The 72,089-nt window shown below is 39.3% G+C and overlaps 1 protein-coding gene across 1 annotated transcript; it reads right to left on the bottom strand.

The window, feature by feature from the left end:
* Positions 1-39,743: 39,743 nt before the first annotated feature.
* Positions 39,744-65,666, bottom strand: LOC133575608 (neuromedin-U receptor 1-like). The gene is made up of 4 exons (XM_061928299.1): positions 65,582-65,666; positions 48,074-48,764; positions 46,161-46,394; positions 39,744-40,081 (listed from the first exon to the last, which is right to left on the bottom strand). Exons 2-4 carry the CDS (start codon positions 48,753-48,755, stop codon positions 39,744-39,746), a joined length of 1,254 nt encoding a protein of 417 aa, XP_061784283.1. The 5' UTR covers positions 48,756-48,764; positions 65,582-65,666.
* Positions 65,667-72,089: the final 6,423 nt, after the last annotated feature.

Here is a 72,089-nt window from a genome sequence, read left to right as displayed (position 1 = left end):
TGTTTTTGTTTTTTTCATGTATATATTCATTTCACACCATATTCATTGAACTTCTACATTTTTTATATTTTTATATATTTGCACATTGTTTTTTTAGCATGCACACATCACACTGTATGGAATGGCCTCAATCTCGTTACCTTGCGTAATGACAATAAAGCTGATTCTGATTCTGATTCTGATTCTGGTCCAAAATGCAACAGATGACATTAAAAAAGTACAAACCCCGTTTCCATATGAGTTGGGAAATTGTGTTAGACGTAAATACAAACGGAATACAATGATGTGCAAATCCTTTTCAACCCATATTCAGTTGAATATGCTACAAAGACAACATATTTGATGTTCAAACTCATAAACATTTTTTTTTTTTTTTTGCAAATAATCATTAACTTTAGAATTTGATGCCGGCAACACGTGACAAAGAAGTTGGGAAAGGTGGCAATAAATACTGATAAAGTTGAGGAATGCTCATCAAACACTTATTTGGAAGATCCCACAGGTGTGCAGGCTAATTGGGAACAGGTGGGTGCCATGATTGGGTATAAAAACAGCTTCCCAAAAAATGCTCAAGTCTTTCACAAGAAAGGATGGGGCGAGGTACACCCCTTTGTCCACAACTGCGTGAGCAAATAGTCAAAACAGTTTAAGAACAACATTTCTCAAAGTGCAATTGCAAGGAATTTAGGGATTTCAACATCTACCGTCCATAATTTCATCAAAAGGTTCAGAGAATCTGGAGAAATCACTCCACGTAAGCGGCATGGCCGGAAACCAACATTGAATAACCGTGACCTTGGCACTGTAACAAAACCGACATCAATCCCTAAAGGATATCACCACATGGGCTCAGGAACACTTCAGAAACCCACTGTCAGTAACTACAGTTGGTCGCTACATCTGTAAGTGCAAGTTAAAGCTCTACTATGCAAAGCGAAAGCCATTTATCAACAACACCCAGAAACGCCGCCGGCTTCACTGGGCCCGAGATCATCCAAGATGGACACATGCAAAGTGGAAAAGTGTTCTGTGGTCTGACGAGTCCACATTTCAAATTGTTTTTGGAAATATTCGACATCGTGTCATCCGGACCAAAGGGGAAGCGAACCATCCAGACTGTTATCGAAGCAAAGTTCAAAAGCCAGCATTTGTGATGGTATGGGGGTGCATTAGTGCACAAGGCATGGGTAACTTACACATCTGTGAAAGCACCATTAATGCTGAAAGGTACATACAGGTTTTGGAACAACATATGCTGCCATCTAATCGCCGTCTTTTTCATGGACGCCCCTGCTTATTTCAGCAAGACAATGCCAAGCCACATTCAGCACGTGTTACAACAGCGTGGCTTCGTAAAAAAAAAGAGTGCGGGTACTTTCCTGGCCCGCCTGCAGTCCAGACCTGTCTCCCATCGAAAATGTGTGGCGCATTATGAAGCGTAAAATACGACAGCGGAGACCCCCGGACTGTTGAACGACTGAAGCTCTACATAAAACAAGAATGGGAAAGAATTCCACTTTCAAAGCTTCAACAATTAGTTTCCTCAGTTCCCAATCGTTTACTGAGTGTTGTTAAAAGAAAAGGCCATGTAACACAGTGGTGAACATGCCCTTTCCCAACTACTTTGTCACCTGTTGCAGCCATGAAATTCTAAGTTAATTATTATTTGCCAAAAAAAAAAAAAAGTTTATGAGTTTGAACATCAAATATCTTGTCTTTGTAGTGCATTCAATTGAATATGGGTTGAAAATGATTTGCAAATCATTGTATTCCGTTTATATTTACATCTAACACAGTTTCCCAACTCATATGGAAACGGGGTTTGTATGTAAGTTATCACACAACCTGTTCCCCCATGAGTTGCCCTGCGAGAAGACATAAGCTGTCTTTGATCTTAGCAAGCAAAGGCCTACCGCTTGTAAACCTCCACTCTGTGCGACGTGGAGGTGTCGGTTTCTTTGATCTATTGGACGGCCACAGGAAGACCTTATCATGACCCGAAATCTACAAAGCAGAGAGGGGGCAAGCCTGACACCGAACCAAGCACCTTTTTGTTAGTACTGTTTATGACCCCTCCCCTTAGAAGCAGCTGCATGTAATCAGGAAACGCCCAAATAAAGGAAGAGGCGTGGAACCCTTTACTCAGAGCGTGGGGCGACATTGCACGAGGGTGCAAGTGCACGCGCTCTCCTCATGAGCTAAATTGAATCCTGTCTCTGTTTGATTCCTTGCTTCTTGTCTTTAATAGATAGTTCGGTGTTTGAACCTGCCAAGTAGCATTTCAGTTTGGGCACATAATAACATACGGCCCTTTAGTACTGACTTTTGTGTGTGGATTGGATTAGTTCTCACGGAAGAAAAGGCAATAAAATTGGACCTTGGTATGCAAAGGTGATGGCGCTAACCGTGGGACGAGACTACATGTTGAGCTTTATGGCCAGTTTGCGTTCTCCTGACTTAGCACACACACAGACAGGAGGTAGGAATATAAATCTGATGGTTTGGCTTCTCCAAGTTCGGAGTCCTTCATTTTTGAGCTGACCTCCTCCAGGAACTGCAGTCCTGCTTAATGACACTCGCTTATAATAAAGCAACTTTTAGTTCAGTCCTCCGACATCTCTTTAGATCCAGCGCCACTGCTGATGACAAGACCAGAAATACACATCAGTCCCAGTCCCGTATTTGATATCAGCAAAGAAATATGGGATGATTGCTTCTAAAAATTCTGTCAGGAATTTTTGGCGGTAGTTGGCGCGACCCCGGGTTGCAGAAACAGGAAGCCTAATAAAGGTAAGGAACAAAACGACCCAAAAGGCACGCCGTGAACATTAGTCAGACGAGACAAACTAACCGGTGTTGCAAGGAAGGCAGCACCGACAGATAAACCCTCCTGATTAGTGATTAGAGACAGGTGAGTCCCCTGGTGACTAATCAAGAGCAGGTGTGCAGAACAGCACTCTGAGAGAGTGGTAAGGTTTTTTTGATTGATTGCAACTCCACCACACCTTCCTCGCCAACGCCACAGGTCAGTGACCCCTAAAGTGTTGGCACACACACACACACACACACACACACACACACACACACAGCTCCTAACCAATCAGAGGAATCTCAGCAAGTACACATACCGTTTGTTTCAGGGCGATGCAGCACCCATTATAAGTAGTCAGATATCAATATTGATTATTAGTAGTCAGATATTGATATTCATTATTAGTAGTCAGATATCAGTATTCATTATTAGTAGTCAGATATCAGTATTCATTACTAATAGTCAGATATTGATATTCATTATTAGTATTCAAATATCAATATTGATTATTAGTAGTCAGATCTCGATATTGATTATTAGTAGTCAGATCTTGATATTGATTATTAGTAGTTAGATATCGATATTATTATTAGTAGTCAGATATTGATATTGATTATTAGTAGTCAGATATCAATATTCATTATAAGTAGCTAGATATCAATATTCATTATTAGTAGTTAGATATCTATATTGATTATTAATAGTCAGATCTCGATATTCATCATTAGAAGTCAGATATCGATATTATTAGTAGTGAGATATCGATATTGATTATTAGTAGTCAGATATCTATATTGATTATTAGTAGTCAGATATCGATATTGATTATTAGTAGTCAGATATCAATATTCATTATAAGTAGTCAGATATCAATATTCATTATTAGTAGTCAGATATCAATATTCATTATTAAGTCAGATATCTATATTGATTATTAGTAGTCAGATCTCGATATTCATTATTAGTAGTCAGATATCGATATTGATTATTAGTAGATATCGATATTGATTATTAGTAGTCAGATATCAATATTCATTATAACTAGTCAGATATCAATATTCATTATTAGTAGTCAGATATCGATATTGATTATTAGTACTCAGATATTGATATTGATTATTAGTAGTCAGATATCTATATTGATTATTAGTAGTCAGATCTCGATATTCATTATTAGTAGTCAGATATCGATATTGATTATTAGTAGTCAGATATCGATATTGATTATAAGTAGTCAGATATCAATATTCATTATTAGTAGTCAGATATCAATATTCATTATAAGTAGTCAGATATCAATATTCATTATTAGTAGTCAGATACCTATATTTATTATTAGTAGTCAGATATCAATATTCATTATTAGTAGTCAGATATCAATATTCATTATTAGTAGTCAGATATCGATATTCATTATTAGTAGTCAGATCTCAATTTTCATTATAAGTAGTCAGATAGCAATATTCATTATTAGTAGTCAGACATCAATATTCATTATTAGTAGTCAGATATCGATATTGATTATTAGTAGTCAGACATCAATATTAATTATAAGTAGTCAGTTATCAAAATTCATTATAAGTAGTCAGATATCAATATTCATTATTAGTAGTCAGATATCAATATTCATTATAAGTAGTCCGATATCAATGTTGATTATTAGTCTTCGGATACCGATATTGATTATTAGTAGTCAGACATCAATATTCATTATAAGTAGTCAGATATCAATATTCATTATAAGTATTCAGATATCAATATTGATTATTAGTAGTCAAATACCGATATTTATTATTAGTAGTCAGATATCAATATTCTTTATTAGTAGTCCGATCTCAATTTTCATTATAAGTAGTCAGATATCAATATTCATTATTAGTAGTCAGACATCAATATTGATTATTAGTAGTCAGATATCGATATTGATTATTAGTAGTCAGATATCGATATTGATTATTAGTAGTCAGACATCAATATTCATTATAAGTAGTCAGTTATTAAAATTCATTATGAGTAGTCAGAAATCAATATTCATTATTAGTAGTCAGGCATCAATATTGATTATTAGTAGTCAGATATCGATATTGATTATTAGTAGACAGATATTGATATTGATTATTAGTAGACAGATATTGATATTGATTATTAGTAGTCAGATATCGATATTGATTATTAGTAGTCAGACATCAATATTCATTATAAGTAGTCAGTTATCAAAATTCATTATTAGTAGTCAGATATCAATATTCACTATAAGTAGTCAGATATCAATATTCATTGTTAGTAGTCAGATATCAATATTGATTATAAGTAGTCAGCTATCAATATTGATTATTAGTCGTCAGATATCGATATTGATTATTAGTAGTCAGATCTCGATATTCATTATTAGTAGTCAGATCTCGATATTGATTATCAGTAGTCAGATATCGATATTGATTATTAGTAGTCAGATATCAATATTCATTATAAGTAGTCAGATATCAATATTCATTATTAGTAGTCAGATAACTATATTGATTATTAGTAGTCAGATATCGATATCGATATTGATTATTAGTAGTAAGATATCAATATTGATTATTAGTAGTCAGATACTGATATTGATTATTAGTAGTCAGATATCAATATTCATTATAAGTAGTCAGATATCAATATTCATTATTAGTAGTCAGATAACTATATTGATTATTAGTAGTCAGATATCGATATTGATTATTAGTAGTAAGATATCAATATTGATTATTAGTAGTCAGATACTGATATTGATTATTAGTAGTCAGATATCAATATTCATTATAAGTAGTCAGATATCAATATTCATTATTAGTAGTCAGATACCGATATTGATTATTAGTAGTCAGATATCGATATTCATTATTAGTAGTCGGATATCAATTTTTATTCTAAGTAGTCAGATATCAATATTCATTATTAGTAGTCAGATATCTATGTTGATTATTAGTAGTCAGATATCAATATTCATTATAAGTAGTCAGATATCAATATTCATTATTAGTAGTCAGATATCAATATTGATTATTAGTAGTCAGATACTGATATTGATTATTAGTAGTCAGATATCAATATTCATTATAAGTAGTCAGATATCAATATTCATTATTAGTAGTCAGATAACTATATTGATTATTAGTAGTCAGATATCGATATTGATTATTAGTAGTAAGATATCAATATTGATTATTAGTAGTCAGATACTGATATTGATTATTAGTAGTCAGATATCAATATTCATTATAAGTAGTCAGATATCAATATTCATTATTAGTAGTCAGATACCGATATTGATTATTAGTAGTCAGATATCGATATTCATTATTAGTAGTCGGATATCAATTTTTATTCTAAGTAGTCAGATCTCGATATTCATTATTAGTAGTCAGATATCGATATTGATTATTAGTAGTCAGATATCAATATTCATTATAAGTAGTCAGATATCAATATTCATTATTAGTAGTCAGATATCAATATTCATTATAAGTAGTCAGATATCAATATTCATTATTAGTAGTCAGATATCAGTATTGATTATAAGTAGTCAGATATCAATATTGATTATTAGTCTTCGGATACCGATATTGATTATTAGTAGTCAGACATCAATATTCATTATAAGTAGTCAGATATCAATATTCATTATAAGTATTCAGATATCAATATTGATTATTAGTAGTCAAATACCGATATTTATTATTAGTAGTCAGATTTCAATATTCTTTATTAGTAGTCCGATCTCAATTTTCATTATAAGTAGTCAGATATCAATATTCATTATAAGTAGTCAGATAGCAATATTCATTATTAGTAGTCAGACATCAATATTGATTATTAGTAGTCAGATATCGATATTGTTTATTAGTAGTCAGATATCTATATTGATTATTAGTAGTCAGATATCGATATTGATTATTAGTAGTCAGACATCAATATTAATTATAAGTAGTCAGTTATTAAAATTCATTATTAGTAGTCAGATATCAATATTCCTTATAAGTAGTCAGATATCAATATTCATTATGAGTAGTCAGATATCAATATTCATTATTAGTAGTCAGACATCAATATTGATTATTAGTAGTCAGATATCAATATTGATTATTCCGTTGATTATTATTAGTCCCAACACTGCTACTAATAATGAATATCAAGATCAGACTACTAATAATCAATATAGATATCTGACTACTAATAATCAATATTGATATCTGACTACTAATAATGAATATTGATATCTGACTACTAATAATGATTATCGATATCTGACTACTAATAATCAATATTGATATCTGACTACTTATAATGAATATTGATATCTGACTACTAATAATGATTATTGATATCTGACTACTTATAATGAATATTGATATCTGACTACTAATAATCAATATTGGTATCTGACTACTAATAATGAATGTTGATATCTGACTACTTATAATGAATATTGACAACTGACTACTAATAATGAATATTGATATCTGACTACTAATAATGAATATTGATATCTGACTACTAATAATCAATATCAATATCTGACTACTAATAATCAATATCGGTATCTGACTACTAATAATGAATATTGATATCTGACTACTAATAATCAATATTGATATCTGACTACTAATAATGATTATTGATATCTGACTACTTATAATGAATATTGATATCTGACTACTTATAATGAATATTGCTATCTGACTACTAATAATGAATATTGATATCTGACTACTAATAATGAATATTGCTATCTGACTACTAATAATCAATATTGATATCTGACTACTAATAATCAATATCGGTATCTGACGACTAATATTCAATATTGATATCTGACTATTTATAATGAATATTGATATCTGACTATTAATAATCAACATTGATATCTGACTACTTATAATGAATATTGATGTCTGACTACTAATAATGAATATTGATAACTGACTACTTATAATGAATATTGATGTCTGACTACTAATAATCAATATCGATACCTGACTACTAATAATCAATATCGATATCTGACTACTAATAATCAATATTGATGTCTGACTACTAATAATCAATATTGCTATCTGACTACTTATGAATATTGATATCTGACTACTTATAATGAATATTGATATCTGACTACTAATAATGAATGTCGATATCTGACTACTAATAATCAATATTGATATCTGACTACTTATAATTAATATTGATATCTGACTACTTATAATGAATATAGATATCCGACTACTAATAATGAATATTGATATCTGACTACTTATAATAAATATTGATATCTGACTACTAATAATCAATATCGATGTCTGACTACTAATAAGGAATATCGATATCTGACTACTAATAATCAATATCAATATCTGATTACTAATAATCAATATCGATATCTGACTATTAATAATGAATATTGATATCTGACTACTAATAATGAATATTGCTATCTGACTACTTATAATGAATATTGATATCCGACTACTAATAATGAATATTGATATCTGACTACTAATAATATCAATATCTGACTACATATAATCAACATCGATATCTGACTATTAATAATGAATATTGATACCTGACTACTAATAATGAATATTGATATCTGACTACTAATAATATCAATATCTGACTATTAATAATCAATATCGATATCTGACTATTAATAATGAATATTGATATCTGACTACTAATAATGAATATTGCTATCTGACTACTTATAATGAATATAGATATACAACTACTAATAATGAATATTGATATCTGACTACTAATAATGAATATTGATATCTGACTACTAATAATCAATATTGGTATCTGACTACTAATAATGAATGTTGATATCTGACTACTTATAATGAATATTGACAACTGACTACTAATAATGAATATTGATATCTGACTACTAATAATGAATATTGATATCTGACTACTAATAATCAATATCAATATCTGACTACATATAATCAATATCGATATCTGACTATTTATAATGAATATTGATACCTGACTACTAATAATGAATATTGATATCTGACTACTAATAATATCAATATCTGACTATTAATAATCAATATCGATATCTGACTATTAATAATGAATATTGATATCTGACTACTTATAATGAATATTGATATCTGACTACTTATAATGAATATTTATATCCGACTACTAATAATGAATATTGATATCTGACTACTAATAATATCAATATCTGACTACATATAATCAACATCGATATCTGACTATTAATAATGAATATTGATACCTGACTACTAATAATGAATATTGATATCTGACTACTAATAATATCAATATCTGACTATTAATAATCAATATCGATATCTGACTATTAATAATGAATATTGATATCTGACTACTAATAATGAATATTGCTATCTGACTACTTATAATGAATATAGATATCCGACTACTAATAATGAATATTGATATCTGACTACTAATAATGAATATTGATATCTGACTACTAATAATGAATATTGGTATCTGACTACTAATAATGAATGTTGATATCTGACTACTTATAATGAATATTGACAACTGACTACTAATAATGAATATTGATATCTGACTACTAATAATGAATATTGATATCTGACTACTAATAATCAATATCAATATCTGACTACATATAATCAATATCGATATCTGACTATTAATAATGAATATTGATACCTGACTACTAATAATGAATATTGATATCTGACTACTAATAATATCAATATCTGACTATTAATAATCAATATCGATATCTGACTATTAATAATGAATATTGATATCTGACTACTAATAATGAATATTGCAATCTGACTACTTATAATGAATATAGATATCCGACTACTAATAATGAATATTGATATCTGACTACTTATAATGAATATTGATATCTGACTACTAATAATCAATATCGATGTCTGACTACTAATAATTAATATCGATATCTGACTACTAATAATGAATATTGATATCTGACTACTAATAATGAATATCGATATCTGACTACTAATAATGAATATCAAGATCAGACTACTAATAATCAATATAGATATCTGACTACTAATAATGATTATTGATATCTGACTACTTATAATGAATATCGATATCTGACAACCACTAATGAATATCAATATCTGACTACTAATAATCAATATCGATATCTGACTACTAATAATGAATATTGATATCTGACTACTAATAATCAATATTGATATCTGACTACTAATAATGATTATCGATATCTGACTACTAATAATCAATATTGATATCTGACTACCACTAATGAATATCAATATCTGACTACTAATAATCAATATCGGTATCTGACTACTAATAATAATATTGATATCTGACTACTAATAATCAATATTGATATCTGACTACTAATAATGATTATCGATATCTGACTACTAATAATCAATATTGATATCTGACTACTTATAATGAATATTGATATCTGACTACTAATAATGATTATTGATATCTGACTACTTATAATGAATATTGATATCTGACTACCAGAGGTGTGGACTCGAGTCACATGACTTGGACTCGAGTCATGAATTTGATGACTTTAGACTCGACTTGACAAAATGTAAAGAGACTTGCAACTCGACTTAGACTTCAACATCAACGACTTGTGACTTCACTTGGACTTGAGCCTTTTGACTCGACAAGACTTGCCACTTTCCCCAAAACACCAAAGCTTAAAAAGTTATTTGGGAGCGCTCCGTATCTTTCATTTTCATTTTTTTGTTTCCTGTCAGCTGGTGTGCTCTCAGTACAACAGCCAATCAAATTACATCTACGTTGTTTTCATCACGCAGCATTCATCCAATCAAATTGCAGGACCACCAATGAGCAAGAGTTGTCCAACAAAGTGCCAGTGAGAAACAATTATGTTAAAGTTGGTTTCGTTCGGGTATAAAAACTACGACTTGGTCAACAAAAAAACGAATTGCCGTATGCAAATCACGCAGTTGGAATATTACAGACGGAGACGCAACAACTTCCAACTTCGTTCGACATTTGAAGTTGCACAAAGAAGGGTACGTTTTGAATGTAACCTAACGTTTATTGGCTCAGTAACGTGACTTTTATTTGCTGTGTACTTAAATCAGTGAGGCTGCAAACTCACTGCTAACGTTATAACCATAGACATCTTATCATCGAGCGCTACTGCCTACGCAGACGAGATGCGTGGCCGCCATCTTGGAGTGGTGATCCGCTCCACTCAGTGCAATTCATTTGGCAGGAGCAATGAACTGTCAGCGCATTTAATTCATCTTACCTCACTGAATACCACTGATTTTCACCCCCTTTTTTTGTCATACATGTAGCTATGATAACAGACACATGTTTTGGCGTGTTTTATTATTCATAGTTTGCTTAACAGTAGTATAATATTCTTATACGCTATAAGTGACCAGACGTCAGAGATCAAAACTGGGAATATAATCACAGAGAGGGGGGTAAAAACGGTAAGCTATTTTTAAATTGAAGAAACAATATGATTAGGTTATATATACATGCGTATATCATACATAAACAATGTATTAGATATCTATATATCTTAGGGACCTATAGACTGTATCTCTGTTGCCTTGACACTTTGTATTGATATTTTCTATTACATTCTTCCCTTAAATGATCATGTTTGCAGTGATTGTTTTATATGTATTATTTTATGTAAGTCGCTTTAGATAAAAGCGTCTGCCAAATACTTAAACATATATAAACACCTGAAAGTCTTTATATCAGCTAAAACCACCAATTTCACTGGATTCAGAATAAAACCAAATTCTGTCTTACCCAACAATGTTAGTAATTGAATATTGTTACTTGAAGACTTATTCCAATTATACTGTTAAGAAAGTATTGTCTTATACTTTGCCTAAAATGAGAATGCATCATAATCAGTGGCGGCTGGTGAATTTTGTTTTAGGTTGTCATGTCTGTGTAATCATGTTTTGTCTTAGTCATGTTTTGTTTAGTTATTGGACTTTTTAGTTTCTGGCCTTTCACTCCCTTGTCTCGTTTCCATGATTACCCATTAGTTTCACCTGTTCCACGTTTGGACTCATTGCGCACTCTCGTTTGTCACCATAGCAACCCATTAGTTTTCACCTGTCACGTCACGCACCTGTTTCACGTTTTGAGTCACGCACCTGTTTTCGTTAATCATGTCTGTAGTATTTAAGTTCATTGTTTTACAGTTTGTCTTTCCGGTGACATCCCCGCATTTATGCTTCTGCACACTCTCCACACCCTTATGATCCTTGCTGCTCTTTTTTTCACGCCGGTTCCCTGCCAAGTAAGTTTTTGTTTATTAAGCCACAGTTAGTGTTTTTTTGTTGTTGTTCATAGTTTCTGCCTTTGTGCAAGTATTGGTTTTCATAGCCAAGTCGTTTCTCCGCCACTGTGCGCGCTTTTCGTTTGTAGTTATAGTGTTTAAATAAATCATGTATTCCCCTTCACGCCACATATGGTCCAAATCTTTTGCACCTCGGGAGAACAAACCACGCCATAGTCCACGTCATGATATAGGTGGGGCTGAAAGTTTGTAAACCAAACCCCTGTAGGGGCGTCATCCTTCCCCAGAAGATTTCTTTGTGATTTTCACGTACAATTATTGAAGATCTTTGCTCCTTCTCAACTCTGTGGTAATATTCTTTTCACAAAATACAACCAATTGTACGTTAATGTTAAATCTTACTTGTGAAAAGTAATCCCCCGATTCCTATTTGAGCAGGAAAACGCTGAACACCAGCCCGGCATCTTTGTTTTCTACCTGTCAACTGTCAGTTTAGGCTGCTCGCCGGATCCTCATCACCACTTCAAGATGGCGGCCAAATTGCTCGCGTCACAGCAGCCAATGCTGCGTCTACTTATAAGATGTCTATGGTTATAACGTCATTGCAAACACGGCAATCTGTTGCGTCCACTGCAGTTCGCTACCTTATTCATACTTTTTGTCAAGTGATTTTTTTTAAGCAGGGTTGCATGAGGTACCTACACCACCTACAAAAAGACAGTCAAATAAAGGTCAGTTAAAATGTATACTATATTAAGAATATGTGTACATATTGCATAGGGCCCTAACATCTAAAAAGTACAACTCTGTTCATTGTTATGTTCATATATTTGTTATGTTTTTCATGTGTACGCACACATCAACACACATACAGTATGAGATGAGATCAATGAGATAAGGTAAGAACAGGACAGAAACTGCTGTGGATACTAGTTACAATGCAATATGCCATTGAAATACAATGTTAACACTTTTGTGCAAATAAGTACAGTTGCACTTGTTTTTTCAAATGTGTTTATTCTGTAAAGGAATGAGTTACATGTTTAAAATGACTGGTTAATAGTGCTATTATGAATTTTTCTGTGCAATTTCAAATGCACTTGTTTTAATAAATACAGCGTTTTAAAGCATACACAATCTGTGTAAATATATTAGTCTGTGGTTAAAAGGACTTGAAAGGACTCGAAACTCAAAATGCAGGACTTGGGACTTGACTTGAGACTTTCCAGTCTTGACTTTGGACTTGACTCGAGACTTGAGGGCAAAGACTTGAGACTTACTTGTGACTTGCAAAGCAATGACTTGGTCCCACCTCTGTTATCTTCTCATACGCTTCTGCCTTGGAGACTTTGTATCCGTAAGTAATGTGCATCAATAAATATTTGATACTTGTTTATATTGACAAATGTGCTGTGTAAGATGCCAATTTTGGTCAATTAAGGACAATTAGTACGTATATCTACTTACCCTTTTTCATTGCTGGGTATCGTGGCCAAACAGCTCAGTTTTTGTTTCATCCGTCCACAGAACTTTCCTCCAGAAGGTCTTATCTTTGTCCATGTGATGTCAGATGAAACAAAAATTGAGCTGTTTTGCCACAATACCCAGCAATATGTTTGGAGGAGAAAATGTGAGGCCTTTGATCCAAGGAACACCAACTCTACCGTCAAGCATGGTGGTGGTAGTATTATGCTCTGGGCCTGTTTTGCTGCCAATGGAACTGGTGCTTTACAGAGAGTAAATGGGACAATGAAAAAAGGATAGGTATTATATATATATATATATACAGGGCCGGCCCGTGGCATAGGCCGTATAGGCAAATGCTAAGGGCGCCGTCCATCAGGGGGCGCCACGCCAGTGCCACAAATGTTGGAGAAAAAAAAAAAAAAGAAGAAGTTGGTACTATTATTTCTAAATACAAAAAATAATCCCACGTTAATTAAAATGCAAAGTAAAGCCTATTTAATAGAAATATTATTTGTTACAACATTACGCCCCCCCCCTCCTCCCCCCGCACGGTGCGCCCCCTCCCTTCCCGTATCATGACTCTTTTTGGACGTCACCACATCAAAAAATCAACACAAGATGCCAAAACTGTCAGGTGCCCAGGGAAGAAAAAAGAGAAAAGAAGAGAAGGAGAAACGAGAAAAGACAGAAGTAGCAGGTAGGTAACGTTAGCCTACATGAAATTATTTGTCTGTTACAGAATGTGATAGTAACCTGGCTTTTTAGCATTAAGCTAATGCTACATGATTCGGCAATTGCTAATCAATAAATAGCTAGTTCTGTTTTAACGTCGGGTTAATATTGTGGAGGGGGCTAAATTGTTATGGAAAATAATAATGTAACGTTAGGTAATTACAGTACTCCCACCTTACATTCCTCAGGGACATTTCTTTCTTTCTTTAGTTTATTTCGAACATGAACACACTTACATCGTACATCACACAATTTCATATCATTTCATTTTACATCATGCCCGAAAAGGAGTAGGAAGAAGCAAAGCTTATTTAATCCTACCCCTTTCCCACTTCAAAGCATTTACAAATATATAGAATAATTTACTGACCTTTTTATATAATAAAATAACATCTATGAATTAGTATACAACAGTTTTGTAATATGTAATTAATTAATTAATTCAGTCATTATTAACATACTGAGATGAAGAATATCTTATTTTCAATAAGGTTGAAAGTATTTCTCATAATTCTTCTTCTTTGTACTCTGTAAGCACTATTATTTTGAACAACCTCTTAAACTGGATCATATCAGTACAATTTTTAACTTCTTTACTTAATCCATTCCATCATTTAATTCCACATACTGATATGCTAAAAGTTCTAAGTGTTGTACGTGCATATAAATGTTTGTATGAGATCTTTTAAGCAGGTGTTTTTTGTTTACATTGTTATTGCCTTCTGGTTAGCTAATGTTTGCCCTGCAGGTAATCGTCACTTTTCCACCCCTTTATATATTAGGTATAGTTGTATGTAAAAAAAAAAGGTCAAAGACAAAGCTATTCGGGTTCTTGTGAGTATATACACTTCACTGCCGATGTGGGGGGGCGCCACCTAAAATCTTGCCTAGGGCGCCAGATTGGTTAGGGCCGGGCCTGTATATATATATATATATATATATATATATATATATATATATATATATATATATATATATATATATATATATATATATATATATATAGAGAGAGAGAGAGAGAGAGAGAGAGAGAGAGAGAGAGAGAGAGAGAGAGAGAGAGAGAGAGAGAGATGCCGATAAATTCTATAAAAAATGTAATATCAGAAATTATCGGTTTTTTATTATTATCGGTATCGTTTATTTTTATTATTTTATTTTATATTTTTAATTTAAATCAACATAAAAAACACAAGATACACTTACAATTAGTGCACCAACCCAAAAAACCTTCCTCCCCCATTTACACTCATTGTTTCTTTCTGTTATTAATATTCTGGTTCCTACATTATATATCAATATATATCAATACAGTCTGCAGGGATACAGTCCGTAAGCACACATGATTGTGCGTGCTGCTGGTCCACTAATAGTACTAACCTTTAACAGTTAATTTTACTCATTTTCATTAATTACTAGTTTCTATGTAACTGTTTTTATATTGTTTTACTTTAAGAAAATGTTTTTAATTTATTTATCTTATTTTATTTTATTAATTAAAAAAAAAAAAGGACCTTATCTTCACCATACCTGGTTGTCCAAATTAAGCATAATAATGTGTTAATTCCACGACTGTATATATCAGTATCGGTTGATATCGGTATCGGTAATTAAGAGTTGGACAATATCGGAATATCGGATATCGGCAAAAAAGCCATTATCGGACATCCCATTCATTCATATATTTATATATATATATACATGGTGAATGTTTATATTCATCTTGGAGAAAGCAAGCCACCAGGTTTAAGTAAATAGTAGTGTCAGAATAATTGTACAAACCCCACTTCCATATGAGTTGGGAAAATGTGTTAAATGTAAATATAAACTGAATACAATGATTTTGTACTGTGCCAACTGTACTAGTATTTTCCATTGTTTCATTGAAAATAAAACCGCAAAGTCCATTTGGCCGTCATCCGTTTTAATTATGAGACACAATTGTGTCAAAGTCATGATTTTTTTTTTTTTCATGCTTGAAATAAGAAATTAATACTTTAAAAAAAGTAGTTTTATACTTGTGAGTGTTGATGACACGGCTTTGCAACAGTTGATATTCTAGTTTCAAGCATGTTTTACTCAATATAGGTCATCAAATCTCAGCAACAAGCTGTAATATCTCACTGAGATCATTTAGGACCAAATAAAACAAGTAAAACACTCTAACATAAAATCTGCTGAGTGAGAAGAAACATCCCTTATTTGAGATATTTAATCTTACTCAGAGGTGGGTAGTAACGCGCTACATTTACTCCGTTACATCTACTTGAGTAACTTTTGGGATAAATTGTACTTCTAAGAGTAATTTTAATGCAACATACTTTTACTTTTACTTAAGTATATTTATAGAGAAGGAACGCTACTTTTACTCCGCTACTTTTATCTACATTCAGCTCGCTACTCGCTACTAATTTTTATCGATCAGTTAATGCACGCTTTGTTTGTTTTGGTCTGTCAGACAGACCTTCAAAGTGCCTGCCTTACTGGTGACGTTTCACTTCGTTCCACCAATCAGATGCAGTCACTGGTGACGTTGGACCAATCAAACAGAGCCAGGTGGTCACATGACCTGACTTAAACAAGTTGAAAAACTTATTCGGGTGTTACCATTTAGTGGTCAATTGTACGGAATGTGTACTGTACTGTGCAATCTAATAATAAAAGTTCCAATCAATCAATCAAAAGTGTGAAGGAAAAAAGATACTTTTTTATTTCAACCGCACGAGGACGTTCCTGTCTTCACAATAAAAGTGCCGCTCCATCGCGCTTGCGCTTTCAAAACAAGAGTCTCCGAAAGCCAGCGCAAACAAGCTAGCAAGCTACGGAGTTTGCCGCCAATGTATTTCTTGTAAAGTGTATACAAACAAATATGGAAGCTGGACAAATAAGATGCCAAAAACCCACCACTTTCATGTGGTATTAGACAGAAAGGAGGAACTTTTCTTCTCCTCCATTTGAAAACGTGGACGTTATCATCACAACTGTCTGATTACAATCAACCCAAGTCATCAGAATCAGGTAATACACCAACTTATATTCTTGTCTTCATGAAAGAAAGGAATCTATATGTTAAACATGCATGTATATTCATTAAAACACCTTTAACATGTAAACAAAAACAGCAAAATAAATACATATAAATTATATACTGTATATATCAATGTGTATGTATGTATGTATGTATATATATATATATATATATATATATATATATGATATGAGTGTGTATGTTACTCATCAGTTACTCAGTACTTGAGTAGTTTTTTCACAACATACTTTTTACTTTTACTCAAGTAGATATTTGGGTGACTACTCCTTACCTTTACTTGAGTAATAAATCTCTAAAGTAACAGTACTCTTACTTGAGTACAATTTCTGGCTACTCTACCCACCTCTGATCTTACTTAGATTTCAGTTTTCGCAGTGTATTTGTACACTGCATAACTTGTAATTCTGATTTTTACGTGAGACACCTAAAGGGAGCGTTTCATTGCTAAAAATCTCATTATTAATCTCGTCACGTCCAAGTGAATTTTTTCGCTTTTGTTCCTCGTCGTGTCCCTCATCAATTTTGTCCTTTAATGAAGGTGACATACTGTATACATTTGCTCCCACTCCTGATTATGACAGGTACGTTTTCACGAGCCAGATGAGCTTGCGAGTGGAAACTTGTCACAATTGGGAAGCCGACACCTCCGAGTAATTCCCCCGACATCAACGTGACTCGGAGTGTTGTCGACACGCGTCCTTACAGGCAAATTTGAATTTCAAAGCACGTTCTGCTCGGCTCCGCGGCATGAAGTGATACAATCAGCGGCAGATTGTGGTATCAAAGTGTCACAGGGGCTATTAGCCAACAGGATTTTTTTCCCACGCGGCTTGATGATTGAATCCATTTGCAGATCCAGTCAATAAATAGAAAGATAAAACAGACGCATAAGATAAATGCAAATAACCGCCTTCCTATCCTACTTCTTGTCCTTTCTGTTTTAATATTGTAAGTCCCTATCTTATTTAAAATGCTTTATGTTTCATTTGTTTGGTACAGGAGGCGAGAAAAAAAATGTTCACTCTTCCAGACTGAGGCCAAGGAAAAAAAACCTCATAGCATAGTTAGGGATGATGTTCGAAACCGGTTCTCCCGGTTGTTCGATAAGAAAAGAACCGATTCCATGGACTCGAATCCCTTTTTGAGAACCGGTTCCCGTTATCTATGCCACTATAGCAAAGAAAAAGAGTTGGTTCTTTATTCGAATCCCGTCCCACAGGGCATTTCCTGTGGGCAATGTTATGCCCATTGGATTGTAGACTCTTGCTGACACCTTGTGGCGGTATGAAAATACTACAAGTCATTAGTTTGGGCACTTCCGGGTTGGCGACGTCAGTTCAGTTCATGAGACAATTGAGAAGTAGACAAGTTGTGTTAGCTCTTAAAAGCCTTGGAAAAGATACGTCTGTAAGTAAACTGTTTAACTTGTTTATGTAACTCAATATTAAGGTGGAAAGTGGTTCAATTTGATACTAAGGTGTTTATTGAAAAACGATGGATGTTTTGAGGACTTGAAATAGCTGCCAGTCGTGTATTTCCACCATCAAAATAGCTTCAACACTCAGAAGTATTTGTTTGACGATAGTACTGTATATTTGTGTGAAGCTAATATTTACATATTGTGTATTACATTTCAGTATGTTAATTGAATCACATAGCTTATACATTTGTCATTGTGTCTATTTCAGTTTAAAAAAATAAAAAAAACAAAGTAAAGATAGGAAAAGACAAAGCAACAACAATAAAGAGCCTAAATGGATTTATCTGCTTCGGAACTTTATTAGACGTCTTGGATTGTTTGTTAGCTGTCTGCCTGTGTGTGTAGTTAGTATGTTCCAATAGCAGCAGAAGTGCACTTTTTGGAGAGCTGTATTATTTTCAGTTTTGTGCCCAAGGGACTGATTTTACTTAACACTATATTATTATTTATACACCTATAGTGATCACAGAGACCGGTTGTTTTTGTGTTACTGTATATATTTGTTTTTCTGAAAAATCCCACTTAATATACTTTGGGTAATAACAGTCAATATTTATTTATTTTATTTTATTTTTTAGGGGGGTAACAACAGTCAATATTTATTTATTATTATTTTTTTTTTCTTATGAAATAAAAGTGAGCTTTTTTTAAACCAAATATTGTGTTGTTTTTTTTTCATATACAACAACCTATCTGGATTCGATAAGAGAACCGATAAGGAATCGGTTCGATAAGAGGATTCGATAATGGGCTCGAACTCGATAATCTCTTATCAAACATCATCCCTAAGCATAGATAGCATAAATAAAATAAATAAATAAAATAAAATGTGGTGGCCTCTGCAGTGTTCCACGCCATCGTCTGCCGGGGAGCGGACCCAACAAAGCAACCGAGAGAGCCGACTCCACCCCCCGGCCGCCCACTAACTCTATGTACAAAGTTTTCCATGTCTCATGACACATTATCTTTATGTAATATTGGCTGCATTTCAGATAGTTGTTTGTGTGCCATGTTGTTCCAGACCACAGCAAACATTACCTAGCTTGCCAAAGATTGTAAAACATCTATTAAAAGAAGACTGCCTTAACTTGGACACACACATCTATACCTTTGGCCAGTAATTTCCAGGAGTTATCTCACCTTCTAATGTTGTAAAAATGTGTGAAATAAATAATAAAATGTCAACATTTCTGTCAATGAAGATTTGTGTCAGCCTGCGACACATAGCCATTTTGATAGTAGGCTATTATAGCTAATATAGACACTTTTTTGCGGCTCCAGACGGATTAGTTTTTTTGTGTTTTTGGTCCAATATGGCTCTTTCAACATTTTGGGTTGAGAAACAGGTAAACAAATCAGTCTAAGCCAAGGGGAAAAAAACCTCATAGCCATAGCACACATAAGCATGTGTGTAAGAGGGGAAAATCCAACATCAAAGAACACAAAGGACATTAAAGACATTAAAAGAGCAGAGCTGATGCAACCAGCCACTTCTACATACAGCTACAAAAAATAAATAAATTAATAAATTAAAAAACATACACTGTGGTGGCCTCTGCGGTGTTCCATGCCATCATCTGCTGGGGTGGGGGGAACATGGCCAGAGACAGGAGCGGACCCAACAAAGCAACCAAGAGAGCCGACTCCACCCTCGGCCGCCCACTAACTCTCGGCCAGTGTCCAGTCCGCATGAATGAGCGAGGATGCGTCTAAGGAGATCGAGGTGTCCGATACCTGCTCATTTAGCCAAGCTCCTCCGTCTCTTCATCCGTATCTCCTCCAGTCTCCCCAAACGGACTCCGGTGCAGCAGAGACCCAGCAGCTGGTCTCCATGGCCAAAAGGCTCCCGGCAGGCAGATCCAGAAGTTCACCAAAAAAATAAAAAAATCCTACTTGTCAGGTTCAAACACTGATGACATCTATTGAACAGACAAAGAAGCAAGGAATTAAACAGAGACATAATTAAATTTCACTCAATTGAAGAGAAAGGTCTAACGTCTACCACCACGCTCCGACGAAAGATTATACGCCTCCTCTTTTATTTGTACTTTCCCAGATTACATGGCAGCAGCTGTTTCTAAAGGGACGGGGGTCGTAAACAGCTGCTGCCTTTGGTTACAAAACAGTTCAAAGAAAAGGTTGCCTGGAGGGGAGTCAGGCCCTGCTTCCTCTCTGCTTTGTACAAACCCCGTTTCCATATGAGTTGGGAAATTGTGTTAGATGTAAATATAAACGGAATACAACAATTTGCAAATCCTTTTCAACCCATATTCAATTGAATGCACTACAAAGACAACATATTTGATGTTCAAACTGATAAACTCTTTTTTTTGTTTTGCAAATAATCATTAACTTGGAATTTCATGGCTGCAACACGTGCCAAAGTAGTTGGGAAAGGGCATGTTCACCACATGGCCTTTCCTTTTAACAACACTCAGTAAACATTTGGGAACTGAGGAGACACATTTTTGAAGCTTCTCAGGTGGAATTCTTTCCCATTCTTGCTTGATGTACAGCTTAAGTTGTTCAACAGTCCGGGGGTCTCCCTTGTGGTATTTTAGGCTTCATAATGCGCCACACATTTTCAATGGGAGACAGGTCTGGACTACAGGCAGGCCAGTCTAGTACCCGCACTTTTACTATGTGTTGATGGAACACGTGGCTTGGCATTGTCTTGCTGAAATAAGCAGGGGCGTCCATGGTAACGTTGCTTGGATGGCAACATATGTTGCTCCAAAACCTGTATGTACCTTTCAGCATTAATGGCGCCTTCACAGATGTGTAAGTTACCCATGTCTTGGGCACTAATACACCCCCATACCATCACAGATGCTGGCTTTTACACTTTGCGCCTATAACAATCCGGATGGTTCTTTTCCTCTTTGGTCCGGAGGACACGACGTCCACAGTTTCCAAAAACAATTTGAAATGTGGACTCGTCAGACCACAGAACACTTTTCCACTTTGTATCAGTCCATCTTAGATGAGCTCTGGCCCAGCGAAGCCGACGGCGTTTCTGGGTGTTGTTGATAAACGGTTTTCCCCTTGCATAGGAGAGTTTTAACTTGCACTTACAGATGTAGCGACCAACTGTAAGTACTGACAGTGGTTTTCTGAAGTGTTCCTGAGCCCATGTGGTGATATCCTTTACACGCCGATGTCGCTTGTTGATGCAGTACAGCCTGAGGGATCATAAGTCACGGGCTTAGCTGCTTACGTGCAGTGATTTCTCCAGATTCAAGCCTTCTGCTTGGTAGGATCAAAGACAGCTTTTGTCCTTTGTAACACAACGTTTTGTGATAACTTAGATACAATTATTCCGACACCTACTTCTTGTCCTTTCTGCTTTAATATTGCAAGTCCAATCTTATTTAAAAATGCTTTTTGTTTCATTTGTTTGGTGCAGGAGGCGTTTACGTCCCGGAGCTGGTTTAATCGTTGGTGTGAAAAATAAGTCTCATTAACTGCGTTGCAGAATGAAGGGCCAATACTTCTTCTGATGTTATTATTATGTTAGGAATGAGGTCACGAAACCCCCTAAGTCTATAAGGCGAAAACATCCATGAAATAATAGCTCTGCCTCAGATCCTTCATGAACATATTTATTCATTTGCTGCATTTTTACATTAATGAACAAGAATACACAACATATACAAACCCCGTTTCCATATGAGTTGGGAAATTGTGTTAGATGTAAATATAAACGGAATACAATGATTTGCAAATCATTTTCAACCCATATTCAGTTGAATATGCTACAAAGACAACATATTTGATGTTCAAACTGATAAACATCATTAACTTTAGAATTTGATGCCAGCAACACGTGACAAAGAAGTTGGGAAAGGTGGCAATAAATACTGATAAAGTTGAGGAATGCTCATCAAACACTTATTTGGAACATCCCACAGGTGTGCAGGCTAATTGGGAACAGGTGGGTGCCATGATTGGGTATAAAAGTAGATTCCATGAAATGCTCAGTCACTCACAAACAAGGATGGGGCGAGGGTCACCACTTTGTCAACAAATGCGTGAGCAAATTGTTGAACGGTTTAAGAAAAACCTTTCTCAAGCAGCTATTGCAAGGAATTTAGGGATTTCACCATCTACGCTCCGTAATATCATCAAAGGGTTCAGAGAATCTGGAGAAATCACTGCACGTAAGCAGCTAAGCCCGTGGCCTTCGATCCCTCAGGCTGTACTGCATCAACAAGCGACATCAGTGTGTAAAGGATATCACCACATGGCCTCAGGAACACTTCATAAACCCACTGTCAGTAACTACAGTCGGTCGCTACATCTGTAAGTGCAAGTTAAAACTCTCCTATGCAAGGCAAAAACCGTTTATCAACAACACCCAGAAACGCCGTCGGCTTCGCTGGGCCTGAGCTCATCGAAGATGGACTGATACAAAGTGGAAAAGTGTTCTGTGGTCTGACGAGTCCACATTTCAAATTGTTTTTGGAAACTGTGGACGTTGTGTCCTCCGGACCAAAGAGGAAAAGAACCATCCGGATTGTTATAGGCGCAAAGTTGAAAAGCCAGCATGTGTGATGGTATGGGGGTGTATTAGTGCCCAAGACATGGGTAACTTACACATCTGTGAAGGCTTCATTAATGCTGAAAGGTACATGCAGGTTTTGGAGCAACATATGTTGCCACCCAAGCAACGTTACCATGGACGCCCCTGCTTATTTCAGCAAGACAATGCCAAGCCACGTGTTCCATCAACGTGGCTTCATAGTAAAAGAGTGCGGGTACTAGACTGGCCTGCCTGTGGTCCAGACCTGTCTCTCATTGAAAATGTGTGGCGCATTATGAAGCCTAAAATAGCACAACGGAGACCCCCGGACTGTTGAACAACTTAAGCTGTACATCAAGCAAGAATGGGAAAGAATTCCACCTGAGAAGCTTCAAAAACGTGTCTCCTCAGTTCCCAAACGTTTACTGAGTGTTGTTAAAAGGAAAGGCCATGTAACACAGTGGTGAACATGCCCTTTCCCAACTACTTTGGCACGTGTTGCAGCCATGAAATTCTTAGTTAATTATTATTTGCAAAAAAAAAAAAGTTTATGAGTTTGAACATCAAATATGTTGTCTTTGTAGTCCATTCAACTGAATATGGGTTGAAAAGGATTCCGTTTATATTTACATCTAACACCATTTCCCAACTCATATGGAAACGGGGTTTGTACATGCAAAACCCTGATTTAATTAAGGCGGTATTGATTGTTTACACGTTTTAACGAAATTGTCAGCATAAATTGATGTTAAAAAAAAAATAAAAAATTCACAAAATTCAAACGCAAAAAAATCATTTACATAAATTCCATGAAAAAAAATAAAAGCTTTCGTAATAAAGACACAAATTAACCTTCATAGCCTGCACCACTTTTCAATTGTACACGCAATCTTACAACGCGGCCACTAATAGCACTCACTATTTTATAGATTGTAGGTATATTTGAGCTCATTTAATTTCCTTTACTTTTATCCTCTTTGTATATAATCTAATTTTTGCATGTGTCATGACACATGATCTGTATGTAATATTGGCTGCATTGTGTGCCATGTTGTTCCAGACCACAGCAAACGTTACCTAGCTTGCCAAAGATTGTAATAAATCTATTAGAAGAAGACAGCCTGCCGTTTCCTTTAACTTGGACACACACATCTCTACTTTTGGCCATTAAAGGCCAGATATTTCCAGGAGTTATCTCACCTTCTGAGTAGCCTCTGATTTATTAATGGTTTCTAATGTTGTAGAATAAATATGAAATTTCAACATTTCTGTCAACGAAGATTTGTGTCAGCCTGTGACCCGTAGTCATTTTGATAGTAGGCTATTATAGCTAATATAGACACTTACATCACGTGTTGCCTTCATTATAACACTTATAAGAGTTTAAATTTTTTGCGGCACCAGACAGATCTGTTTTTTTGTTTTTTTTAATCCAATAAAATTTAGTGTTGCCCGACTCCTGGCCGAGGCTTTTTGTGGCCATAAATAAGATTTTGTTTGTGGCTCCGTTTTAGGGCCTGATTTAATAGGATTCAAACACAAATGTGTACGATCTATAAAATAGTGAGTACTATTAGTGGCCGCGTTATGTTAATTTGTGTCTTTATTACGAAAGCTTTTTTTTTTTCATGGAATTTATGTAACTGTTTTTTTTGCGTTTGAATTTTGTGGAGTGAGTTTGTTTTTTTTACATCAATTTATGCTGACAATTTCGTTAAAAAGTGTAAAATTTGTGTCTTTATTACGAAAGCTTTTTTTTTTCATGGGATTTATGTAAGTGTTTTTTTTGCGTTTTGAATTTTGTGGAGTGAGTTTGTTTTTTTTACATCAATGTATGCTGACAATTTCGTTAAAAAGTGTAAAATTTGTGTCTTTATTACGAAAGCTTTTTTTTTCATGGGATTTATGTAAGTGTTTTTTTTGCGTTTGAATTTTGTGGGGTGAGTTTGTTTTTTTTACATCAATTTATGCTGACAATTTCGTTAAAAAGTGTAAAATTTGTGTCTTTATTACGAAAGCTTTTTTTCATGGGATTTATGTAAGTGGTTTTTTTGCGCTTGAATTTTGTGGAGTGAGTTTTTTTTTTACATCAATTTATGCTGACAATTTCGTTAAAAAGTGTAAAATTTGTGTCTTTATTACGAAAGCTTTTTTTTCATGGAATTTATGTAATTGTTTTTTTTGCGTTTGAATTTTGTGGAGTGAGTTTTTTTTTTTTTTTACATCAATTTATGCTGACAATTTCGTTAAAAAGTGTAAAATTTGTGTCTTTATTACGAAAGCTTTTTTTCATGGGATTTATGTAAGTGGTTTTTTTGCGTTTGAATTTTGTGGAGTGAGTTTTTTTTTTACATCAATTTATGCTGACAATTTCGTTAAAAAGTGTAAAATTTGTGTCTTTATTACGAAAGCTTTTTTTTCATGGAATTTATGTAATTGTTTTTTTTGCGTTTGAATTTTGTGGAGTGAGTTTTTTTTTTTTTTTTACATCAATTTATGCTGACAATTTCGTTAAAAAGTGTAAAATTTGTGTCTTTATTACGAAAGCTTTTTTTTTTTCATGGGATTTATGTAACTGTTTTTTTTGCGTTTGAATTTTGTGGAGTGAGTTTGTTTTTTTTACATCAATTTATGCTGACAATTCGTTAAAAAGTGTAAAATTTGTGTCTTTATTACGAAATATTTTTTTTTCATGGGATTTATGTAAGTGTTTTTTTTGCGTTTGAATTTTGTGGAGTGAGTTTGTTTTTTTTACATCAATTTATGCTGATAATTTCGTTAAAAAGTGTAAAATTTGTGTCTTTATTACGAAAGCTTTTTTTTCATGGGATTTATGTAAGTGTTTTTTTTGCGTTTGAATTTTGTGGAGTGAGTTTGTTTTTTTTACATCAATTTATGCTGACAATTTCGTTAAAAAGTGTAACATTTGTGTCTTTATTACGAAAGCTTTTTTTTTCATGGGATTTATGTAACTGTTTTTTTTACGTTTGAATTTTGTGGAGTGAGTTTGTTTTTTTTACATCAATTTATGCTGACAATTTCGTTAAAAAGTGTAAAATTTGTGTCTTTATTACGAAAGCTTTTTTTTTCATGGAATTTATGTAAGTGTTTTTTTTGCGTTTGAATTTTGTGGAGTGAGTTTGTTTTTTTTACATCAATTTATGCTGATAATTTCGTTAAAAAGTGTAAAATTTGTGTCTTTATTACGAAAGCTTTTTTTTTCATGGGATTTATGTAAGTGTTTTTTTTGCGTTTGAATTTTGTGGAGTGAGTTTGTTTTTTTTACATCAATTTATGCTGAGAATTTCGTTAAAAAGTGTAAAATTTGTGTCTTTATTACGAAAGCTTTTTTTTCATGGGATTTATGTAAGTGTTTTTTTTGCGTTTGAATTTTGTGGAGTGAGTTTGTTTTTTTTACATCAATTTATGCTGACAATTTCGTTAAAAAGTGTAAAATTTGTGTCTTTATTACGAAAGCTTTTTTTTTCATGGGATTTATGTAACTGTTTTTTTTACGTTTGAATTTTGTGGAGTGAGTTTGTTTTTTTTACATCAATTTATGCTGACAATTTCGTTAAAAAGTGTAAAATTTGTGTCTTTATTACGAAAGCTTTTTTTTCATGGAATTTATGTAAGTGTTTTTTTTGCGTTTGAATTTTGTGGAGTGAGTTTGTTTTTTTTACATCAATTTATGCTGATAATTTCGTTAAAAAGTGTAAAATTTGTGTCTTTATTACGAAAGCTTTTTTTTTCATGGGATTTATGTAAGTGTTTTTTTTGCGTTTGAATTTTGTGGAGTGAGTTTGTTTTTTTTACATCAATTTATGCTGACAATTTCGTTAAAAAGTGTAAAATTTGTGTCTTTATTACGAAAGCTTTTTTTTTCGCGGAATTTATGTAACTGTTTTTTTTGCGTTTGAATTTTGTGGAGTGAGTTTGTTTTTTTTACATCAATTTATGCTGACAATTTCGTTAAAAAGTGTAACATTTGTGTCTTTATTACGAAAGCTTTTTTTTTCATGGAATTTATGTAACTTTTTTTTTGCGTTTGAATTTTGTGGAGTGAGTCTGTTTTTTTTTTACATCAATTCATGCTGACAATTTCGTTAAAAAGTGTAAAATTTGTGTCTTTATTACGAAAGCTTTTTTTCATGGAATTTATGTAATTGTTTTTTTTGCGTTTGAATTTTGTGGAGTGAGTTTGTTTTTTTTTACATCAATTTATGCTGACAATTTCGTTAAAAAGTGTAAAATCTGTGTCTTTATTACGAAAGCTTTTTTTTTCATGGGATTTATGTAAGTGTTTTTTTTTGCATTTGAATTTTGTGGAGTGAGTTTGTTTTTTTTACATCAATTTATGCTGACAATTTCGTTAAAAAGTGTAAAATTTGTGTCTTTATTACGAAAGCTTTTTTTTTCATGGAATTTATGTAACTGTTTTTTTTGCGTTTGAATTTTGTGGAGTGAGTTTGTTTTTTTTACATCAATTTATGCTGACAATTTCGTTAAAAAGTGTAAAATTTGTGTCTTTATTACGAAAGCTTTTTTTTTCGTAGAATTTATGTAACTGTTTTTTTTGCGTTTGAATTTTGTGGAGTGAGTTTGGGTTTTTTTTTTACATCAATTTATGCTGACAATTTCGTTAAAAAGTGTAAAATTTGTGTCTTTATTACGAAAGCTTTTTTTTTCATGGGATTTATGTAACTGTTTTTTTTGCGTTTGAATTTTGTGAAGTGAGTTTGTTTTTTTTACATCAATTCATGCTGACAATTTCGTTAAAAAGTTTAAAGTTTGTGTCTTTATTACGAAAGCTTTTTTTTTCATGGAATTTATGTAACTGTTTTTTTTGCGTTTGAATTTTGTGGAGTGAGTTTGTTTTTTTTACATCAATTTATGCTGACAATTTTGTTAAAAAGTGTAAAAAAGTTCAATACCGCCTTAATTAAATGAGGATTTTGCATGTACTATATAGGGCATCGCCACAGAAACGTCATTTACTGCAAATTAATGCAGCATTTTGCTAAGTTGCTAAGCAGAAGACATCTATCACTTTTTATGGGCATTTTAGAGGCACGTTTGGGAACTGAGGAGACCAATTTTTGAAGCTTCTCAGGTGGAATTCTTTCCCATTCTTGCTTGATGTACAGCTTAAGTTGTTCAACAGTCCGGGGGTCTCCGTTGTGCTATTTTAGGCTTCATAATGCGCCACACATTTTCAATAGGAGACAGGTCTGGACTACAGGCAGGCCAGTCTAGTACCCGCACTCTTTTACTATGAAGCCACGCTGTTGTAACACGTGGCTTGGCATTGTCTTGCTGAAATAAGCAGGGGCGTCCATGATAATGTTGGAGCTGGGCGCTGTGTTTGTTGCATTTTTGTTGCATTTGGCTTGACTGTAATATATGTCAATTGAGAGGGGGTGTGACGTTCATATGTTCTCAATGTTCAGGGTTTTATCGTTCATAGAAAAAAAATAAAATTCCATTCCGTTTTTAAGGCGGGCTGTCATAACATTTTTAGCATTAAATCAGACTTTAGTGTGAGGTTTTGTATTAGTTTTCCTTTAAATAGATATACCCGGCCCCCAGACACATTTTTTTTGTCTAAATTTGGCCCCCAAGTCAAAATAATTGCCCAGGCCTACCCTATATAGTACAAACCCCGTTTCCATATGAGTTGGGAAATTGTGTTAGATGTAAATATAAACGGAATACAATGATTTGCAAATCCTTTTCAACCCATATTCAGTTGAATGCACTACAAAGACAACATATTTGATGTTCAAACTGATAAACTTTTTTTTTTTTTGCAAATAATCATTAACTTTAGAATTTGACGCCAGCAACACGTGACAAAGAAGTTGGGAAAGGTGGCAATAAATACTGATAAAGTTGAGGAATGCTCATCAAACACTTATTTGGAACATCCCACAGGTGAACAGGCAAATTGGGAACAGGTGAAGCCACGCTGTTGTAACACGTGGCTTGGCGTTGTCTTGCTGAAATAAGCAGGGGCGTCCATGATAATGTTGATAAGCATGAAAACGTTGCTGCACTTACCCCACTCCAGACGGAATTGTTATTTGTTTTTTACACAAGAAATATTTTTGATCATATACTGTATATTCTAACGTCATTAAAATGACACATAAACACATGAATTTAATTCATTTTAATCAACCCTTTAGAGTGGAACTGCATTTTTTTTTAAATTTTGCCTATCGATCACAATCATTAAGCAGCTATTCCCGGTCCAAAGCATCTGCGCTCCGAAGGCGTTTGCTCCCTTACGCTGCTGCTACTCTTCGCCGATTGCTTTGAAGACAGCAAAAACTTGACCCGGTGTAAGAAACAACATGAGTATGGCGCCCTGCTCTTTGTGCACCATACTCCTGGATAGGTTGGCCCTGGTAGAGGACTGTGTCCGCCAGTTAAAGCAGAGTAATTTCGTATCTTTAGACGCCGGGGACTAGAGATGCGCGGATAGGCAATTATTTCATCCGCAACCGCATCACAAAAGTCGTCAACCATCCGCCATTCACCCGAACTAACATTTAATCAAAACCGCACCCGCCCGCACCCGCCCGTTCTTATATATCTAATATAGACGATGCAAGGCATTAGTGAGGTTATAAAGCTTTTGCCTGTTAAAGAAAGGAGACTGATCCAATGTAGCAGAGACATTCAATGTGTGCCACGCTGTCACGGCCCAGACGCACACCAGTGCGCAATCATCTGGGAGCCGCGCTGAGCGCACCTCCAAGCGCGTGGAGGTGCGATGTCCCTCGCACCCGCGGCGGCTCCACCCGGGCTCGCGCCCGAGGCTTCAGCGCGCACCGCGGCGGCCATCCTACTCGTCGCGGCCTAGCCCTCGCGGCTCTCGCTGCCGGCGACGGCCGGGTATGGGCCCGACGCTCCAGCGCCATCCATTTTCAGGGCTAGTTGATTCGGCAGGTGGGTTGTTACACACTCCTTAGCGGGTTCCGACTTCCATGGCCACCGTCCTGCTGTCTATATCAACCAACACCTTTTCTAGGGTCTGATGAGCGTCGGCATCGGGCGCCTTAACCCGGCGTTCGGTTCATCCCGCAGAGCCAGTTCTGCTTACCAAAAGTGGCCCACTCGGCTCACCAGGGTGAGCCCCACCCCTTTTGTGAGCGCACTGCGCGCGGAGTGACCCCTGTTACAAGCCCCCGGCCACGGGGGTGGCGGGCAGGTAAGCTGCTTACCTGCTGCGCGTGACGCCGGCCGCGGCGAAGGCGGACGAGGCGGGGTGTCGGTGCGGTGGGCGCGGTGGTGACCCTGGACGTGCGTCGGGCCCCTTCTCGCGGATCACCTCAGCTACGGCTCCCGGTGGGGCCCTCTCGGGGGAAGGGGCCTCGGTCCCGGGCCCCGGCGAGGCGTCCCTTCTCCGCTCCGTAAAAGTGTCCATCTCTTTTTTTTCTTCTTCTTCTGTTGTGGCATATGCTGCAGGTGCCTGCTCGTTTTTCGTATGTGGGTAACAACATTTAACTATGTATATATATTTCCCAATTGGTTTAACTGCCACCCGCCTGAATCTATTTAAAATCTAATTTTTTTTTATTTCAACCGCCCGACCCGACCCGCGGATAAAATCAAATTTTTTTTTATTTCAACCGCCCGACCCGCGGATAATCCGCGGACTCCGCGGTTGTGTCCGCAAACCGCGCATCTCTACCGGGGACACATTTGCTAGCGTTAGCTGAGCGAGCCGACTAGCCCAGATTGTCAGCCCTAAGCGGCCTACAAGCCACGGTGAACCAGTTGAGACGCATAATAGATTTAACTTTTTAGCTTGTCCTCCATCCCAGTCTACCGGGCACCACATCTTAGTCATAGGGGATTCCATCACCTGGAACATACAGCTTAGTAAACCGGCCATAATTACGCGTATTCCCGGGGCCAGAGCACCTGACATTGAAGTTAGTCTTTGGGCGCTGACTCGCAATAGGCCTATTAAACAAATACGACAGGCTAATCGCGCCACGAGCTACGCAAACATAGTTGTACACGTCGGCTCCAATTACACTAGGATGAGACAGTCAGAGATTACAAAGAGGTACGTAGCTAGGACTAGTAATCTTGCGAGAAAGACAAAGATAATTGTCTCTGGTCTCCTGTCTGCGAGAGGCAATGATGAGTGGTATAGCAGATTGGACTTATTTTGAAGGCGCTAAGAGCGGAAGTGATGACACGGAGTGGAGCGGAGGTTTTTGAAAGAAGGTAAATAAAGTGGTCCTCGTGTAAACTGGAGAACTCCGTGTTTGTTAATTTGTAGTTTCATACAGTATAGGCGACATTTATAAACCCTCGGTTACACTTTTTTAAATAGATTCAATCTTGCACGTGGAAAGTTGAAGTGAGGGCAGGCCCGGCCCTAACCAATCTGGCGCCCTAGGCAAGATTTTAGGTGGCGCCCCCCCCACATCGGCAGTGAAGTGTATATACTCACAAGAAACCGAATAGCTTTGTCTTTGACCTTTTTTTTACTTAAAGAAAGCAAATTAACAATCAGAATAGTTAACAAGATAAAAAAAAATATGAATAAATAAATGAATGCAAAAAATAAAAAATGAATATATGAAATACAATATTTTTTACATACATATTGCTTAATTTACATTAATGATGTGCACTTTAACAACTAGGCTTACAACTATACCTAATATATAAAGGGGTGGAAAAGTGACTATTACCTGCAGGGCAAACATTAGCTAACCAGAAGGCAATAACAATGTAAACAAAAAACACCTGCTTAAAAGATCTAATACAAATGTCCCTGAGGAATGTAAGGTGGGAGTACTGTAATTACCTAACGTTACATTATTATTTTACATAACAATTTAGCCCCCTCCACAATATTAACCCGACGTTAAAACAGAACTAGCTATTTATTGATTAGCAATTGCCGAATCATGTAACATTAGCTTAATGCTAAAAAGCCAGGTTACTATCACATTCTGTAACAGACAAATAATTTCATGTAGGCTAACGTTACCTACCTGCTACCTCTGTCTTTTTCTCGTTTCTCCTCCTCTTCTTTTCTCTTTTTTCTTCCCTGGGCACCTGACAGTTTTGGCCGTTTTGACATCTTGTGTTGATTTTTTGATGTGGTGACGTCCAAAAAGAGTCATGATACGGGAAGGGAGGGGGCGCACCGTGGGGGGGGGGGGGGGGGGGGCATAATGTTGTAACAAATAATATTTCTATTATATAGGCTTTACTTTGCATTTTAATTAACGAGGGATTATTTTTTGTATTTAGAAATAATAGTACCAACTTTTTTTTTTCTCCAACATTTGTGGCACTGGCGTGGCGCCCCCTGATGGACGGCGCCCTTAGCATTTGCCTATACGGCCTATGCCACGGGCCGGCCCTGAGTGAGGGCTTTAGTTGATATAACACTCCCGTCAGGGGGTGCATTAATCCAGCACAACAGCGGCGCATGGACTTCATTTATAAGTAAAGGTAAGACCATAATAATGTTTTTTTATTAAATGTGCTTTTTTGTGTGCTACAGTTTGTATGAGTAAAGTTAAGTTAAAGTAGCAATGATTGTCACACACACACTAGGTGTGGTGAAATTTGTCCTCTGCATTTGACCCATCCCCTTGTTCCACCCCCTGGGAGGTGAGGGGAGCAGTGGGCAGCAGCGGCGCCGCGCCCGGGAATAATTTTTGGTGATTTAACCCCCAATTCCAACCCTTGATGCTGAGTGCCAAGCAGGGAAGAATGCTGGTATGAGCTTTTAAACATAACCCGTTAACTGCTGCCAATCAAATGGTGAATAAGATACTCTTTAGGGTTCATATGTTTGTAAATCTGACTGTGATGAAGTCAGTGCCTCACCAGCACGTCACTGCTTGTTGGTCACAAAAAACATTCATGAAGTTTGGTTCTTTTTATGAATTTATTATGGGTCTACTGAAAATGTGAGCAAATGCGCTGGGTCAAAAGTATACATACAGCAATGTTAATATTTGCTTACATGTCCCTTGGCAAGTTTCACTGCAATAAGGCGCTTTTGGTAGCCATCCACAAGCTTCTGCTTGAATTTTTGACCACTCCCTTGACATCTAAATTTGTCGGTTTTCTGACATGGACTTGTTTCTTCAGCATTGTCCACACGTTTAAGTCAGGACTTTGGGAAGGACATTCTAAAACCTTCATTGTAGCCTGATTTAGCCATCCCTTTACCACCTTTGACCTGTGTTTGGGGTCATTGTACTGTTGGAACACCCAACTGCGCCCAAGACCCAGCCTCCGGGCTGATGATTTTAGCTTGTCCTGAAGAATTTGGAGGTAATCCTCCTTTTTCATTGTCCCATTTACTCTATGTAAAGAACCAGTTCCATTGGCAACAAAACAGGCCCAGAGCATGATACTACCACCACCATGCTTGACGGTAGGGATGGTGTTCCTGGGATTAAAGGCCTCACCTTTTCTCCTCCAAACATATTGCTGGGTATTGTGGCCAAACAGCTACATTTTTGTTTCATCTGACATCCCATGGACAAAGATAAGACCTTCTGGAGGAAAGCTCTGTGGTCAGATGAAACAAAAATTTAGCTGTTTGGCCACAATAACAGGAGTCAAGAAGAGTTCAACCAGAACCTTAACAGAAGCTTATGGATGGCTACCAAAAGCGCCTTATTGCAGTGAAACTTGCCAAGGGACATGTAAGCAAATATTAACATTGCTGTATGTATACTTTTGACCCAGCACATTTTCAGTAGACCCATAATAAATTCATAAAAGAACCAAACTTCATTAATATTTTTTTGTGACCAACAAGTATGTGCTCCAATCACTCTATCACAAAAAAAATAAGACTTTTTGATTGATTGAAATTTTTATTAGTAGATTGCACAGTACAGTACATATTCCGTACAATTGACCATTAAATGGTAACACCCCAATAAATGTTTCAACTTGTTTAAGTCCACGTTAATCAATCCATGACATTGCGTTCTTTACAAGTGTATGCATACTTGCCAACCCTCCCGGATTTTCCGGGAGACTCCCGAAATTCAGCGCCTCTCCCGAAAACCTCCCGGGACAAACTTTCCCCCGAAAATCTCCCGAAATTCAGGCGGACCTGAGTGACGTGTCGACAGCCTGTTTTCACGTCCACTTTCCCACAATATAAACAGCGTGCCCGCCCAATCATGTTATAACTGTAGAATGATCAAGGGCGAGTTCTTGGTTTCTTATGTGGGTTTATTGTTAGGCAGTTTCATTAACGTCCTCCCAGCGCACAACAACAGCAGTCACGTTTTCGTCTACCGTAAAGCAGTTCGTCTGCCGTAAACAGCAATGTTGTGACACTCTTAAACAGGACAATACTGCCATCTGCTGTACATGCATATGTGACAATAACATCTAGGGCTTTTAGAGAGTGCACAACTGCGCACACAACAAGGAGACGAAGCAGAATGCATCATCAGAGAGGGTGTTCGGCATGGTTCGAAAAATAGTGACAGAGAATAGAACAAGGATGGACAATTCAACCCTTAACTCAGTGGTTCTCAACCTTTTTTCAGTGATGTACCCCCCTGTGAAATGTTTTTTTAATTTCAAGTACCCCCTAATCAGAGCAAAGCATTTTTGGTTGAAAAAAAGAGATAAAGAAGTAAAATACAGCACGATGTTATCAGTTTCTGATTTATTAAATTGTATAACAGTGCAAAATATTGCTCATTTGCAGTGGTCTTTCTTGAACTATTTGGGAAAAAAAGATAGGTTTTTATTTATATTTATAAAGGATTTTTGAATTGTTGCTATTTTTAGAATATTGAAAGAAAATCTCACGTACCCCTTGGCATACCTTCAAGTACCCCCAGGGGTACTTGATGTATGTATGATGATATGTGTGTAAATAAATGAACACTGAAATTCAAGTATTTCTCTTATTTATATATATATATATATATATATATATATATATATATATAATAAAATAAAATAAAAAAAATATATATATATATATTTATTTTATTTTATTATATATATATATATATATATATATATATATATACACACATATATATATATATATACACATATATATATATATATATATATATATATATATATATATATATATATATATATATATATATAATAAAATAAAATAAATATATATATATATATATATTTTTTTTTTTTAATTTTATTATATATATATATAAATAAGAGAAAAACTTGAATTTCAGTGTTCATTTATTTACACACATATACACACACATAACACTCATCTACTCATTGTTGAGTTAAGGCAGTGGTTCTCAAATGGGGGTACGTGTATGCGTATATATATATATATATATGTGTATATATATATATATATATATATATGTGTATATATATATATATATATATATATATATGAAATACTTGACTTGGTGGATTCTAGCTGTAAATATACTACTCCCCTCTTAACCACGCCCCCAACCACGCCCCTCCGACCACGCCCCCCCCTCCCCCACCTCCCGAAATCGGAGGTCTCAAGGTTGGCAAGTATGAGTGTATGTAAACTTTTGACCACGACTGTATGTATTTATAGATATTTGACATTCATGTTTAATTTTATATGAAAAGGAAAAAAATAAGTTGAAAGGTCCAATGGGAAAAAAAAAGATCTCTTAATTAATTGGAGAAGACAAGAAAACACAATAAATGGGTAAAACTACGAAAAAACAAAATGGTCTTTAGACGTTATATCTACAATATAGACTTAAATAGTACGGACGTTTTAGAAACACGGCTGTAAATACGTCACGACGACACAATCGAAGCAATGCTAAATTAGCGATTATCTCTCACGGGTTCTAATGGAGGTACTTGCAAACCGAACTGAAACTACTACAAAGTACATGTTCACTCGCAGCTGAATAGAAGAGTAGCAGAAAAAAATGTATAATCTGATTACAACAAGGAAATTCAGTCCATCAAAGCTGAAAAAGCAAAGCACTGCAGAGCACCACGACCACAGTGATGATTAACAACTGAAGCCACCAGACTCTGTATGCCAGGGGCCGGCCCTGGCTGTCACAATCAGAGACGTTGTTTCCTCCCTGGAAGTTGATTGACCCCAATTTATTCCCACTGTTTGGATAAAAGGCGTCCTGTCGGCGCTAATGTATGTCTCCTGTGAGCTGTGGCTTGTCACTGCAGTAGTTAAAAACCTGGAATGTTATGTCTCCCGTAATAACTTCTGTACTACCACACCTCATCTAGTTCTGTCGCGAATTAATCTTCCAATGCATTAAAAGGTTTCCCTAATTTGTATGTTAATTTTCCTTTTAGCCGTTATCTCATCATCTACTTACCCCCTCTGGAATAAGTGGTCCTATTCAAATATAATTCAAAGTCAGCGGAATTACAGAATATGCAGTAAAATGTGCCTCGTGGAAACGGTGTAAGACAGGGGTGTTCAAACTTTTGGACTTGGGGGCCGCATTGAGCTAAAAAAATTTGGCCAACTGCTTGCCAAGTACCAATATACACACATATATATATATATATATATATATATATATATATATATATATATATATATATATATATATATATATATATATATATATATATATATATATATATATATATATATATATATCAGTGATATGCAGTCACCTGCCTCTAGTGACAAGAAAAAAAAAGTAAAAATAAAAAAAATTAAAAAAATTGTTATATCTTTGTTAAAAAATTGTTATATCTTTGTTATATCTTTCCATGATGGCAGGTGAGGCCCCGCCTCACCTGCCATCATGGAAAGAAAAAAAAAGTAAAAAAAAAAAATTGTTATATGTATCCAGTGATTATACTATAAAGTTATTTTCCATTTAACTTCACCAGTTTTAGATAATTTTTATTCAAAATCGCTGAAGTTTCACATTTGCCGTTCAAATACTGAGAAGAGACGGTGCGGTGAACAGCAGCCAGTTGAGGCACGTCACTCAGTGCCTCAACATGGATTCCGGACTCGGCTAACTGCTGGCCTGCTCTGCAGTGAGACCGTATTGCTATATGAATTATATTATACATTTCCATAGTTGAGTTAGCTGAGGTATATAATGTACAGTGTATTTTGTCAACAACTGTATGTGTGTAACGTATTTCTTGTGCTGAGCGATCATAAAACGGCTGCAAAAGACGCACTGGCTGAGGCTCCAGTAGCCCCGCCTCCTGCACCCCCGCCGTAGAATTGTTATATCAACTAAAGCCCACACTTAAACTTTCCACGTGCAAGATTGAATCTATTTAAACAAATTATTTTATAAGAAGCCAAAAAGTGCAAAAACAATAATGTTCGTGTTGGAGGAGTTGTGAATGACTGCAGGGCCACAACATTAGGTACACCTGCAGACTGCAGGTGTATCTAATTCACAACTCCTCCAACACAAACATTATTGTTTTTGCACTTTTTGGCTTCTTATTAAATAACTTTTGTAACCTATTTTTATGGGCTTTCCTCTTTGTGATGTTAAGTTCCTGTTATGCGCTGTTATACAGTATATGCCTTGAGCTCTTATTTTGAAGGCGCTAAGAGCGGAAGAGATGTCACGTTGCGGAGGTTTTTGAAAGAAGGTAAACAAAGTGGTCCTCGTGTAAACTGGAGCCTCCGTGTTTGTTAATTTGTAGTTTCATACAGTATAGGCGACATTTATAAACCCTCGGTTACACTTTTTTAAATAGATTCAATCTTGCACGTGGAAAGTTTAAGTGAGGGCTTTAGTTGCGGCGCATGGACTTCATTTCTAAGTAAAGGTAAGACCATAATAACGTTTTTTTTATTAAATGTGCTTTTTTGTGTGCTACAGTTTGTATGTGTAAAGTTAAAGTTAAGTTAAAGTACCAATGATTGTCACACATACACTAGGTGTAATGAAATTTGTCGTCTGCATTTGACCCATCCCCTTGATCACCCCCTGGGAGGTGAGGGGAGCAGTGGGCAGCAGAGGCGTCGCGCCCGGGAATCATTTTTGGTGATTTAACCCCCAATTCCAACCCTTGATGCTGAGTGCCAAGCAGGGAAGAATGCTGGTATGAGCTTTTAAACATAACCCGTTAACTGCTGCCAATCAAATGGTGAATAAGATACTCTTTAGGGTTCATATGTTTGTAAATCTGACTGTGATGAAGTCAGTGCCTCACCAGCCATCAACCTCACCGCACGTCACTGATATATATATATATATATATATATATATATATATATGTATATAGCCGCAGTTGGCAGTGTTGTAGCTACTTCTAAATCACTAATCCGTGTCTCCATGGCGACAAATAAAGTATCATCCCTGCAGGACGAGGAATAGCTAAACATGCTTCACTACACACCGGAGTCACAATGTAAACAAATGCCATGGGTGGATCGACACCTGGCATCCGCTGTAATGATACCAAGTACAATAGCGTATCTAGTCGATACTACTATGATTACGTCGATTATTTTTAACATCTTCTTTCGTTTAAAAAAAAAAATTCTATTATGTTTATAAACACATGAGGACTTTGATGTATGATCCTGTAACGACTTGGTATCGGATTGATACCCAAATTTGTAGTATCGTCCAAAACTAATGTAAAGCATCCAAACAACAGAAGAATAAGTAAGTATTACATTTTAACAGAAGTGTAGATAGAACGTGTTAAAAGAGAAAGTAAGCAGATATTAACAGTAAATGATAAATAATACATTTTCTACCACTTGTCCTTAATAATTTTGACAAAATAATAGTTGTCTAGTATGTTCACTATGTTATTTAAGGACAAATTTGCAATAATAAACATGTTTAATGTACCCTAAGATTTTTTTGTTAAAATAAAGCCAATAATAAAAAAAAATTTGTGGTCCCCTTTTATTTAGAAAAGTACCGAAATAATTTTGGTACCGGTACCAAAATATTGGTATCGGGACAACACTAATATCCACAAAGGTCCGTGAGCAGGTTGTGTTATGTGTGACCAGGTTGTTTGGATTGGGTCATGTATAAAAATGCTGTAATGTGTGCACCCGAATTAATCACGTTGTCCACAAGATGGCGGCAAACTTGCGGCAATTATACTGTCATATATTTAAAATTAAATTGGAGGCACTCCGTGGACCAGATTCCTTAACAAACTTGAGGCGTCTCACAGGCCAAACCGAACATGCGGGCTGTAGTTTGGAACACTTCATATATTTTGTCCATTTGCATACTACTGTAGCTTATCCTATCCTGCCCTTGTTGACGTCGTGGCATTTGCCGCCAACGAACCCTTAAATGCTTCGTACGAGTGCATGAATAAAAGATGTATTCATGTTTAGCCTTCCCTGTTCAAGGTGATTTGCTTCAGAGTCCATTTAGAGCTGCCGTGCGTTTTCCGACTCGAGCTACGCTGCGTCATCTCTAGGCTCGGGCGCGTCGGCCAGACGTTTGCGAAGCAGGTGACGTGGCCGAACATCTCCCTGAAGCGCGTGGACATGAGGTTGTAGAGGATGGGGTTGATGGCGGAGCTCAGGTAGAAGAAGACCCCCGAGACGACGTGGACGTGCTCGAAGATCTCGATGTGCCGCTCCACGGACGAGTCCATGTAGCTCCACATGAGGCGGTCCACGTGGAAGGGAGCCCAGCAGAGGCCGAACACGATCACCAACACACCTGCATGAATAAAACATATATTGTAGTAAGTGGATGAAGCAACAAGGGCTGGTCCTAGAATGCTGCTGCACGACTGCTGAATGGAACTAGGAGAAGAAGAATATAGTTTGTCTATTGGACTTGTTTCTCCGCAATGGGGATTAAATAGAATTATATATTTTTCCCAATATCCACAATCCCATTGTCCCATAATCTTGGTTGACAAGACTCTGCAGCATCGCGTGGACATCGGGGGCGGTACCTCTGGATTGGCAGACCAAGGTGGTGGTTCCTCTCTTTAAGAAGGGGAACCGGAGGGTGTGTTCCAACTATCGTGGGATCGCACTCCTCAGCCTTCCCGGTAAGGTAGTAGTTTAGTCTTTATTTGAAGGGACAATGCACAGAAACATTAAGCTCAAAGACAAATATGTTCTGTACCAGATTATAGCTAAATAGCTCATTTCCATCTGCAGTCCCTATCTGCAGTATTCAGGTGTACTGGAGAGGAGGTTACGCCGGATAGTCGAACCTCGGATTCAGGAGGAACAGTGTGGTTTTCGTCCTGGTCGTGGAACTGTGGACCAGCTCTATACGCTCGGCAGGGTCCTTGAGGGTGCATGGGAGTTTGCCCAACCAGTTTACGTGTTCTTTGTGGACTTGGAGAAGGCATTCGACGGTGTCCCTCGGGAAGTCCTGTGGGGAGTGCTCAGAGAGTATGGGGTATCGGACTGTCTGATTGTGGCGGTCCGCTCCCTGTACGATCAGTGTCAGAGCTTGGTCCGCATTGCCGGCAGTAAGTCGGACACATTTCCATTGAGGGTTGGACTACGCCAAGGCTGCCCTTTGTCACCCTTTTCTGCTGCAGCCTTCTTCCGCCATCTCAGACGATGTAGTTCTTAAATCTACCGTCTTCCGCCTGCTCCGCCGTTGAGGTCTTCACCGTATCCCTGGCTAGGGGGCAGTCAGGTACTAGGCCTTTGCCAAGGGCCACCTGGGGTAACAGTAGTAAAGGGGTTAACCTCCTAGTGCCCCAAGACCCCCATAGAGGAGCCTCCACTGCCGGATGCACTTTAATGTCATGCCCAGGACCAATGTTCCCTCTCATTTTTCATGTGTGTGAGCAAACGCAAAAACTCCCTGAGCATTCAGTGGAGTTTTTGCGTTTGCAACTATCGTGGGATCACACTCCTCAGCCTTCCCGGTAAGGTAGTAGTTTAGTCTTTATTTGAAGGGACAATGCACAGAAACATTAAACTCAAAGACAGATATGTTCTGTACCAGATTATAGCTAAATAGCTAATATCCATCTGCAGTCCCTATCTGCAGTATTCAGGTGTACTGGAGAGGAGGCTACGCCGGATAGTCGAACCTCTGATTCAGGAGGAACAGTGTGGTTTTCGTCCTGGTCGTGGAACTGTGGACCAGCTCTATACTCTCAGCAGGGTCTTTGAGGGTGCATGGGAGTTTGCCCAGCAAGTCTACATGTGCTTTGCGGACTTGGAGAAGGCATTCGACCGTGTCCCTCGGGAAGTCCTGTGGGGAGTGCTCGAGAGTATGGGGTATCGGACTGTCTGATTGTGGCGGTCCGCTCCCTGTACGATCAGTGTCAGAGCTTGGTCCGCATTGCCGGCAGTAAGTCGGACACATTTCCATTGAGGGTTGGACCACGCCAAGGCTGCCCTTTGTCACCCATTTCTGCTGCAGCCTTCTTCCGCCATCGCAGCCGATGTAGTTCTTAAATCTACCGTCTTCCGCCTGCTCCGCCGTTGAGGTCTTCACCGTATCCCTGGCTAGGGGGCAGTCAGGTACTAGGCCTTTGCCAAGGGCCACCTGGGGTAACAGTAGTAAAGGGGTTAACCTCCTAGTGCCCCAAGACCCCCATAGAGGAGCCTCCACTGCCGGATGCACTTTAATGTCATGCCCAGGACCAATGTTCCCTCTAATTTTTCATGTGTGTGAGCAAACGCAAAAACTCCCTGAGCATTCAGTGGAGTTTTTGCGTTTGCAACTATCGTGGGATCACACTCCTCAGCCTTCTTGGTAAGGTAGTAGTTTAGTCTTTATTTGAAAGGACAATGCACAGAAACATTAAACTCAAAGACAGATATGTTCTGTACCAGATTATAGCTAAATAGCTAATATCCATCTGCAGTCCCTATCTGCAATATTCAGGTGTACTGGAGAGGAGGCTACGCCGGATAGTCGAACCTCTGATTCAGGAGGAACAGTGTGGTTTTCGTCCTGGTCGTGGAACTGTGGACCAGCTCTATACTCTCGGCAGGGTCCTTGAGGGTGCATGGGAGATTGCCCAGCAAGTCTACATGTGCTTTGTGGACTTGGAGAAGGCATTCGACCGTGTCCCTCGGGAAGTCCTGTGGGGAGTGCTCAGAGAGTATGGGGTATCGGACTGTCTGATTGTGGCGGTCCCCTCCCTGTATAGTCAGTGTCAGAGCTTGGTCCGCATTGCCGGCAGTAAGTCGGACACGTTTCCAGTGAGGGTTGGACTCCGCCAAGGCTGCCCTTTGTCACCGATTCTGTTCATAACTTTTATGGACAGAATTTCTATGCGCAGTCAGGGCGTTGAGGGGATCTGGTTTGGTGGCTGCAGGATTAGGTCTCTGCTTTTTGCAGATGATGAGGTCCTGATGACTTCATCTGGCCAGGATCTTCAGCTCTCACTGGATCAGTTCGCAGCCGAGTGTGAAACGACTGGGATGAGAATCAGTCGCAAGTCCGAGTCCATGGTTCTTGCCCGGAAAAGGGTGGAGTGCCATCTCCGGGTTGTTGAGGAGACCCTTCCCCAAGTGGAGGAGTTCAAGTACCTCGGAGTCTTGTTCACGAGTGAGGGAAGAGTGGATCGTGAGATCGACAGGCGGATCGGTGCGGCGTCTTCAGTAATGCGGACGCTGTATCGATCCGTTGTGGTGAAGAAGGAGCTGAGCCGGAAGGCAAAGCTCTCAATTTACCGGTCGATCTACGTTCCCATCCTCACCTATGGTCATGAGCTTTGGGTTATGACCGACAGGACAAGATCACGGGTACAAGCGGCTGAAATGAGTTTCCTACGCCGGGTGGCGGGGCTCTCTCATAGACCCGTAGCCCAGCAATCGAACCCAGGACCTTCTCACTGTGAGGCACCATGCTGCCCTGTCACAAATACTAGTATCTGCAAAACGCTTGTGTTTCCGAGACATGTGAGCGGTACATGAGGATTTTATCTAAAAAGCATTTGTACAACCTTTCACTGGACAACTCACAACATGGCCTTCAAGTGACAACACAAACCCCTAAAACATTTAAGGTATGCTGTAAATTTAGCCTTACCTCTGGACTTTTTGACGATAATACGGACCGTAGATGGTGAAACCCCTAAATTCCTTGCATTAGCTGGTTGACAAATATTCATCTTAAACAATTTGCGACGTTTCCGGGTGTTGTTGATAAATGGCTTTCACTTTGCATAGTAGAGTTTTAACTTGCACTTACAGATGTAGCGACCAACTGTAGTTACTGACAGTGGTTTTCTGAAGTGTTCCTGAGCCCACGTGGTGATATCCTTTACACACTGATGCCGGTTTTTGATGCGGTACCCCCTGAGGGATCGAAGGTCACTGGCATTCAATTTTGGTTTTCAGCCTTGCCGCTTAGACTATCTGGACCTTTTGACGATAATACGGACTGTAGATGCTGAAACCTATAAATTCCTTGCACTAGCTGGTTGACAAATATTAATCTTAAACAATTTGCGACGTTTCTGGGTGTTGTTGATAAATGGCTTTCACTTTGCATGGTAGAGTTTTAACTTGCACTTATAGATTTAGCGACCAACTGTCGTTACTGACAGTGGTTTTCTGAAGTGTTCCTGAGCCCATGTGGTGATATCCTTTACACACTGATGTCGGTTTTTTATGCGGTACCCTCTGAGGGATCGAAGGTCACGGGCATTCAATTTTGGTTTTCAGCCTTACCTCTTAGACTATCTGGACCTTTTGATGATAATAGACGTAGATGGTTAAACCCCTAAATTCCTTGCACTAGCTGGTTGACAAATATTAATCTTATACAATTTGCGACGTTTCCGGGTGTTGTTGATAAATGGCTTTCACTTTGCAAAGTAGAGTTTTAACTTGCACTTACAGATGTAGCGACCAACTGTAGTTACTGACAGTGGTTTTCTGAAGTGTTCCTGCGCCCATGTGGTGATATCCTTTACACACTGATGTCGGTTTTTGATGCGGTACCCCCTGAGGGATCGAAGGTCACGGGCATTCAATTTTGGTTTTCAGCCTTGCCTCTTAGACTATCTGGACCTTTTGACGATAATAGACGTAGATGGTGAAACCCCTAAATTCCTTGCACTAGCTGGTTGACAAATATTAATCTTATACAATTTGTGACGTTTCTGGGTGTTGTTGATAAATAGCTTTCACTTTGCATAGTAGAGTTTTAACTTGCACTTACAGATGTAGCGACCAACTGTAGTTACTGGCAGTGGTTTTCTGAAGTGTTCCTGAGCCCATGTGGTGATATCCTTTACACACTGATGTCGGTTTTTGATGCGGTACCGCCTGAGGGATCGAAGGTCACGGGCATTCAATTTTGGTTTTCAGCCTTGCCGCTTAGACTATCTGGACCTTTTGACGATAATAGACATAGATGGTGAAACCCCTAAATTCCTTGCACTAGCTGGTTGACAAATATTAATCTTATACAATTTGCGACATTTCTGGGTGTTGTTGATAAATGGCTTTCACTTTGCATGGTAGAGTTTTAACTTGCACTTACAGATGTAGCGACCAACTGTAGTTACTGACAGTGGTTTTCTGAAGTGTTCCTGAGCCCATGTGGTGATATCCTTTACACACTGATGTCGGTTTTTGATGCAGTACCGCCTGAGGGATCGAAGGTCACAGGCATTCAATTTTGGTTTTCAACCTTACCTCTTAGACTATCTGGACCTTTTGACGATAATACGGACTGTAGATGGTGAAACCTCTAAATTCTTTGCATTAGCTGGTTGACAAATATTAATCTTAAACAATTTGTGACGTTTCTGGGTGTTGTTGATAAATAGCTTTCACTTTGCATAGTAGAGTTTTAACTTGCACTTACAGATGTAGCGACCAACTGTAGTTACTGGCAGTGGTTTTCTGAAGTGTTCTTGAGCCCATGTGGTGATATCCTTTACACACTGATGTCGGTTTTTTATGCGGTACCCCCTGAGGGATCGAAGGTCACGGGCATTCAATTTTGTTTTTCAGCCTTGCCGCTTAGACTATCTGGACCTTTTGACGATAATAGACGTAGATGGTTAAACCCCTAAATTCCTTGCACTAGCTGGTTGACAAATATTAATCTTATACAATTTGCGACGTTTCCGGGTGTTGTTGATAAATGGCTTTCACTTTGCAAAGTAGAGTTTTAACTTGCACTTACAGATGTAGCGACCAACTGTAGTTACGGACAGTGGTTTTCTGAAGTGTTCCTGAGCCCATGTGGTGATATCCTTTACACACTGATGTCGGTTTTTGATGCGGTATCGCCTGAGGCATCGAAGGTCACGGGCATTCAATTTTGGTTTTCAGCCTTACCGCTTAGACTATTTGGACCTTTTGACGATAATAGACATAAATGGTGAAACCCCTAAATTCCTTGCACTAGCTGGTTGACAAATATTCATCTTAAACTATTTGCGACGTTTCCGGGTGTTGTTGATAAATGGCTTTCACTTTGCACGGTAGAGTTTTAACTTGCACTTACAGATGTAGCGACCAACTGTAGTTACTGACAGTGGTTTTCTGAAGTGTTCCTGAGCCCATGTGGTGATATCCTTTACACACTGATGTAGGGTTTTTGATGCGGTATCGCCTGAGGGATCGAAGGTCACAGGCATTCAATTTTGGTTTTCAACCTTACCTCTTAGACTATCTGGACCTTTTGACGATAATACGGACCGTAGATGGTGAAACCCCTAAAGTTTTGGGTTTTGTACGTACTATAATCATAGTAATTCAGGTTATGTACTGTTTCTTGGTTTGCGAGAATCCACTGCATTTACTACTGTGATAAACTATTTTTTTTTTACAGTGTTTATACCTACACAGCATTTTGGTGACTTGAAAGTTGCGTTTGTTCAGCTTCAGCCTGTGGGATCTGCTAAGGGTTTCCGGTCCGAAGCTGCACCGGTCATCCACCACGGTCATCATCCTTTCCCTGTGCAGCTGCAAGCCGATAAGAAGGTAGAGGATGCTAATGATCAGCATGGGCAGGATGAAGAAGGCCAGCGTGGAGATCAGGATGATCAGGTTGTACATCCACTTGGGCTTGATCAAATCTGAGGGTTGAAATGCGACAAAGAGAGATGGTACAGTAGATCAGTGTTTTTTAACCACTAGTTGTGCCGTGAGATACAGTCTGATGTGCCGTGGGAGATTATCTAATTTCACCTATTTGGGTTGAAAATATTTTTTGCAAACCAGTAATTATAGTCTGCAAATGTGTTGTTGTTGAGTGTCGGTGCTGTCTAGAGCTCGGCGGAGCAACCGTGTAATACTGTTCTATATCAGTAGGTGGCAGCCGGTAGCTAGTTGCTTTGTAGATGTCGGAAAAAGCGGGAGGCAGGGTGCAGGTAAAAAGGTGTCTAATGCTTAAACCAAAATTAACAAAAGATGAGTGCCCCGAAGAAAAGGCATTGAAGCTTAGGGAAGGCTATGCGGAACGAAACTAAAACTGAACTGGCTACAAAGTAAACAAAAACAGAATGCTGGACGACAGCAAAGACTTACTGTGGAGCAAAGACGGCCTCCGCAATGTACAAACCCCGTTTCCATTTGAGTTGGGAAACTGTGTTAGATGTAAAAATAAACGGAATACAATGATTTGCAAATCCTTTTCAACCCATATTCAGTTGAATGCACTACAAAGACAAGATATTTGATGTTCAAACTCATAAACTTTTTTTTTTTTTTTGCAAATAATAATTCGAATTTCATGGCTGCAACACGTGCCAAAGTAGTTGGGAAAGGGCCTGTTCACCACTGTGTTACATCACCTTTTCTTTTAACAACACTCAATAAACGATTGGGAACTGAGGAAACTAATTGTTGAAGCTTTGAAAGTGGAATTCTTTCCTATTCTTGTTTTATGTAGAGCTTCAGTCGTTCAACAGTCCGGGGGTCTCCGCTGTCGTATTTTACGCTTCATAATGCGCCACACATTTTCGATGGGAGACAGGTCTGGACTGCAGGCGGGCCAGGAAAGTACCCGCACTCTTTTTTTTTACGAAGCCACGCTGTTGTAACACGTGCTGAATGTGGCTTGGCATTGTCTTGCTGAAATAAGCAGGGGTTGCCATGAAAAAGACGGCAGCATATGCTGTTCCAAAACCTGTATGTACCTTTCAGCATTAATGGCGCCTTCACAGATGTGTAAGTTACCCATGTCTTGGGCACTAATACACCCCCATACCATCACAGATGCTGGCTTTTCAACTTTGCGCCTATAACAATCCGGATGGTTCTTTTCCTCTTTGGTCCGGAGGACACAACGTCCACAGTTTGAAATGTGGACTCGTCAGACCACAGAACACTTTTTTCCAGATGTAGCGACCAACTGTAGTTACTGACAGTGGGTTTCTGAAGTGTTCCTGAGCCCATGTGGTGATATCCTTTACACACTGATGTCGCTTGTTGATGCAGTACAGCCTGAGGGATCGAAGGTCATGGGCTTAGCTGCTTGCGTGCAGTGATTTCTCCAGATTGAATATGGGTTGAAAATGATTTGCAAATCATTGTATTCCGTTTGTATTTACATCTAACCCATTTTCCCAACTCATATGGAAACGGGGTTTGTACATTGATGCATGGTTGGTTATGGTTTAAAGTCATATCCAACAATGATGGTGTGCCTCTGGATTTTTTGACGCAAATGTGCCTTAGCTCAAAAAAGGTTGAAAAACACTGCAGTAGATGACTGGGTTTACTTTGAGAAGTTTAAGAGAAGTTCTATACGTACGGCAGACGGCAGAGCGGGGGAAGTGCCGCCCAAACCTCGGCGGCAGCACCGCGATCCCGTGCAGGCTGGTGTTCGGCACGGAGCACAGCATGGAGAGCAACCACAGCACGAAGATGACCCTCTTGACGTGCGAGGACGTGGTCATGTGTCTGACCTTCAGGGGGTGCACCACCGCCAGGTAGCGCTCCACGCTGAGCGCCGTCACGTTGAGGATGGAGGCGAAGCAGACGGTCTCGAACAGGAAGACCTTGAAGTTGCAGCCTCCCTCGCCGAGCAGGAAGGGGTAGTTCTGCCACATCTCGTAGAGCTCCAGCGGCATGCCCAGCAGCAGCACCATCAGGTCCGACACGGCCAGGCTCAGCAGGTAGTAGTTGGTGGGCGTCTGCATGGATTTGTAGCGCAGGATGACCGCGCAGGTGAGGGCGTTCCCCAGGACGCCTACCAGAAAGATGACCAGGTAGGTGACACAGACCGGAAGGAAAACCGGGGACCTCAGTGGCCCGAGTTGCCTGGCGAGATATTCCTCCTCACTCAGGCACATTTCCTCCACCTCCTCCTCAGTGGCGTTCTCCAGTAACCAAGAGATGTTCATTCCGCACAGCACCGCCACGTCTGGACACCCGACATCACTGAAGAAATCCGTTCTGAAAAGACTTGCTCGGGAACAGTTGAGCTGCGGCATCCTTCCTGTCTTCCAAAAATAATAACACAAGGAGAGAGACAGTACTTGTTTAAGGTGAACATATTATTCTGGGAAGGTTTAAGTAGCTCCAGAGTGCATGTCATAATCCCACATGGCAGTTTTGACCTTGTTCGCTATTATTTCCTGTCTTGGTGCTCTTATTTTGGTTCTACAGGGTGACACAAAAAAACGTTCATCAATAAGAATCGAATAACTTCCAAAATTCTATTTAGATTAACACAAAAATTCAGCTACATTAGGTTAAGTCTATGTAGCAGACCTCTCTAAAGTTTCAAGTCTGTACCACAAAAACTCTTTGTTTAACTGGCGCTGGAAAAACTTGCTCTAAATGAGCTCTCAGTTGCTGCAAGCACATTTGGATCCGGCAGGCAAAGTTCTCGATGACCCTCCCACATTCTTCCCTTGGGATCTCTCCTATTGTTGCTGTGATTGCTGCCTTCAGATCAGGGATAGTCTGGGGGTTGTTGCCATACACCCTGTCCTTAAGGTATCCCCACAGATAAAAATCTGGGGGAATGCGGCGACCACTCCGGGTCACACCTGCGGCTGATCAGTCGGTCAGGGAAACGATGCTATAGCCATGCCAATGATTCGTTTGAGGTGTGGGGGGTGGCACCATCCTGCTGGAACCACTGGCGGTCCCTGACGACTTCTCTTCGTCGACCAAGTGCTGTCCAGAATTTGCCAAGCACCTGAACATATCGCTCGGTGTCGATTGTCACAAACCGCTCGAATGGTCCAATGATGCCATGTTTGGAGATGGCGACCCATGCAGTGCACTTGACAAAGTCTAATGGCCTTTGCAGACAGTACTCAGGGGGTGTGCTACCCCAGAATATGTTGTTCTTAGAGTTCACATGACCTGACAGCAGAAAATGTGCCTCATCCGAGAACCAGACATTGTCAAGGAAGTCTGGCGCAGCGTCAATCTTATCGCAAAACCACTGGCACATGATCACTCGTTTCCTCATGCTGGCAGGTGTAAGCTTTTGTTTAATCTGTATCCTGTAGAGATAGAGGTCAAGATCTGCAATCAAAATTCTCCGCACAGACTCCCGGTTCATTCCAAGTTCCTGACTTCGTCGACGCACAGACTTACGTGGGCTGGGGACAACAGAGTCTCTGACTGCATCAACGTTCTGACTGCATCAACGTTCTGTGGTGTCCTTGAGGATTTCGGTCGTCCAGAGTGTGATTGTCTGTTAGTATCTTTACGATTGAGGTTATTAACAGTCCCGTGGGGTTCGGAACTTGTTGACCCATGTGTAGATCATTGTGTGGGCAGGAAATTCACCACATCCAAACCGTTCTTCGAATTGCAATCGAGCCGCGTGGATAGAATTCAGCCGAAAATGGGCCTCAACTATAAATGTCTTTTGTTCAGTAGTCCATGGCATCTCGAAGTTGAAATTTTCCAAACTTTTAGAACATTAATTCTTCTTGGTAAATATGAAAAATAAAAATAATTGATTAATTATTTCAAAAGTTATTCAAGTTTAGGTGATGTCAGAGGCAGATATTTACATATATCCGTATTTAAGTGTTACTTCTTTATTTTTCATAATCATATTACAAAACAGCTAGTGTTCTTCTTCCAATTGTGGTCTTTTGGTTGTCTGCAAATACTGTGTGCTAACCTTGACTTTGGAATGTAAAGAGGAGAGATACTCCTTTTCCTTATCTGTTCCTGTGTCCAGCTGCGGAGGACAATGGGCATGTGTTTGGGCTAGAGAGAGAGACAAGACAACGAAGGTTGGGAGGGAGAGACACTTGATAGAAGAGAAGGTTTCCATATTTTAGATCAGACCATCTTAGCTGCGCGATTGAATGTTCTATGCTGGACTGGTCTCATTATATTTCCAAGGCTTTGGAGATAAAATTACAAAATACCTATTCTGTCTCTGGTGGTTCTTCTACTCAGCTGTACTGTCATAAAGAGCTTGGGAGCGACCAGCCGCTTGAATTCCCTGGGAGGAACAACTGGTCCAAACGCAACAGTGATGAACACTTTTTTTGTGTCACCCTATACTTCCTGTTGGATTCCTTGTTTTGCTGCACCTTCGGGGCGAACAAAGTAGCAGCATGAGGTAACAGGTGTATTTACTAATAGATGAACAAAAAGCGAGCAAAATGCTGAACACTTACGGGAAATGTGGAGCAGATGGCATCCACACATACGAGTGTACTTGTGCTTAGCATCAACAAAGGATCGTCTGTGGCAGGGGCGTCAAACTAGTTTTAGATGGAGGGCCACACAGAGAAAAATCTACTCCCAAGTGGGCCGGACTGGTAAAATCATGACACGACTTCAGATTGTTTTCTTTGTTTAAAAATAGAACAAGCACATTCTTAAAATGTACAAATCATACTTGTGGAAGTCGCTTCCTAACGGTCCCACTGTCAGACACGGCACCGGAGCCAAGCGTGCAGGTTTAACAAGGTCTTTAATGATAATGTTGTCGACAAAAGTTTTCTCTCCAAGTCACGTCCATATCCTCTCCCCTCTCCTGCTCCCGGCCGCTTACTGTTAAAGACAACAGATGATTAGATTAACACGTACCACCTGTGAAATCGAATCAACTGCCAGCTGTGTCTCGCCGTCAGCACGGCCATGCCCCCGTCTGATGGTGCTCTGTCCTCAGCACCATGGACAGAGGCGGCGACTTTTGCTCCTGCAGGCAACGCTGGCTACATCTCCCTCCACAATAATGTTGTTGGCTCGAACCCGCCTTTCATCGGCAGCAAGTTCTGCCAGCACCTCAGTTGGCAGCATGCCGGGACACGCCCCTGCTCGCACTGGGCACCTCACACCCACGCAACAGCGAAGCTGCAGGCAATCATTAATCCGCGCACCTAGTACTAATCACGACAAGCAGCATAAAGACAGGCGGCATGGAGCCTACGCCGGAAAGTAGTTTCTCCTCGCAGTAGTTTCTCCTCCCGCGTACTTGCTCTCTCCTCGTCTTCCCAGTTTCCCGCGTCTCATGTCCTTTGTGTTCTCCACAGTGTCCTTCCTGTTCCCCGTGTTCCAGTTGTGTATCTCGACTTCCCTCTGGATTCTGGACTGCCTCCCTCGATCCTCGACCCCCGCTTAGACACGGACCTCGTTGCCACTTGCCTGCCCACGGACTACCTCTTTGCCTCGCTCCTTTGAACTGACGAAAGATTCATCCAACACGCACTTAAAGCAAACCTCTGATTCTACACATCGTCTTGCACCAAACATTTAGAGTAGCATACGCCTCCCACACACTCATCAAACGTTTGACACCCCTGGTCTATGGTCTCGAACATCAACAAACAGTGTCTCGACTACAAAAGGAGAAGTAGCATCAACTTAGATAGTCTTGATTGCAAACCGAAAACAGGTGAGGGGAAATGAACTCGGACAAAAGTGAAGCAGCCACGGGAAAACACCGACAAAACCGGAAAAGCCACCAAAATAAAAGCACAGGACAGGCACTAATTAGTCTAATTAGTGACACTTGTCGCTTCCTTGCCGGTGCAAATCATTTTGCTTTGGTCTTCTTTGCACTTCCATGCTTTGTTTGGCACTACCAGTGTGTGGAAGACTTGCTCTTCCGGGTTCTTAGGACCACCAATCACGGACATGACAGCTTCATTCATAGTTCTGAACAATGATTTATTTTTCAAAATAAATGTTCTTTGTGTTCCTTTCCAGTCATTGCGTTACGTCTCCGTCCTCGCTCTCTCTCATGCTCGTGTTCGTACTCGTTCTCCATCATCAACAACCCCCTTTCCTTCCCGGCTGCTGCTCTTTAACAGAGCGACCGGTGATTGGATAAACCGGCCCAGGTGTGCCATCCACGCACCTGTCGCTAATCTCGAAGCAGGCCCTGGCACACCCCGCTTCGCTGCAGGTCCGCAGGCCACGCCCCCCCACACAGTGTTTTTCAAATAAATGTACTTCTTGCCTGTACTTCACCTTCCTTGCTCTGCATCCCGGGGTCCAAACCAACAACGCCAACATAACAGTATAGCTGCAAAAATAAATGGGAATTAAGTGGACTTTATGGGAACTACATAGGAATTTGCAAAAATATACATTGGCCTACATTGGATTTACAAACCCCGTTTCCATATGAGTTGGGAAATTGTGTTAGATGTAAATATAAACGGAATACAATGATTTGCGAATCATTTTCAACCCATATTCAGTTGAATATGCTACAAAGACAACATATTTGATGTTCAAACTGATAAACTTTTTTTTTTTTTTGCAAATAATCATTAACTTTAGAATTTGATGCCAGCAACACGTGACAAAGAAATTGGGAAAGGTGGCAATAAATACTGATAAAGTTGAGGAATGCTCATCAAACACTTATTTGGAACATCCCACAGGTGAACAGGCTAATTGGGAACAGGTGGGTGCCATGATTGGGTATAAAAGTAGATTCCATGAAATGCTCAGTCATTCACAAACAAGGATGGGGTAAAGGTCACCACTTTGTCAACAAATGCGTGAGCAAAATTGTTGAACAGTTTAAGAAAAACCTTTCTCAACCAGCTATTGCAAGGAATTTAAGGATTTCACCATCTACGGTCCGTAATATCATCAAAGGGTTCAGAGAATCCGGAGAAATCACTGCACGTAAGCAGCTAAGCCCGTGACCTTCGATCCCTCAGGCTGTACTGCATCAACAAGTGACATCAGTGTGTAAAGGATATCACCACATGGGCTCAGGAACACTTCAGAAACCCACTGTCAGTAACTACAGTTGGTCGCTACATCTGTAAGTGCAAGTTAAAACTCTCCTATGCAAGGCGAAAACCGTTTATCAACAACACCCAGAAACGCTGTGGGCTTTGCTGGGCCTGAGCTCATCTAAGATGGACTGATACAAAGTAGAAAAGTGTTCTGTGGTCTGACGAGTCCACATTTCAAATTGTTTTGGAAACTGTGGACGTCGTGTCCTCCGGACCAAAGAGGAAAAGAACCATCCGGATTGTTATAGGCGCAAAGTTGAAAAGCCAGAATCTGTGATGGTATGGGGGTGTATTAGTGCCCAAGGCATGGGTAACTTACATATCTGGGAAGGCGCCATTAATGCTGAAAGGTACATACAGGTTTTGGAGCAACATATGTTGCCATCCAAGCAACGTTACCATGGACGCCCCTGCTTATTTCAGCAAGACAATGCCAAGCCACGTGTTACATCAACGTGGCTTCATAGTAACAGAGTGCGGGTACTAGACTGGCCTGCCTGTAGTCCAGACCTGTCTCCCATTGAAAATGTGTGGCGCATTATGAAGCCTAAAATAGCACAACGGAGACCCCCGGACTGTTGAACAACTTAAGCTGTACATCAAGCAAGAATGGGAAAGAATTCCACCTGAGAAGCTTCAAAAATGTGTCTCCTCAGTTCCCAAACGTTTACTGAGTGTTGTTAAAAGGAAAGGCCATATAACACAGTGGTGAACATGCCCTTTCCCAACTACTTTGGCACGTGTTGCAGCCATGAAATTCTAAGTTAATTATTATTTGCAAAAATACAACACAATTTCCCAACTCATATGGAAACAGGGTTTGTAAAATAAATTGCAAATAAGGCGAGATGCTTGTTTTCTTCCTTCTGTTGGTGGCACCCTTGAACATATCATGGACACTCACCCAAACCCCAGCCTAGGTGGTGCAGCATCATTTGCACTTTCCTTCACTCTCAAATTAAAAACAAATATATTTGATAATATTGATATTTTGCTTATGTATATTTTGTTTCTCTAAATTCCAGTGTATTTTACTTTAGTTTTGTATAAATATATTATATATTACAATTACAAAACCCAAAACCAGTGAAGTTGGCACGTTGTGTAATTCGTAAATAAAAAGAGAATGCAATGATTTGCAAATCATTTTCAACTTATATTCTATTGAATAGACTGCGAAGACAAGATATTTAATGTTGGAACTGAGAAACTTCATTATTTTTTGCAAATAATCGTTAACTCCATTCAATAAACAACAACAACAACAATTCAGAATTTTAATGGCACCAACACATTGCAAAAAAAGTTGGCATTTTTACCACTGTGTTACATGGCCTTTCCTTTTAACAACCCTCAGTAAACATTTAGGAACTGAGAAGACCAATTTTTTCAGCTTTTCAGGTGGAATTTTTTCCCATTCTTGCTTGATCCATCCATCCATCCATTTTCTACCACTTGTCCCTTTTGGGGAGCCTATCTCAGCTAGTACAGCTTAAGTTGTTCAACAGTCCGGGGGTCTCCGTTGTGGTATTTTAGGCTTCATAATGCGCCACACATTTTCAATGGGAGACATGTCTGGACTACAGGCAGGCCAGTCTAGTACCCGCACTCTTTTACTATGAAGCCACGTTGATGTAACACGTGGCTTGGCATTGTCTTGCTGAAATAAGCAGGGGCGTCCATGGTAACGTTGCTTGGATGGCAACATATGTTGCTCCAAAACCGGTATGTACCTTTCAGCATTAATGGCGTCTTCACAGATGTGTAAGTTACCCATGTCTTGGGCACTAATACACCCCCATACCATCACACATGCTGGCTTTTCAACTTTGCGCCTATAACAATCCGGATGGTTCTTTTCCTCTTTGGTCCGGAGGACACGACGTCCACAGTTTCCAAAAACAATTTGAAATGTGGACTCGTCAGACCACAGAACACTTTTCCACTTTGTATCAGTCCATCTTAGATGAGCTCAGGCCCAGCCAAGCCGGCGGCGTCTCTGGGTGTTGTTGATAAATGGCTTTCGCTTTGCATAGCGGAGTTTTAACTTGCACTTACAGATATAGCCACAAACTGTAGTTACTGACACTGGTTTTCGGAAGTGTTCCTGAGCCCATGCGGTGATATCCTTTACACACTGATGTCGCTTTTTGATGCAGTGCCGCCTGAGGGATCGAAAGTCACGGGCATTCAATGTTGGTTTTTGGCCTTGCCGCTTACATGCAGTGATTTCTCCAGATTCTCTGAACCCTTTGATGATATTACGGACCGTAGATGGTGAAATCCCTAAATTCCTTGCAATAGCTGGTTGAGAAATGATGTCAAGCCTTATCCCTTATTGATTGAACTATACTGGTCCTTTGGGTTTGACATTGTCATTCACTTGAGTGCCTGCTACTTTGTGTTGGAATACGTCCTTTAGCATTTCAATTTCTGATCCTTTCGCAGGTGCATGAAGTGTTCAAATGCTTGGCAGTACAATGGGAGTTCATCACCAATCATTTTTGGCACATAAGAACCAATCACTAGCGCATTGTCCCCTGCTATTGTTCACCTCCTCCGAATCAGCAGCAACCACCAAAAGGCACAAAATAAGACAAATCACCTCCACAGTCCTAATAAGCTCTGGAGTACGTGGGACAAAAGAATGAAAATGAGAGTGTGTTGCACTGCTTCAACCTTTTTTGATGACGTTTTCCGCGACATCACAGGCAGAATTTAAACCGAAAGAACAGGATTTACTCAACTTTGATGAGAAAAATAGCCTCGGAAATCTGGTACGAAATACACAAAACTGAGGGTTGTTAAAAAGCCAACTCTAAATATTCCATCCATTCATCCATCTTCTACCGCTTATCCGAGGTCGGGTCGCGGGGGCAGCAGCCTAAGCAGGGAAGCCCAGACTTCCCTCTCCCCAGCCACTTCGTCCAGCTCTTCCTGTGGGACCCCGAGGCGTTCCCAGGCCAGCCGGGAGACATAGTCTGCCCAACGTGTCCTGGGTCATCCCCGCGGCCTCCTACCGGTCGGACGTGCCCTTAAACACCTCCCTAGGGAGGCGTTCGGGTGGCATCCTGACCAGATGCCCGAACCACCTCATCTGGCTCCTCTCGATGTGGAGGAGCAGCGGCTTTACTTTGAGTTCCCCCCGGATGACAGAGCTTCTCACCCTATCTCTAAGGGAGAGCCCCGCCACCCGGCGGAGGAAACTCATTTCGGCCGCTTGTACCCGTGATCTTGTCCTTTCGGTCATGACCCAAAGCTCATGACCATAGGTGAGGATGGGAACGTAGATCGACCGGTAAATTGAGAGCTTTGCCTTCCGGCTCAGCTCCTTCTTCACCACAACGGATCGATACAGCGTCCGCATTACTGAAGACGCCGCACCGATCCGCCTGTCGATCTCACGATCCACTCTTCCCTCACTCGTGAACAAGACTCCGAGGTACTTGAACTCCTCCACTTGGGGCAAGATCTCCTCCCCAACCCGGAGATGGCACTCCACCCTTTTCCGGGCGAGAACCATGGACTCGGACTTGGAGGTGCTGATTCCCATCCCAGTCGCTTCACACTCGGCTGCGAACCGATCCAGTGAGAGCTGAAGATCCTGACCAGATGAAGCCATCAGGACCACATCATCTGCAAAAAGCAGAGACCTAATCCTGCAGCCACCAAACCAGATCCCCTCAACGCCTTGACTGCGCCTAGAAATTCTGTCCATAAAAGGTATGAACAGAATCGGTGACAAAGGGCAGCCTTGGCGGAGTCCAACCCTCACTGGAAACGTGTCCGACTTACTGCCGGCAATGCGGACCAAACTCTGGCACTGATCATACAGGGAGCGGACTGCCACAATCACCCCATACTCTCTGAGCACTCCCCACAGGACTTCCCGAGGGACACGGTCGAATGCCTTCTCCAAGTCCACAAAACACATGTAGACTGGTTGAGCAAACTCCCATGCACCCTCAAGGACCCTGCCGAGAGTATAGAGCTGGTCCACAGTTCCACGACCAGGACGAAAACCACACTGTTCCTCCTGAATCCGAGGTTCGACTATCCGGCGTAGCCTCCTCTCCAGTACACCTGAATAGACCTTACCGGGAAGGCTGAGGAGTGTGATCCCACGATAGTTAGAACACACCCTCCGGCTCCCCTTCTTAAAGAGAGGAACCACCACCCCGGTCTGCCAATCCAGAGGTACCGCCCCCGATGTCCACGCGATGCTGCAGAGTCTTGTCAACCAAGACAGCCCCCAGTTTTTCTTCATAAATGGAACCAAAAACTGAAGTACCTCCACTTACACACTTGTATGTCAAATCAACGTCAATCAATTCATCTCATTTTAATCTGTGCCTGGCCCCCGAAAGAGCGATTTTCCCCCCCCCCCATGTTACATGTCTTTTAACAAGAAAAACACACTCTTAAATAATATATTGTGGAAGTCGCTTCCTAGCGGTCCCAATGACGGACACTTCACAGGATCCAAGCTTGCAGGTTTTAACAAAAAGCTTGGATGGCAACATATGTTGCTCCAAAACCTGTATGTACCTTTCAGCATTAATGGCGCCTTCACAGATGTGTAAGTTACCCATGTCTTGGGCACTAATACACCCCCATACCATCACAGATGCTGGCTTTTCAACTTTGCGCCTATAACAGTCCGGATGGTTCTTTTCCTCTTTGTTCCAAAGGACACGACGTCCACACTTTTCCACTTTGCATCAGTCCATCTTAGATGAGCCTCGGGCCCAGCGAAGCCGGCGGCGTCTCTGGGTGTTGTTGATAAATGGCTTTCGCTTTGCATGGCGGAGTTTTAACTTGCACTTACAGATGTAGCGACAAACTGTACCGTATTTTCCGCACCATAAGGCGCCCTGGGTTATAAGCCGCGCCTTCAATGAACGGCATATTTCAAAACTTTGGCCACCAATAAGCCGCCCCATGTTGTAAGCCGCATCTAACTGCGCTAAAGGAATGTCAAAAAAACAGTCAGATAGGTCAGTCAAACTTTAATAATATATTAAAAACCAGCGTTCTAACAACTCTGTTCACTCCCAAAATGTACGCAAATGTGCAATCACAAACATACGTATATCAACATGGACAGAGCTGCGTGAAAAAAGCCACCCGGCCTCTTCGCGTAAACTTAAACTTACCTTAACCACTCGCTCATCTTTTCTTCATCCATCCCTTCGAGTTAGCTTTTATGATGACGCCGGCTGGAAAGGTCTCTTTTGGCAAGGTCTTCCTTTTGAATATCACCATGGGTGGAAGTTTCTGGCCATTAGCATGGCAAGCTAGAACCACAGTGAAGGATGACTTCTCATTCCCTGTGGTGCGAATATTCACCGTACGTGCTCCCGTTGTATCCACAGTGCGGTTCACAGGAATATCAGTTGCTGTGAAATAGTAATCCGTGTGCGGATGGAGAGATTGCGTCTTTTCATGAACCGGATCCCGGTCGCTTAGTAGGAGCCATTTTGTGGTCTTTACAGATGTAAACACACAAAGGAAATGAAACGTACGGTGATATCCGCGCGCTTTTTCTTCTTCTACGCGGGCGGGTGGTTGCTTACAGTAGAAGAAGAAGCGCTTCCTGTTCTATGGGGGCGGGTGCTTACCTTGGCGGTTGCTTGCGTAGAAGAAGAAGCGCTTCCTGTTCTACCGGGAAAAAGATGGCGGCTGTTAACCGAAGTTGCGAGACCGAAACTTTATGAAAATGAATCTTAATATTTATCCATATATAAAGCGCACCGGGTTATAAGGCGCACTGTCAGCTTTTGAGAAAATTTGTGGTTTTTAGGTGCGCCTTATAGTGCGGAAAATACGGTAGTTACTGACACTGGTTTTAATTTAAACAGAAAGAACAGGATTTACTCAACTTTGATGAGAAAATAGCCTCGGAAATCTGGTACGAAATACACAAAACTGAGTGTTGTTAAAAAGCCAACTCTAAATATTGCCTAAAGTTTTAATGATCATATGTTTTATCAACAGTTTTCTTCTCCCAAAACGTGACTTTTCAGTCGCGTCCGTAACCTCTCCCCCTCTCTGCTCCCGGCCGCTTACTATTAAAGGGGAACATTATCACCAGACCTATGTAAGCGTCAATATATACCTTGATGTTGCAGAAAAAAAGACCATATATCTTTTTAACCGATTTCCGAACTCTAAACGGGTGAATTTTGGCGAATTAAACGGCTTTCTATTATTCGCTCTGACGTCACATCGGGAAGCAATCCGCCATTTTCTCACTTTCGTCGGTGTGTTGTCGGAAGGGTTTAACAACACGAACAGGGACGGATTCAAGTTGCACCAGTGGCCCAAAGATGCGAAAGTGGCAAGAAAATTGGACGAAATTTGTTCAAAATACGAGGGTGTGGGGCAGGGGCGTCACTAGCTTTTAAGGACAGGGGGGGGGCTTTGCACAGGATGCGAGCGAATGTTACGCACGAGCACAAAACTTCACAAACGGCTAACAAAGACTTAGAAATTATTCATTGTTATTATTATTATTTTTTTTAAATGCACGGGACGAAATGAAATGCTCCCCGGGACGATGGCTTTTAACCATTTTTTGTCCTTTTCTTTTTATGTATTTATTCATTTTACATTTTATATTAAATGTCTTGGTTTTTCCACCCTCTGAAAATCCTATGAAATGTTTAACAAGCCATCCTATAATAATAAAACAGCTATTAATGTAACAATACAATAAAACAAATATATTTAATGATGCTTTTTTTCATTATTTTAACAATAGGATAATGTATATTACTTTATATAGATTCTACAAGAAACACAAAACTTAAAAAAAATAAATGATTTACAATTGCACACACAAGGTTTTGTGCAGCTTCACTCATTGTAAAGGAAGATAATGTGCTTCGTACACCTGCAGGACCGCAAGCAAGGTCGCAGAGAAAATGCGGGCTGGAATTTGAGTGTTTGAGTGGGCATTTTCTATATGAACAAGTGGAATGGATTGGATACCGACGCACTAAAGGGGCTCTCTACCTTACGCTACGAAGTGAGGGGAAACTGAGTGAGTAATAACAGGTTATATGATTATTTATTTAAACTCATATTTGGGCCACTTTATAATGAATATGTCGGCATTTATTTGTAAAAAAACCCCAAAAAACACCAAATTATTTAGGGGGGCTTAAGAATATTTTAGGGGGGCTTGAGCCCCCCTAAAATAGGGCTAACAACGCCAATGGTGTGGGGAAAGCCGACGAAATGGTCGGTCGTTTGTTCGGCACACTTTACCGACGAAAGCTATGCTACGACGGAGATGGCAAGAATGTGTGGATATCCTGCGACACTCAAAGCAGATGCATTTCCAACGATAAAGTCAAAGAAATCTGCCGCCAGACCCCCATTGAATCTGCCGGAGTGTGTGAGCAATTCAGGGACAAAGGACCTCGGTAGCACGGCAAGCAATGGCGGCAGTTTGTTCCCGCAGACGAGCGAGCTAAACCCCCTGGATGTCTTGGCTCACACCGTCCCTTATGCCACCGAAGATGATCAAGAGAAGAATATCGACCCTAGCTTCCCTGGCCTGCTGACATCAACTCCAAAACTGGACAGATCAGCTTTCAGGAAAAGAGAGCGGATGAGGGTATGTCTACAGAATATATTAATTGATGAAAACTGGGCTGTCTGCACTCTCAAAGTGCATGTTGTTGCCAAATGTATTTCATATGCTGTAAACCTAGTTCATAGTTGTTAGTTTCCTTTAATGCCAAACAAACACATACCAATCGTCGGTTAGAAGGCGATCGTCGAATTCGTCCTCGCTTTCTCCCGTGTCGCTGGCTGTCGTGTCGTTTTCGTCGGTTTCGCTTGCATACGGTTCAAACCGATATGGCTCAATAGCTTCAGTTTCTTCTTCATTTTCGTTTTCGCTACCTGCCTCCACACTACAACCATCCGTTTCAATACATGCATAATCTGTTGAATCGCTTAAGCCGCTGAAATTCGAGTCTGAATCCGAGCTAATGTCGCTATATCTTGCTGTTCTTTCCGCCATGTTTGTTTGAGTTGGCATCACTATGTGACGTCACAGGAAAATGGACGGGTGTATATAACGATGGTTAAAATCAGGCACTTTGAAGCTATTTTTAGGGATATTGCGTGATGGGTAAAATTTTGAAAAAAACTTCGAAAAATAAAATAAGCCACTGGGAACTGATTTTTAATGGTTTTAACCCTTCTGAAATTGTGATAATGTTCCCCTTTAAAGACAGCAGATGATTAGATTAACACGTACCACCTGCCAGCTGTGTCTCGCCGTCAGCACAGCCCTGCCCGATGGCACTCGTCCTCAGTAACCATGGACAGCGGCGGTGACTTTTCCTCCTGCAAGCAGCGCTGACTCCACCTCCCCCACATATATATTGTATAAAAACAATACAATAGAATGTACTAATAACAACTACAGTAGATTTATGAAGTAATGTGAGAATAATGTACAGTATTTACCATGTAGAGTGACCTTCTACAGTATCTCCTTTGAACTGCCTATCCGTCAACTTTTACTTTTTATGGATACATGTCAGCTGTTAAGATTTTATTTTACCGCCGGTCGATCTACGTTCCCATCCTCACCTATGGTCATGAGCTTTGGGTTATGACCGAAAGGACAAGATCACGGGTACAGGCGACCGAAATGAGTTTCCTGCGCTGGGTGGCGAGGCTCTCCCTTAGAGATAGGGTGAGAAGTTCTGTCACCCGGGAGGAGCTCAAAGTAAAGCCGCTGCTCCTCCACATGGGGAGGAGCCAGATGAGGTGGTTCGGGCATCTGGTCAGGATGCCACCCGAACGCCTCCCTAGGGAGGTGTTTAGGGCACGTCCGACCGGTAGGAGGCCACGGGGAAGACCCAGGACACGTTGGGTAGACCAGTGGTCCCCAACCTTTTTGTTTCAACGCTTGAAAATTTGTCCCACGGACCCGGGGGATTGGGGGGGTTTGGGGATGTGGGGGGTGGGGGGTATGTATTATTATTTAAAATTTTTTTTTTTTTTTTTTTGTCATAAAAAAATACAATCATGTGTGCTTACGGACTGTATTCCTGCAGACTGTATTGATATATATTGATATATAATGTAGGAACCAGAAATATTAATATCAGAAAGAAACCCTTTTGTGTGAATGAGTGTGAATGACTTACATGAATGGGGGAGGGAGGTTTTTTGAGTTGGTGCACTAATTGTAAGTGTATATTTTGTTTTTAATGTTGATTTAATAAAAAAAAAAAAATATATATATATATATATATATATATATATATATATATATATATATATATATATATATATATATATATATATATATATATATATATATTTATTGTGCGGCCTGGTACCAATCGATCCACGGACCGGTGGTTGGGGACCACTGGGGTAGACTATGTCTCCCGGCTGGCCTGGGAACGCCTCGGGATCCTTCGGGAGGAGCTGGACGAAGTGGCTGGGGAGAGGGAAGTCTGGACTTCCCTGCTTAGGCTGCTGCCCCCGCCACCCGACCTCGGATAAGCGGAAGAAGATGGATGGATGTTCAATGTACCCAAATATTTTTTGTTAAATAAAGCCAATAATAATAATCCCTTTAATTTAGACAAGTATCGAAAAGTATCGACATACATCGTGGTACCGGCACCAAAACGTGCAGATAGGAACACATTAGGGATGTCCGATAATGGCTTTTTTGCCGATATCCGATATTGTCCAACTCTTAATTACCGATACCGATATATACAGTCGTGGAATTAACACATTATTATGCCTAATTTGGACAACCAGGTATGGTGAAGATAAGGTACTTTAAAAAAAATTATAAAATAAGATAAATAAATTAAAAACATTTTCTTAAAGTAAAACAATATAAAAACAGTTACATAGAAACTAGTAATGAATGAAAATGAGTAAAATGAACTGTTAAAGGTTAGTACTATTAGTGGACCAGCAGCACGCACAATCATGTGTGCTTACGGACTGTATCCCTTGCAGACTGTATTGATATATATTGATATATAATGTAGGAACCAGAATATTAATAACAGAAAGAAACAACCCTTTTGTGTGAATGAGTGGAGGAAGGTTTTTTTTGGGTTGGTGCACTAATTGCAAGTGTATTGTCAGGCTTGTCCCTGACAGTTTGGTTAAGTTTGAGTTTTTCCTCTGTTTTGTTTTATTTCCTGTCAGCACTCTTATTTTGGTTCAGTTTCCTGTTGTTCTCTCTGAGTGCTGTCCCCTCAGCTGTGGCTGATTGGCACCTGGCCCACACCTGGTGTCAATCAGCCAGCTGCTATTTTTATACCTGCCCTGCCCTCCAGTCACTGCTGGATTATTGTCGTCCCAACCTGTCATTGTCGATGTCAAAAACCGACATCAGTGTGTAAAGGATATCACCACATGGGCTCAGGAACACTTCATAAAACCACTGTCAGTAACTACAGTTGGTCGCTACATCTGTAAGTGCAAGTTAAAACTCTACTATGCAAAGCCAAACCCATTTATCAACAACACCCTGAAACGCCGCCGGCTTCGCTGGGCCCGAGCTCATCTGCGATGGACTCATGCAAAGTGGAAAAGTGTTCTGTGGTCTGACAAGTCCACATTTCAATATTTGGAAACAGAGGACGTGGTGTCCTCCAGAACAAAGAGGAAAATAACCATTCGGATTGTGATAAGCGCAAAGTTGAAAAGTCAGCATCTGTGATGGTATGGGGGTGTATTAGTGTCCAAGACATGGGTAACTTACACATCTGTGAAGGCGCCATTAATGCTGAAAGGTACATACAGGTTTTGGAGCAACATATGTTGTCATCATGGAAGCCCCTGCTTATTTCAGCAAGACAATGCCAAGCCACGTGTTATAACAGCGTGGCTTCGTCGTAAAAGAGTGCGGGTACTAGACTGGCCCGCCTGCAGTCCAGACCTGTCTCCCATGGAAAATGTGTGGCGCATTATGAAGCGTAAAATACGACAGCGGAGACCCCCGGACTGTTGAGCGACTGAAGCTCTACATAAAACAAGAATGGGAAAGAATTCCACTTTCAAAGCTTCAACAATTAGTTTCCTCAGTTCCCAAACGTTTATTGAGTGTTGTTGAAAGAAAAGGTGATGTAACACAGTGGTGAACACGCCCTTTCCCAACTACTTTGGCACGTGTTGCAGCCATGAAATTCTAAGTTAATTATTATTCGCAAAAAAAAAATTAAAAAGTTTATGAGTTTGAACATCAAATATGTTGTCTTTGTAGTGCATTTAATTGAATATGGGTTGACATATTGTATTCCGTTTATATTTACATCCAACACAATTTCCCAACTCATATGGAAACGGGGTTTGTAGCTCTGTCTACTTTTGTTCACTCTGCTCATGTCATAGTTCCTTCGTGGCACAGTAAGTGTTTTTGTTTCTCGTCGACAGTTAGCCTTTGTGCTATTTTAGTTCATGGCCAAGTTTGTTCTCCGCCTTGTGCGCGCCTTTTGTTAGTTTTTTTTTTTTTGCTATAGTGTTAAATTAAATCATGCCTTCCGCCTTCTCTGCATCTTGGGGTTCGTCACCTACACAACCTGACATATATCTTGTGTTTTTTTATGTTGATTTAATAAAATAAAAAAAATAAAAAAATAAAAAATAAAAAAACGATGCCGATAAAAAAACAAAAACGATACCGATAATTTCCGATATTGCATTTTAAAGCATTCATTAGTGTGGCATACAAAAAATGTCCTTTTTGTGAAATCTAAAGCTCTCTCTCCAGCAGTCTCCACTGTCCTAAAAGCAAGCTAGAATTAACGACGCGACCATTCTGCAGTAATCCAACACTAAGCAAAGCCACAAAATATCACACTCAGTAAAAAAAAAAAAAAATCCATACCATAATAATTCATCTAACCATACTGTTGTTAGTCCGTAGTCCCAAAACCTGCAGCATGCACTCCAATGTATCACACGTTCATACAGACTTTTGGTCTGTATTTTAATTGCATAAAACATGCAAGAACACTTATGGGGCTTTGGAGAAAGATAAAAAAAATATTTAAAAAAATAATACAAACCTGCAGATTGTAGTTCTCAGTGGAACTGTCCTCTTGTTCCTTGTGAAATGAACACCATCTGAAGATATGGGAGAGAAAGTATGATGGTCATGTTCCTGTGTGCTCTTAGACCCTCACACTGCTCTCTCTCTCTCTCTCTCTCTCTCTCTCTCTCTCTCTCTCTCTCTCTCCATCTTGTAACGTGATGGAGGAGCAGCATCTTGTGCTACAGGTGGATTGTCACACGGAGCCACAAACCTGCTGGTGTTTTGTTCCGGGAAAGAAAAAAAAAAGACGGAACAAAATGAGGTGTTTGGTTGTCGTGGCAACAGGTTGTTTGCTTACATCTAATTTAAGTCTCCGTGCGGACTCCCCGCGGAGAAACACCCCGCAGACCACTCGTTGCGTGTCAGCATGAGATATCGCTTCCACTTGGGGGAGGCGTGGCTCGGTCGGTAGAGGGTTCCAGGTTCGATCCCCACCCCGCTCCCTCCATCCTAGTCTCTACGGATGTGTCCTTGGGCAAGACACCTTACCCGCCCACTCTGGTTTAAATGTGACTTAGATATTGGGGTTCACCATGTAAAAGCGCTTTGAGTCAATAGAGAAAAAGCGCTATATAAATATAATTCACTTCAAAATCTGTCCTCCTTTCTCTGCCAGTCTGTATCAGGCGTCCTCTAACCCGAACCGCTATGCATCATGGGTCTTACTGCATCAGAATAGCATTTTTACGTTGAGTTGTTCTAAAGTTGTGTTTTTTTTTTCTTTAACAAGTTCCAAGTACCGTTTTCTACCGGACTATAAGGCGCACTTAAAATCCTTTCATTTTCTCAAAACTCGACGGCGCGCCTTATAACCCGGTGCGCCTGATGTATGAAATAATTTTGGTTGGTAAGGTCACTCGAAGTGGAACCAAAATAAGGGTGTTAGCCAAGAAGAAACAGAAGAAAACAACACAAAAAAACGTAAAATCATGACAAAACATACTTGTCATAATCAGGGGTAGGAGCGAAATTACCGTATTTTTCGGAATATAAGGCGCACTTAAAATTCTTTAATTTTTTTCAAAAATCGACCTTATAACCCGGTGCGCCTGATGTACGGAATGATTTCGGTTGGTAAGGTCACTGGAAGTGGAACCAAAATAAGGGCGCTAGCCAAGAAGAAACAGAGGAAAACAACACAAAACAACACAAAAAAACGTCAAAACATGACAAAACATACTTGTCATAATCAGGGGTAGGAGCAAAATTACCGTATTTTTTGGACTATAAGGCGCACTTAAAAATCCTTTAATTTTTTCAAAAATCGACCTTATAACCCGGTGCGCCTGATGTACGGAATGATTTCGGTTGGTAAGGTCACTGGAAGTGAAACAAAAATAAGGGCGCTAGCCAAGAAGAAACACAGGAAAACAACACAAAACAACGCAAAAAAACGTCAAATCATGACAAAACATACCTGTCATAATCAGGGGTAGGAGCAAAATGACCGTATTTTTCGGACTATAAGGCGCACTTAAAAATCCTTTCATTTTCTCAAAACTCGACCTTATAACCCGGTGAGCCTGATGTACGGAATAATTTTGGTTGGTAAGGTCACTGGAAGTGGAACCAAAATAAGGGTGTTAGCCAAGAAGAAACAGAAGAAAACAACACAAAAAAACGTAAAATCATGGCAAAACATACCTGTCATAATAAGGGGTAGGAGCAAAATGACCGTATTTTTCGGACTATAAGGCGCACATAAAATCCTTTCATTTTTTCAAAAATCGACCTTATAACCTGGTGTGCCTGATGTACGGAATGATTTCGGTTGGTAAGGTCACTGGAAGTGGAACCAAAATAAGTGCGCTAGCCAAGAAGAAACAGAGGGAAACAACACAAAACAACACAAAAAAACGTCAAAACATGACAAAACATACTTGTCATAATCAGGGGTAGGAGCAAAATTACCGTATTTTTTGGACTATAAGGCGCACTTAAAAATCCTTAAATTTTTTCAAAAATCGACCTTATAACCCGGTGCGCCTGATGTACGGAATGATTTCGGTTGGTCAGGTCACTGGAAGTGAAACAAAAATAAGGGCGCTAGCCAAGAAGAAACAGAGGAAAACAACACAAAACAACACAAAAAAACGTCAAATCATGACAAAACATATCTGTCATAATAAGGGGTAGGAGCAAAATGACCGTATTTTTCGGACTATAAGGCGCACTTAAAAATCCTTTCATTTTCTCAAAACTCGACCTTATAACCCGGTGAGCCTGATGTACGGAATAATTTTGGTTGGTAAGGTCACTGGAAGTGGAACCAAAATAAGGGTGTTAGCCAAGAAGAAACAGAAGAAAACAACACAAAAAAACGTAAAATCATGGCAAAACATACTTGTCATAATCAGGGGTAGGAGCGAAATTACCGTATTTTTCGGAATATAAGGCGCACTTAAAATCCTTTCATTTTCTCAAAACTCGACAGTGCGCCTTATAACCCGGTGCGCCTGATGTATGAAATAATTTCGGTTGGTAAGGTCACTGGAAGTGAAACCAAAATAAAGGCGCTAGCCAAATAGAAACACAGGAAAACAACACAAAACAACACAAAGAAACCGTCAAATCATAATAAAACATACCTGTCATAATAAGGGGTAGGAGCAAAATGACCGTATTTTTCGGACTATAAGGCGCACTTAAAAATCCTTAAATTTTCTCAAAACTCGACCTTATAACCCGGTGCGCCTGATGTACGGAATAATTTTGGTTGGTAAGGTCACTGGAAGTGGAACCAAAATAAGGGCGCTAGCCAAGAAGAAACACAGGAAAACAACACAAAAAAACGTCAAATTATGACAAAACATACCTGTCATAATGAGGGGTAGGAGAAAAATTACCATATTTTTCGGACTATAAGGCGCACTTAAAAATTCTTTCATTTTCTCTAAACTCGACAGTGCATCTTATAACCCGGTGCGCCTGATGTATGAAATAATTTCGGTTAGTAAGGTCACTGGAAGTGGAACCAAAATAAGGGCGCTAGCCAAGAAGAAAAACAGGAAAATAACACAAAACAACACAAAAAAACGTCAAAACTTGTCAAAACATACCTTTCATAATAAGGGGTAGGAGCAAAATTACCACATTTTTCGGAGTATAAGGCGCACTTAAAATCCTTTAATTTTCTCAAAACTTGACCTTATAACCCGGTGCGCCTGATGTATGGAATAATTTCGGTTGGTAAGGTCACTGGAAGTGGAACCAAAATAAGGGCGCTAGCCAAGAAGAAACAGAGGAAAACAACACAAAAAAACGTCAAAACATGACAAAACATACCTGTCATAATAAGGGGTAGGAGCAAAATGACCGTATTTTTTGGACTATAAGGCGCACTTAAAAATCCTTTCATTTTTTCAAAAATCGACCTTATAACCCGGTGCGCCTGATGTACGGAATAATTTTGGTTGGTAAGGTCACTGGAAGTGGAACCAAAATAAGGGCGCTAGCCAAGAAGAAACACAGGAAAACAACACAAAAAAACGTCAAAACATGACAAAACATACCTGTCATAATAAGGGGTAGGAGCAAAATGACCGTATTTTTTGGACTATAAGGCGCACTTAAAAATCCTTTCATTTTTTCAAAAATCGACCTTATAACCCGGTGCGCCTGATGTACGGAATAATTTTGGTTGGTAAGGTCACTGGAAGTGGAACCAAAATAAGGGCGCTAGCCAAGAAGAAACACAGGAAAACAACACAAAAAAACGTCAAAACATGACAAAACATACTTGTCATAATCAGGAGTAGGAGCAAAATTACCGTATTTTTTGGACTATAAGGCGCACTTAAAAATCCTTTAATTTTTTCAAAAATCGACCTTATAACCCGGTGCGCCTGATGTACGGAATGATTTCGGTTGGTAAGGTCACTGGAAGTGAAACAAAAATAAGGGCGCTAGCCAAGAAGAAACAGAGGAAAACAACACAAAAAAACCGTCAAAACATGACAAAACATACCTGTCATAATAAGGGGTAGGAGCAAAATGACCGTATTTTTCGGACTATATGGCGCACTTAAAATCCTTTAATTTTCTCAAAACTCGACAGTGCGCCTTATAACCCGGTGCGCCTGATGTATGAAATAATTTTGGTTGGTAAGGTCACTGGAAGTGGAACCAAAATAAGGGCGCTAGCCAAGAAGAAACAGAGGAAAACAAGACAAAAAAACGTCGAAAGATGATAAAACATACCTGTCATAATAAGGGGTAGGAGCAAAATTACCATATTTTTCGGACTATAAGGCGCACTAAAAATCCTTTCATTTTCTCGAAACTCGACAGTGCGCCTTATAACCCGGTGCGCCTGATGTATGAAATAATTTCCGTTGGTAAGGTCACTGGAAGTGGAACCAAAATAAGGGCGCCAGCCAAGAAGAAACAGAGGAAAACAACACAAAAAACGTCAAAACAGGACAAAACATACCTGTCATAATAAGGGGTAAGAGCAAAATGACCGTATTTTTCGGACTATAAGGCGCACTTAAAAATCCTTTCATTTTCTCAAAACTCAACAGTGCGCCTTATAACCCGGTGCGCCTGATGTACGGAATGATTTTGGTTGGTAAGGTCACTGGAAGTGGAACCAAAATAAGGGCGCTAGCCAAGAAGAAAAACAGGAAAACAACACAAAACAACACAAAAAAACGTCAAAACATGACAAAACATACCTGTCATAATCAGGGGTAGGAGCAAAATGACCACATTTTTTGGAGTATAAGGCGCACTTAAAATCCTTTCATTTTCTCAAAACTCGACAGTGCGCCTTATAACCCGGTGCGCCTGATGTATGAAATAATTTTGGTTGGTAAGGTCATTGGAAGTGGAACCAAAATAAAGGCACTAGCCAAGAAGAAATAGAGGAAAACAACACAAAAAAACGTCAAAACATGACAAAACATACCTGTCATAATAAGGGGTAGGAGCAAAATTACCATATTTTTTGGACTATAAGGCGCACTTAAAATTCTTTAATTTTTTCAAAAATCGACCATATAACCCGGTGCGCCTGATGTACGGAATGATTTCGGTTGGTCAGGTCACTGGAAGTGGAACCAAAATAAGGGCGCTAGCCAAGAAGAAACAGAGGAAAACAACACAAAACAACACAAAAAAACGTCAAAACATGACAAAACATACTTGTCATAATCAGGGGTAGGAGCAAAATTACCGTATTTTTTGGACTATAAGGCGCACTTAAAATCCTTTCATTTTCTCAAAACTCGACCTTATAACCCGGTGCGCCTGATGTACGGAATAATTTTGGTTGGTAAGGTCATTGGAAGTGGAACCAAAATAAGGGCGCTATCTAAGAAGAAACACGGGAAAACAACACAAAACAACACAAAAAACGTCAAAACATGACAAAACATACCTGTCGTAATCAGGGGTAGGAGCAAAATTACCGTATTTTTCGGTCTATAAGGCGCACTTAAAATCATTTTATTTTCTCAAAACTTGACAGTGCGCCTTATAACCCGGTGCGCCTGATGTATGAAATAATTTTGGTTGGTAAGGTCATTGGAAGTGGAACCAAAATAAGGGCGCTAGCCAAGAAGAAGTAGAGCAAAACAACACAAAACAACACAAAAAAACGTCAAATTATGACAAAACATACCTGTCATAATCAGGGGTAGGAGCAAAATTACCATATTTTTTGGAGTATAAGGCACACTTAAAATCCTTTCATTTTCTGAAAACTCGACCTTATAACCCGGTGCGCCTGATGTACGGAATAATTTTGGTTGGTAAGGTCATTGGAAGTAGAACCAAAATAAGGGCGCTAACCAAGAAGAAACACGGGAAAACAACACAAAAAAATGTTAAATCATGACAAAACATACCTGTCATAATAAGGGGTAGGAGCAAAATTACCGTATTTTTCGGACTATAAGGCGCAAATCCTTTAATTTCCTCAAAACTCGACAGTGCGCCTTATTGTACGGAATAATTCTAGTTGTGCTTACTGACCTCAAAGCCATTTTATTTGGTACATGGTGAAATGATAAGTTTGACCAGTAGATGGCAGTCACACAAACGAGATACGTGTAGTCTGCAATAAGAATCAAGTAAACAACACCAAAATGTTGTGTGTTCCATTGAAAATATAGAACATTACACACGGCGCTCAAATATCCATCAAAATGTTTTAGTACGACTTTGGTAAGCTATGAAGCCGCACCGCTTGGTGGATTGTACTGTGCTTCAACATAGGAGTATTATTATGGTGTGTGTATAAGGTAAGACATATTATCTGGCGTTTTGTTTCGCAATATTATGCAAAAAGCTACTTTTCTTACCTTCTGGTACCTGCTGATCTGTATTTGGGATCTGCATAAGTCCTGAAAATTTGCATCTGTAGTCCGTAGGCTTCTTCTTTTTCCTCTATCTTCTTGTTATGGGACATTCATCCTCGGCTGTTGCCCTTTCTAATATAAAGTAGTGTAAAGTTCTTACTTATATCCGTCAGTAAACTG

This window comes from Nerophis lumbriciformis, linkage group LG33 (assembly GCF_033978685.3).
Source record: "Nerophis lumbriciformis linkage group LG33, RoL_Nlum_v2.1, whole genome shotgun sequence".
In the NCBI taxonomy this organism is placed as follows: Eukaryota; Metazoa; Chordata; class Actinopteri; order Syngnathiformes; family Syngnathidae; genus Nerophis; species Nerophis lumbriciformis.
Note: the sequence above shows the minus strand (reverse complement) of the source record. Positions and strands in the feature narration are given on the sequence as shown.

What these genes read in the sequence shown, in the direction of transcription:
- LOC133575608 (XM_061928299.1), bottom strand. Translation starts at nt 48,755, where the DNA reads ATGCCGCAGCTCAACTGTTCCCGAGCAAGTCTTTTCAGAACGGATTTC. An exon ending in CCCCCGCTCTGCCGTCTGCC is followed by an intron (nt 46,395 to 48,073) that starts GTACGTATAGAA and finishes TTCAACCCTCAG; the next exon opens with ATTTGATCAAGCCCAAGTGG. An exon ending in TCAAGTCACCAAAATGCTGT is followed by an intron (nt 40,082 to 46,160) that starts GTAGGTATAAAC and finishes TTATTCATGCAG; the next exon opens with GTGTGTTGGTGATCGTGTTC.